Below are 72,089 nucleotides of genomic sequence, written 5' to 3'. Positions count from 1 at the left end.
CAGCTGATTTCAACATTTGAGCCAAAATTACTAACAACTTGCACCAAATGATAAATTTGGTGCATGTCCACGAAAACCAAAGTGAAAAAAAAGGGTAAAAAGAAACTGTCAACAGGCAAAATTGATAAATACCCCCCATAGGTACTAGAAGCTAGCCATTATGCCCAACACTGCAGCACCTCTTAGAATAGTAAGCATTTAGAATTAGGCTGATTTGCTGCTCAGGGATTGAGTGACAACCCCTGCAGGAAATGTTATGGTATTCATATTGGTTGTCAGTAAGTATAAGAAATGGCTGAAAAAAAGTTTTATACAACGTTAAAGAAAATGTTATATTATAACCACTTTTGCTTTTAAGTTTGTGAACTGGTAAGGAATGTAGGTAGTTGTCAATTCCTCTAATCTGTGCATTTCTTATGCTGATGACATAAATGCATCGGAATGTTCATGTTCCAAGAATACTAGTGCTTTCTTGGTGTTCATAAGAAGCCAACAGACGTACATACTGTAAACGTTAATGAAATGCAAATGAGATGCAAATCTATAGAAAACCTATTCAGTGAAAATTTAGGCCTCTTTCGTATGGCCTTAAACAAATGAAAGAAGCGTGCAGCATTTCAGCATCTCTGAAGATTCCAACAATAAAGTCGATTGTTAACTGTTAAGGCAATTGTGTAAAATAAAGTGCTAAAATGAATGAAGCCAAATCACAGCATCAAAGCCAAAGTTAGTTACATAAACTAAGATTTAAAGCATGCAAAAGCCTAAAGCCTGAAGCATGCATTGTTCTTTTAACTATTTATACATACATTTTCACATATGGTAACATACATTATTCTATACAGCAAGAAAAGTTGCCCGATTTTTAGTTGTCAAAGACACGCCAAACACCCACTGTCTTGTTTGACCATTTTAAAGCTCTTTAGAACATTAAAAATAGATGGTAGTAATTTGCTTTCATCTCTGGCATTTAATAACAGAAAGCAGGGCTGAAAATACAACAATGTGGATGAGCTCCTAGAGTCATTAAAAATCTATAACTCACCAGTAAATGTAACTTTCTTCTTCTATGCAAAAGTATATTAAAGAGAACCTGTAGTCAGTAGAAAAAAAAACAAAAAAAATAAACTTGTTTTTACTTTTTTTTGTTACCCCATTCTGGAGATATAGGGGTTTCTACTATTTGCCTGACTATTTGTACTTTTCCCTGAGGGGCGTGAACATTTTTGTAAAAAGAGGTGGGCATGTCAGGCTATGGGGGTTATGGGAGGGGGTGATTATGCAGTTCCTTATCACACACCCTGAGCTTAGTATTCATACCCTATTTTGCAATAGCTCTCACCCACTGGACAATTAAGGCCAAAGTGCAATTAGTCACCTAAATAGTAAAATCCCTATATCTCTTGAACTGAGGGGGGCATAGAAAGAAAGGAAAAACACCATAGGAATTAGGTCACCTGAGGTCATAGTTTATGAGGTTGAAAAAAGACAAGATTCCAATAAGTTCAACCTAATACCCTAGTGTATCCAGAGGAAGACTAAAACCCACATCAGACAGATGCCATTTGCCCTATAATAGAGGAAAAATTCCTTTTCAAATCCAACATGGAAATCACAATATATCCCTGGATCAATCTTGAAATGTTATCCCTATAAGATAGCATACATGACTTGTAATAGTATATTTTTGGCAAACAGTTCCATAGTTTCACCATAAAAAAATCTCTGTCTGTGATGATGGTGAAACCTTCTTTCCTCTAGACATAGAGGATGCCCCCTTGTAATGGTTACCCGCCTAGGTATAAAAAGATCATAGGTTCTCCTATGTTTCTCTACTTCCCTTGAGGGTTGAGGGGGTATGGCAGTGGAATCATACCTGAGGATATAAATAGGGCCTGACTGGCCATCGGGAACACTGGGCACCTTTGGTGTGGCCGAGCCATCTCCCCTGCAGGCTACTGCCAGTGATGTGTCACATAATAACATATCACTGGCACATCACCTGTAGGGCTCCTGCTATGCTTCGTTTAGTGTTTCACAGAGAGAAGAGCCATTCGCTCCTCGGCCTGTTAGTTACTCTTGTGGCCGCCCACAGTGTTTGCAAGTGGCCACAAGGGGCCGAGTATCTTTTCCTATATGCTCTGGCACAGATAAATGACGTCATCATGCGCCAAAGAGCAGAGGAAGAAGCAGAGCTTTGTGCCGGAGCTGCATAATTAGGTGAATATAGGTGTCTTTTTTTTTTTTTTTAAGGGAGCACTGTGGGCATGGGGGGTGGGGGGGAGCGGTAGGGGAGGGTTTGGATTATCTGCGGTAGTGGACAGATCTGCTATTATATACAGCTGCTGCATATACAGGGGGCTACTTACAAGGAGGGGCTACTGTATTTAGGGCGGCTACTTACTACCTACATAGTAATATAAAAAGATGTTACATGCTGGAAAAATGCACAGCCTAAAATGTTTGCCAGGCTGGTTATGTGGAGACAAGTGGTGGCTGGAAGAAATCGTCATGACGGTCAGGGTCAAATAGAGGATAAAAAGGAAATGGACCGACTTCGATCAGAGAAGATATCACCTGATGTAACGGTATGTAATCACTTTATATGATCCCCAGAGTCTGTGTAGAGCTAATATCTAGCACTTTATTGTCACTTTAAGGGAGGAAAAATGTTTGAAAAATTCTATTCGGCCTATTCGCCGAATTTTCTGAAAGAATTGGGTTCGGTCCGAATTTATTTGCGGCAAACCACTATTAAAAACGGCTATTTCTGGCCTACAGAGAGCCTCAATAGGGGTGTAGAACACTTTGCCTTGCCGTAACACACAAAGGTAGTGTGATGTGTTAGATAAATAATGCTGTTATTCAGTATGACTTGAAGATTAGAGGCATCATTATTAGAATCACTGTCGCAGAGTGGCACGGTAACAGAGCCTGGAGGGGGCATCAGTATGAGGAGACCATATAGTGGCTGAATGACAAAGCGTGAAGGTGGCGGCAGAATGAGGAGACCATATTGTGGCTGAATGACCCAGCCTGGAAGTGGCAACAGCCTGACGAGGCCATAGGGACGCACAATTGAAAAAGATTAAAGATATTTTTTAACATTTAAATTGAAGATTTCAAATAGATGAACCTAAAAAGTTTTGTTTAATGTACCAGAAGCATGAGGAGACCCTATCACAGTGACACAGCCTGGAGTTAGCGGCAGCAAGAGGAGACCATATAGTGGCTGAATTACACAGCCTGGAGGTGGCGGAAGCATGAGGAGACCATATAGTGGCTGAATGACACAGCCTGAAAGTGGCAGAAGCATGAGGAGACCATATAGTGGCTGAATGACACAGCCTGGAGGTGGTGGAAGCATGAGGAGACCATATAGTGGCTGAATGACACAGCCTGGAGTTGGCGACAGCAAGTGGAGACCATCAACATGAGCAGAACAAATGGTGACAAAATGAGCTAACCTGGACCTGGCATCAACATGAGGAAAACATATGGTGGCTGAATGACACAGCCTGGAGCTGGTATCAGCATGAGGAGAATATATGCTGACAGTATGAGACAGCATGGAGCTGGCATCAGCATGAGGAGAACGAATGGTGACAAAATGAGACAGCCTGGAGCTGGCATCAGCATGAGGAGAACATATGGTGGCAGTATGAGACAGCCTGGAACTGGCATGAGCATGAGGAGAATATATTGCAGAGAGAATATGGAAAAACTAAGAGATGAAGTACTAACCTTAGTACGAAATGGAGATTGTCGCCTGTGGTGCCCACCTGCACATGTCCCTCCCCCCTTTTGGTATTTATGTGAGTATCTATTTCAATAAAGAAGTCGGAAGAAGTATATATGGTGAGTTGCCAGTTTTTCCATATTCTCTCTGCAATTGTTCTGAAGATTTCCCTGTCAAGTTAACCAGAGCACCACCATACACCCGCACCTAGCAGTATATATCTACCTCCACCCACCTCCACCCATTCCCAAAAACCTCGTAGTGCCAGACTGCCTAACGGATATTTCTATGAGGAGAATATATGCTGACAGTATGAGACAGCGTGGAGCTGACATCAGCATGAGAACACATGATGTCAGAATGAGACAGCCTGGAGCTGGCATCAGTATAAGGAGAACATATGGTTGCAGAATGAGACAGCATGGAGGGGGCATCAGCATGAGGAGAACATATGGTGAAATTATGAGACAGCCTGGAGCTGGCATCAGCATGTAAAGAACATATGGTGGCAGTATGAGACAGCCTGGAGCTGACATCAGCATGAGGAGAACATATGGTGGCAGAATGAGACAGCCTGGAGGTGGCACCAGCATGTAAAGAACATATGGTGGCAGTATGAGACAGCCTGGAGCTGACATCAGCATGAGGAGAACATATGGTGGCAGTGTGAGACAGCATGGAACTGGCATCAGCATGAGGAGAACATATGGTGGCGGAATGAGACAGCCTGGAGCTGGCATCAGCATGAGAACATATGGTGGCAGAATGAGACTGCCTGGAGGTGGCATCAGCATGAGGAGAGCATATGGTGGCAGAATGAGACATCCTGGAGGGGGCATCAGCATGAGGAGGACATATGGTGGCAGTATGAGACAACCTGGAGCTGGCACCAGCATGAGGAGAACATATGGTGGCAGTATGAGGCAGCCTGGAGCTGGCATCAGGATGAGAAGAACATATGGTGGAAGAATGAGACATCCTGGAGGTGGCATCAGCAGCATCAAGAGTCCTGAAAGTGACCCAGTGACAAAGTGGGGCAGTGGGTGGCAATACCTTTACCCGGTGACGAAGGTGGGTGAAAAAAGGAGAACTTGCCAAGGTGGGTGGCAGGATCAGAACTGCAGCTGAGGCAGGTAGGCACAAGAAAACATTCTCTTTTGTAAAAGTGTTAGTGTACTCAAGTAAGTACTGAGGATATTCATTACGTAAAACTTAACTTTTAATAATATTCTTAGGATAAAACACGTAGCCAAAATTTTTACTTTCATTTAACAAAAGGAAAGGTGTGCAAAAAAACACCATGTGCCACCTATAGTGATGTAGCGAACATAAAATTTTTGGTTCGTGAACCGCGAACGTCCACAAAAGTTTGCGAAGCGGGCGAACCGCCATTGACTTCAATGGGCAGGAGAATTTTAAAACCCACAGGGACTCTTTCTGGCCACAATAGGGATTTAAAAGTTGTTTCAAGGGGACTTACACCTGGACTGTGGCGTGCTGGAGTGGGATCCATGGCAAAACTGCCATGGAAAATTACATAGTTGATGCAGAGTCTGGTTTTAATCCATAAAGGGCATAAATCACCTATTATTCCTAAATGGTTTGGAATAACGTGCTTTAGCCCCCTTTATGCAGCACATAGAGCCCCCCTTTAGGCATCACATAGTTAGATTCCCCCCCTTTAGACAGCACATAGATAGTGATGTCGCGAACATAAAATTTTCGGTTCGCGTACCGCGAACACAAACGTCCGCAAAAGTTCGCGAACCGGCGAACCGCCATTGACTTCAATGGGCAGGCGAATTTTAAAACCCACAGGGACTCTTTCTGGCCACAATAGGGATTTAAAAGTTGTTTCAAGGGGACTAACACCTAGACTGTGGCGTGCCGGAGTGGGATCCATGGCAAAACTGCCATCGAAAATTACATAGTTGATGCAGAGTCTGGTTTTAATCCATAAAGGGCATAAATCACATATTATTCCTAAATGGTTTAGAATAACGTGCTTTAGCCCCCTTTAGGCATCACATAGTTAGATTCCCCCCTTTAGACAGCACATAGATTCCCCCATATTAGGCAGAATATAGTTAGAGCCTCCCTTTAGGCAGCACATAGATTCCCCCATGTTAGGCAGCACATAGTTAGAGCACCCCTTGAGGCAGCACATAGTGGGATTTGAACACAAGGCCCCAGTGCTGCAAGGCAGCAGTGCTAACCTCTGAGCCATCATGCTACCCTTAGCATACATCTAATATCCACGGTTGCAAAAATGGACAGAGATGTCAGCAGAGAGTACCTGAAAAATTAGGCATGTACACATGCCTGAAAAATTTGGTATTGGTGCAGCCGCTTCTGTAGCAGCGGCCATAAAAATCGCAGCACCATAACAACTGCAGTAGCAGAGGCCAGAAAAATTAGGCATGTACACATGGATGAAAAATTGGGTATTGTCGCAGCCACAGCTGTAGCAGCAGCCAGAAAAATTGCAGCACCATAACAAGTGCAGCTGCAGAGGCCAGAAAAATTAGGCATGTACACCTGGCAAGAAAAATTGGTATTGTCGCAGCTGTAGCAGCGGCCATAAAAATTGCAGCACCATAACAAGTGCAGCAGCAGAGGCCAGAAAAATTAGGCATGTACACCTGGCTGGAAAATTTGGTATTGTCGCAGCCGCTGCTGTAGCAGCGGCCTGAAATATTTCTGTTTGTTTTGCCAGGCAGAAAGTGCCCTAAAACATTGCGACTTGAACCCTAGTTGGTGGCGGATAAGTCACGCAAGTCATCCAGCATTCAGAGTTCAAATACAGCAGCGTGTGGACTATTTTTAGGCCAAGGCAGGTCATCTGATCAGGCCTTGTTCAGTCAACTGTATCGCCCAGTGTCAGTCCCTTCGGGATCCATCCCTCATTCATCTTAAGAAAGGTGAGGTAATCCAGACTTTTTTGACCAAGGCGACTCCTCTTCTCAGTGACAATACCTCCTGCTGCACTGAAGGTCCTTTCTGCCAGGACACTTGAAGCGCAAATTGGGATAGCTCAGGCCACAGGTCAAGCCGGCACACCCAGTAGTCAAGGGGTTCATCACTCCTCAGAGTGTCGATATCTGCGGTTAAGGCCAGGTAGTCTGCTACCTGTCGGTCAAGTCGTCCTCTGATGGTGGACGCCGAAGGGCTGTGGCGATGCGTAGGACTTAAAAAGCTCTGCATGTCCTCCATAAACAGCATGTCTGTACAGCTTCCTGTCCTTGCCGGCGTGTTCGTGGGAGGAGGAGGAGGATTACTTTCACCTCTTCCCCTGTTAGATCCCTGTTGTGCTGTAACATGACCCTTATACGCTGTGTACAACGTACTTCTTAATTTATTTTGGACCTGCTGAATCCCTTCCGCCTTGCTGTAATGCGGCAACATGTCAGGCACTTTATGTTTATATCGGGGGTCTAGTAGCGTGGACACCCAGCACATGTCGTTCTCCTTCATCCTTTTTATACGAGGGTCCTTCAACAGGCACGACAGCATGAAAGACCCCATTTGCACAAGGACGGATGCCGAGCTACTCATGTCCCGTTCCTCGTCTTCAGTGATGTCAGGGAAGGTATAATCTTCTCCCCCCAGCCACGTACAACACCACGGGAACCATATAGGTGACAAGGAGCACCCTGGGATGCCTGCTGTGGTTGGTCTTCCTCCTCCTCTTCAAAGCCACATTCCTCCTCTGACTCCTCTTCCTCACAATCCTCTTCCAGCGTTGCCCCAGGTCCAACAAGCGATGCTGATAAGGCTGTTTCTGGTGGTGATGGTGTCCACCACTCTTCCTCTTCACACTCATCTACTGCCTGATCCAGCAATCTTCGCAGGGCACGCTCCAGGAAGAAAACAAACGGTATGATGTCGCTGATGGTGCCTTCGGTGCGACTGACCAGGTTTGTCACCTCCTCAAAAGGACGCATGAGCCTACAGGCATTGCGCATAAGCCTCCAGTAACGTGGCAAAAAAATGCCCAGCTCCGCAGATGATGTCCTAGCACCCCGGTCATACAAATATTTGTTGACTGCTTTTTCTTGTTGGAGCAGGTGGTCGAACATTAGGAGTGTTGAATTCCAACGTGTCGGGCTGTCGCAAATCAAGCGCCTCACTGGCATGTTGTTTCGCCACTGCATATCTGACAAGTGCGCCATGGCCGTGTAGGAACGCCTGAAATGGCCACACACCTTCCTGGACTGCTTCAGGACATCCTGTAAGCCTGGGTACTTGAGCACAAAGCGTTGTACAATCAGATTACTCACATGTGCCATGCACGGCACATGTGTCAACTTGCCCAACCTCAATGCCGCCGACAAGTTTGTTCCATTTTCACGAACCTCCTTGCCAATCTCCAGTTGGTGCGGAGTCAGCCACTGGTCCACCTGGGCGTTCAGGGCCGACAGGAGCGCTGGTGTCGTGTGACTCTCCGCTTTGAGACAAGTCAACCCCAAGATGGCGTGACACTGCCGTATCCGGGATGTGGAATAGCACCTGGGGAGCTGGGGGGTGCCGGGGATGTGGAGCAAGACGCAGCAGTGGAAGAGGACTCGGCCGAGGATGTAATGGAAAAGGATGGAGTAGGAGGAGTTTAGGAGGGGGCAGCAGGCCTTCCTGCAAGTCGTGGCGGTGTCACCAACTTCTCTGCAGAGCTACGCATTCCATGCTTGGCAGCCGTCACCAGGTTTACCCAATGAGCAGTGTAGGTGATATACCTGCCCTGACCATGCTTTGCAGACCAGGTATCAGTGGTCAGATGGACCCTTGCCCCTACACTGTGTGCCAGACATGCCATAATTTCCTTTTGCACAATGGAGTAAAGGTTGGGGATTGTCTTTTGTGCAAAAAATTTCCGTCCGGGTACTTTCCACTGCGGTGTCGCAATGGCTACACATTTTTTAAAGGCTTCGGACTCCACCAGCTTGTATGGTAAAAGCTGGCGGGCTAGCAGTTCCGACAAGCCAGCTGTCAGATGCCGGGCTAGGGGGTGACTTTGAGACATTGTTTTCTTACGCTCAAACATCTCCTTGACAGACACATGACTGTGGGCAGATGAGCAGAAACTGCTATAGGCGAGAGACGGAGAGGCGGATGGTTGAGAGGGGGCAAGGAAGGCAGCAGTGGTTGACCTGGCTGAAGATGCTGGACCAGGAGGAGGATGGCGGCTTTGACTTTGTGTGCTGCTTGTACTGACGTGTTGATCCCATAGGCATTTGTGATGTGACATCATGTGCCTTCGCAAAGCAGTTGTGCCTAGGTGGGTGTTGGACTTCCCACGACTCAGTTTCTTCTGGCACAGGTTGCAAATGGCCTCGCTGTTGTCAGAGGCAGACACACAAAAAAAATGCCACACTGCTGAGCTCTGCGATGACGGCATTCTGGTGGTGGCAACAGCATGCGTTGATTGGCGTCCCGTCTGGCTGACCCCGGGTGCCGATGCATGCTGTCTGACTGTGCCACTAGCTCCTTGCGATGACCTCCCCCTGCTTCCAACTCTTCTCCTCCTCCTCTCTGTCTCCCCATCTGAACTTTCGCCCTCTTCTTCTCTTCTAGCGGGCACCCACGGGGCATCCACGGACACATCGTCATCATCAACACCTTCACCGCTATCTGACACCTCAAGAAAGGAAGCAGCAGCGGGTACAGCATCATCATCACACCATACGTCCATGTGTGTAATGCTGCCTGACTGAGACATATCCCTGTTAACTACATCCTCTGGCAATAATGGTTGCGCATCACTCATGTCTTCAAACTGATGTGTAAATAACTCCTCTGACGGATCAAGTAAAGCTGCTGTGGTGCTAGTGTTGGTGGTGGCGGCGGCAGGCGGGCAAGTGGTAGCATGAGAGGTGCCCGAAGCTAAGCTAGAGGAGGAGAAGGACTGTGCATCAAGGTTCCGAGCAGAAGTAGATTGGGTGTCTTGTGATAGCCAGTCAACTAAGTCCTCAGAACTTTGGGTGTTCAGGGTACGTGGCCTCTGAACACTGGCCATTCTAGGGCCAAAGGGAATCCCAGCACCACGACGGCCCCTGCGGGGTGGCCTTCCTATGCCTGTCATTTTTTTTTGGTTAAATTTACACAAGTGTCACACCTAATGTGATTTGCACTAGGGTGACACAATTTGCCCTGCAGGCAAGAAAAATGGCAACTGTGACGGGATCTAACAGTGATGGCTGATTTTATTTAACAGCCAAAAAAGGTTTTTTTTTTTTATTTGCACAACTGTCACACCTAATGTGATTTGAACTAGGGTGACATAATTTGCCCTGCAGGCAGGAAAAATGGCAACTGTGACGGGATCTAACAGTGACGGCTGATTTTATTTAACAGCCAAAAAAGTTTTTTTTTTAAATTTGCGCAACTGTCACACCTAATGTGATTTGCACTAGGGTGACACAATTTGCCCTGCAGGCAGGAAAAATGGCAACTGTGATGTGAACTAACAGTGACGGTTGATTTTATTTAACAGTCAAAAAGTTTTTGTTTTTTTAAATTTGCACAACTGTCACACCTAATGTGATTTGCACTAGTGTGACAATGAGCAAAAAGCTTTCCAGCGGAGTTCCCCTTTTAAGCAGTGGTCCCCAACCAGGGTGCCTCTAGCTGTTGCAAAACACACGGACTGATATATTTCAGCCCTTTGAATACTGTAGTAGTTAGTTGCTTTAAAGAAAAAAAGCTTACCAGCAGAGTTCCCTTTTTAAGCAGTGGTCCCCAACCAGGGTACCTACAGCTGTTGCAAAACACACGTACTGATATCTTTCAGCCCTTTGAATACTGTAGTTAGTAGTTAGTTGCTTGAAGGAACTTAAGTTTGGTTCTGGAGTACCCCTTTTAACCAGTGGTTCCCTCCCAACCAGGGTCCCTCCAGCTGTTGCAAGACTAACGAACTGATATCTTTCAGCCCTTTTAATACTGTAGTAGATAGTTGCTTGAAGGAACTCCCAACCAGGACTGATATCTTTCAGCCCTAAAAGGGGCTTTTTTGGGTGCTGTCCTTAAAGCAGATGTTACACTAGTGCTTTAGGAGTAAACTGGACCCTGAATACACCACCTAGCAGCAACCTAGCTATCGCTTTCCCTATACAGCAGGAGCAGCTTCTCTAACCCTCCATTTCCTAAGCCTGCAGCATCCTGAATGAGGCTAAAATGGCGTCCGTGCAAGAGGTAGGAGGGTCTGGAAGGGAGGGACTGATGCAGATTGGCTGTAATGTGTCTGCTGACTCACAGGGTCAAAGTTTACTGCAATGTTAAAGTATAGGGGGCGGATCGAACTTCACATATGTTTACCCAGCGATGCGAACTTGAACATGCAAAATTCGCCGGGAACTGTTCGCTGGCGAACAATTCGCAACATCTCTAGCCACCTACAACACCAAGTATTGATGTGATGCAAAGACCTCTAAAAGGTGGGCGGGAACAACATATGGTCCATTGTAACAGGTGGGGGTAAATACTTCCCCTGTAAGGCCCTACTCTCGCACTATTAATTCCCTTCTTCGCAAGTGTTACTCGCCCTAAAAAGGGCGGCCCCACAGGAACCTCTCCCTTTTTCCGTCTACAAACACTGCCATTTCCCAGGGTTTTAGGTGGAAATAGGGAGAGGTTCCTGTGTGGAATGCTGGAGGAACCGAGGCAGGGGACAGAGGTGAGTGATGGGCTGGGACTCGCATGCGGGTGCATCCTGCGATGCGAGTCTCAGCCCCGCCGGCGGCTGACAAGGACGGGGAGATGCGCTCACGGCCAGTATGTCCAGCCAGAGTGCAGGGTATTACAGTTTCCTTCCCATTGTTAGGATGTCTTGCAGATGGGGAGAACACTTCAGGAACCGCGTGACAACCAGATAACACATGTGCCATGCAGGGCGCATGGCTCAGGCTTCCTTGTCGCAGCGCAGACAAGATGTTCTTCCCGTTGTCGGTAACCATGGTTCCCATATCCCGTTTTCATGGAATAAGCCATGATTTGATTTCTTGATGAATGACTTTTAGCAGTTCCTCCCCTGTGTGACTCCGTTCGTCAAGGCAAACCATGTGAAGAACAGCGTGACATCGCCATGCCCTGCACAAATGATATGCTGGAGGGGCACTGAGACTTGTCCATGCAGTGGAGGCTAAGGATACGGTGGAGGATGAGGAGGCGGAGTTGTACACTGTCACAGGACCAACGGCCTGAGAGCGTGGAGGTGGAAGCGGCGTGACCTGCCCAAGTTGCTGTTGTGGCTGTGAAGGAGCCACATTTACCCAGTAGGCCGTAAAGGACATGTATTGTCCCTGACCGTAGTTACAGCTCCACACTTGGTGCTGCCGTACACTTTGGTACATACCGACCGGCTCAAGAACTGGTCCACCTTCTGTTCCACAAAATTGTGCAGGGCTGGTACTGCCTTTTTCTCCACCTCAGCTCAGCACAAGCCATCAGTTCTCTAAAAGGTGCAGAGTCCACCACTTGAAACAGGAGGGACTGCAGCACCAGCAACTTGGACAGGAGCACATTCATCTACTGCAAAGTTGGATGAGTGAGCGCATACTGTTGTCTCTTGGACATGGCTTCGCGAAAGGATTGCTGGCAGAATGACTGACTCGAAGTAGAAGGAGCAGGAGCATCTGGAGCGACAGAAGATGGGTATGACAGACAGCTCCCTTTGGCTAAGGTGTTGGAGCTTTGGCTGGTTGAAACAGGGAGCACCGTGCCACTGGGTGATGCAACAGGCTGGACCACCGCATTAGAGTCACGGTTCTCCCAAGCCACTTTATGGTGACACTGCATATGTTGACGCAGGGCCGTGGTGCCAACATTGGGATCCTGGCCACGCTTCATCTTCTGCCAAAATATCTGCCATGTGGCCAGGTTAACATGCTCCGGGTGCTTTGATGAAAAACTGCCACACCGCCGAGTAGCTGATTTCCCCTCCAATAGTTTGCACTGATTGACTGCTACTGCAGCCTGTTCCACTACCTCCCAGGAAGGTAGGCTCCCACGGAGCAGGTGGTCTACCCCTGGCAAGTTTGGCTCCAGACTTCCCACTTCTGCCACCAAGCTGATTGCCAACCATGCTACCACCTTGCTGGCTCAGCTGCTGCCTCATGGGCAACCTGCAAGCCTCTTCTCCTGCTGATGATGAAGCCTCTTCTGCACCTGGCTCCTAATTGCGATCGGCTTCATCATCATTGAGTTGTGTTTGCAAATCACTGATGTCCTCCTCAGGTTCCTCAACAGTGTCTGCTTCAGGAGCCTGAAAGCTCGCAACACCACCTCCCACGCCACTCTCCTCATCACTACTTGCCCGCCTAGCAGAGGAAGCGGCGGATGTCTCCTCCACTTCTTGGCTGTGCAGTAGCTGCTGAATGTCCTCTAGTAGGTTGTCCTCACTAAATAGTGGCACTGAACCCACAGCATACGATACTTCTGTGGAGGAGGGAACAGTATAGGACAGAGGCAATGGGAGGACAGGGACTGCTCCCGGGCCATTCCAACTGAAGGTTGTGTCTGAGGAACCCACCGACTGTTGACTAGAAGTGTCAGGTGTCACTTGTAATGAAGTTAATGACCGAGTTAACCAATCGATGATGACAGATGGGTTGGTGGTCAAGACACTACCGCTAGCTGATACTGGGAGCTCAGGCCTCTCGCTGGGACTCCTGCTGCCACTCGCTCCCAGTCTGCTGCGACATCTGCCTGCGCCTGATGAATTTAAGCCTCTGACACTCCTCTTTGCACGTCCTGTCATTTCTCTGCCTACATAATTAAAAAGGGTGTACTTTTGGCTGGCCTTTTACAGTAACTAGGCCCTTCAGTCTTTAACAGGAACAAAATGGTACACCACGTAGATGTACGTACATGGTATGCACTTATGAGGAGAGTACAATACGCTCCACAACACTTAAAACAGTATTTGTCCACAACACCAGCAGGTGTGTACTTTTGGCTGGCCTTTCACAGTAACTAGGCCCTTAAAACTTTAACAGGAACAAAATGGTACACCATGTAGATGTACATTCGTGGTATGCACTTATGAGGGGAGTACAATATGCTCCCCTGCACTTAAAACAGTATTTGTCTACAACACCAGCAGGTGTGTACTTTTGGCTGGCCTTTCACAGTAACTAGGCCCTTGAGACATTAACAGGTACAAAATCGTACAGAACCTATGCACGTACAGGTTACACTTAATAGAGGACAATATGCTCTGCTACGCAACCTGTATTAGGCACTAGTGTTTAGCGGCATAGGCCATATTCGAATTTGCGATATTTTGCGAATATATGGACGAATATTCGTCATATATACGCTAAATTCGCATATTAGTAATATTCGCGTTTTATTTTTGCATATGCGAAAAAATTAGCATATGCGAAAAAATTAGCATAAGCGAAAATTCGCATATGCGAAAATTCGCACGCCAGTCTCACACAGTAGTATTAGAGTCTTCTTTACACCACACAAGCTGGAAGCAGAGAGGGGTGATCACTGTGATGTGTACTGTGAAAAAAAAAAAAGAATATTCGTAATTACGTATATATAGTGATATATTCGTGAATATTCGCAAATTCGCGAATATGCGATATTCGCGAATAAAATTCGCATTGCGAATATTCGTGGGCAACACTATTAGGCACTAATAGCAGGTGATTATGACTTTTAGTGCTCTGCTCACCCTAACTGGCTGGCTACCATTAGCTTTTCAGTTGTTCTACACAGGGCAGTCTTTAATTTTGATTGGACCCTGGGCAAGCAATTATTTAGCATCAAAACCTTCATATGAAGGTAGTAGGTAGCCCTTCCCCCCCCCCCCTACCATTTGCTTGGTAGTTAGTCTCCATAATAGCTTGTAGGTAGTAGATAGTAGCCTCTCATATTTGATTGGCAGGAACGTAGTAGATAGTCCCCCCCCCCCCCCCATTAGGTATGCAGCAAATTCCTCCATACTAGGCAACAGTTTCCCTCATAATATGCAGAGGTTCCCCATAGTATGCAGCAGTTTGCTAAATAGTGGCAGCAGTCTCCCCATAGTAGCAGCAGTTTCCCCCATAGAAGCAGCAGCCCCCCCCCCCCAGTAGGCATCAGCAGAGTTTACCCCATAATAAGCAGCAGCAGAGTTTCCCCCACAATAGGTAGCAGCAGAGTTTCCCCCATAATAAGCAGCAGCAGAGTTCCCTCATAGTAGCAGCAGCCCCCGCCCAGTAGGCAGCAGCAGTGTCCCCCCCCCCCCCATAGTAGGCAGCAGCAGAGTTTCCCTCATAGAAGGCAGCAGGAGAGTTTCCACCATAGAAGCGGCAGGAGAGTTTCCCCCATAGTAGGCAGCAGCAGAATTTCGCCCCATAATAGGTAACAGCAGAGTTTCCCCCATAATAAATAGCAGCAGAGTTTCCCTAATAGGAGGAAGCAGTCTACCCCCACAGTAGGCAGCAGAAGGGTCCCCCATAGTAGGTCCCCCCAGAGTAGGTAGCAGCAGCAGGGTCACCCATAGTAGGCCCCCCACAGTAGGTAGCAGCAGCAGCAGCAAGGTCCCCCATAATAGGTCCCCCACAGTAGGCAGCAGCAGGGTCCCCCCATAATAGCCCCCCACAGTAGGCTGTAGCAGCAGGGTCCCCCATAATAGGTACCCCCACAGTAGGTAGTAGCAGCAGGGTCCCCATAATAGGCAGCAACAGGGTCCCCCATAATAGCCTCCCCTACAATAGGCAGTAGCAGCAGGGGCCCCCATAATTATTCCCCCCCAAAATAGGCAACCGCAGCAGCTTCCCCTTTCAATAGGTCCACCCACAGTAGGCAGTAGCCGCAGGGTCCCCCATAATAGGCAGCAACAGGGTCCCCCATAATAGCCCCCCTACAATAGGCAGTAGCAGCAGGGGCCCCCATAATTATTCCCCCCCACAGTAGGCATTAGCCGCAGGGTCCCCATAATAGGTCCCCTCACAGTGGGCAGTAGCAGCAGGGTCCCCCATAATAGGCAGCAACAGGGTCCCCCATAATAGCCCCCCCCCCTACAATAGGCAGTAGCAGCAGGGCCCCCATAATTATTCCCCCCCCCCCACAGTAGGCAGCAGCAGCAGGGTCCCCCATAATAGCCCCGCCCCCACAGTAGGCAACCACAGCAGCTTCCCCTTTCAATAGGTTCCCCCCACAGTAGGCAGTAACCGCAGGGTCCCCATAATAGGTACCCCCCACAATAGGTAGCAGCAGAGTGCCGCATAATAGGTCCCCCTACAGTAGGCAGTAGCAGGGTCCCCCATAATAGGTCCCCCCCACAGTGGGTAACAGCAGCAGGGTCCCCCATAATAGCCCCTCCACAGTAGGCAACCGCAGCAGCTTCCCCTTTCAATAGGTCCCCCCCCCACAGTAGGCAGTAGTAGCACAATCCCCATAATAGGTCTCCCCACAGCAGCAGCAGGGTCCCCATAATAGGGCCCCCCTACAGTAGGCAGTAGCAGCAGGGTCCCCCATAATAGCCCCCCCCACAGTAGGCAGTAGCAGCAAGGTCCCCCATAATAGGTCCCCCCACAGTAGGCAGCAGCAGGGTCCCTCATAATAGCCCCCCCCCACAGTAGGCAGCAGCAGGGTCCTCCATAATAGCCCCCCAGTAGGTAGTAGCAGCAGGGTCCCCCATAATAGCCCCCCCCCCACAGTAGGCAACCGCAGCAGCTTCCTCTTTCGATAGGTCCCCCCACAGTAGGCAGTAGCAGCAGGGTCCCCATAATAGGTCCCCCCACAGTGGGCAGTAGCAGCAGGGTCCCCTATAATACGTCCTCCCCCACAATTGGCAGCAGCAGGGTCCCCCATACTATGTCCCCCCTACAGTAAGCAGTAGCAGCAGGGTCCCCCATAATAGGTCTCGACCACAGTAGGCAGTAGCAGCAAGGTCCCCCATAATAGGTCCCCCCACAGTAGGCAGCAGCAGGGTCCCCCATCATAGGTCCCCCACAGTAGGCAGCAGCAGCAGGGTACCCCATAAAAGCCCCCCAGAAGGCAGTAGCAGCAGGGTCCCCCATAATAGGTCCCTCCCACAGTAGGCAACAGCAGGGTCCCCTATAATAGGTTCCCTCCACCATAGGCAGCAGCAGGAGGGTCCCCCATAATAGGTCTCCCACCCCACAGTAGGCAGCAGCAGGGTCCCCCATAATAGGTCCCCCCCATAATAGGCAGCAGCAGATTTTGCCACATTAGGTAACCCCCCCCCCCCCCGGCCCACTCTGGCATGCTTACCTTCTGCAGGTTTTCTCCTCGGTTGGCTCATGCTGTCTTCGGCACTCTTCATCTGTCGGCTCCTGCAGTTCAGCATGGCCTCTCCTGGTATTTCCTCTCACTCTGCGCTCCGGCATCTGATGATGTCACTTGTGAGCCGTAAGCCAGCCTCTTGCGTCTGCTGGCTTACTGTAGCCAGGGACACAATAGGGGTTGACAGGGCAAGGAGCCAATGGCTCTTCTTCCTGTCAACTTACCACTGAGCACCACATTTAACTGTATGTGCCGCATTAGGCACATAAAGTTAAATGTGGGACATGTGGGGGGCGTTCTTGGATGGTTGGAACAGTGAGCCGCAGTGCTGTGGCAGGGCTAAAGGGCTACCTACTATGGGCCCCCAGGAATGACAGGGGCCAGGGCAGCTGCCCCTTTTGCCCCACGTTAAAGACGGCCCTGGTTATACACACCAGTGCTGCAGCACACAGTCACTGTGTGGTACACCCAAAATTGCACTTTCTCTCTCAATCTCTTTCCCTTCCCTATCAGTGCTTCTAGGCTGGATTTGTGCTTGAGGTGAATCGCTGCTGTAAAAATGCTTTTCTGTGCAACACACACTGTTCTCCGTCCCTCTCTGTCAATAAAATGCTAATGTGACTGGCCGCAAGATGGCTGCAGATTATATTGGGCTGTGACATCACAGGGGTGGCTGGCTGCTGATAGGCTGCATGCTGCATGTGATTCAGGGTCATCCCGCCTACCCATCTTCCCATCTTCCCAGAGTTCCTTGCATCATGTCCTAACATGTGGAGCCGCCCTCTTAGATGCGCTGGAGCCTGTACAGCACAAAAGGGAGTTTAATGAAACGATTTGTGCGATGTATGTTCCAAAATATCTTCCGTACAGCTGGAGATATTTCGGCAATATATTACTTAGGGTGCTTTGACACTGCAGTTGGCATCCATCTGGTTCAGGGTCAGTTGGGCCTGTGGTGTCCCGGTACCGTATTTCATACTGTACCTTTGTAGAGGTCCCCATAGTCAGAGTCCCTAGGAATGTCGGGGTCCCTCATCTTTAGTTATCCCCTCGTCACCCCTTAGTTGGTTCATAATTGTATAGAAATTCATATAAATATAAGTGTAAAATATGTATATATTCAATTGCCTACCTGTTCAGTATAGCCAGACATGCAGGTCATGGGATTAGGTTCAGAACTCTATGGTTCTTGCTAAAGGACCTTTGGTGGTTTTGGTCACGTGTTCACCCACAATGCAATGTAACGGTGAGTGAAAGTTGTTCTGGACCAATCCAAAACGGCCAGCCCCTGCCCATATAAGGGAGCTGCGCCATCTTGATCCCTCTCTTGGGTTGCTGATTCTGGAAGAGGTAGGACCTCTGCAGCTTACTAGACAATTTACTAGGCCAAAGCCTTGCGGCCTTGGCCTGTCTCAAAGCGGTTATACTAAGCAATTGCCCGCTACTCCCCGCAAGATCACTGGACCTAAACGCACCCTTAAATCCAGCGGATCTATGCTACAAAATCTCTCAGAAGCTAAATTGAGCTTATCTGATCCCAACCAACTGTTAATCGCTGCTCAGCTATATCTATAGAGACTCTGTTATCTGGACTGTTACTATTGCTGCATGTACAGAAATTCTTCAGTAAAGTTTTCAGTTCACAGTGGTTGTGGACGATCCTTTATTCTACAATCACCTAATGCTCTTAGGAAGGGTGGCAATAGGCCTATAAAGATTACGGAATTTAAACCTCACCCTGGCATCACGAGTGACAAGGGTTAACAGCGCCCTTTACTATTCTGAACAGCAACACCCTAACTACCCTACACCCCACAAGGCTTTATCCCCCAAGGTTACCACAGGCCCTTTTTTTTTTTTCTACCTCAGAACTGATGACAGATTCCCCTCAAACTGGATGATGACCAACATGACCACCACTTCGGAATTGCCTGTCAATCAACTTTCTAAGTTTGTGAACAGGACTGCATAGTTACCCAGTGATATATATTCATAAGACATTGTTCCAATGTTGTTGCATAATTAGACAGATTTGACATTTATGAGTTTGGTAAATCTGGATGATGTCCCATATAATCATTACAAGATCAGAGGCCATATATAATCTTAACTTTTTGGAAAACAAATAGGGCAGAAACAGATATGACTAAGAACTTGTTGTAGAGAATGTATACAGTATTTAGTACATGATGAATGCACATTTATAAAATGCATATCCATACATCCTGTAAGGTGCACAACTGCCTAGACCAGGCCAGTAATCTTAGACAGAGGATATGGCAGAGAAGAAGTTAAATTGTGGCAACATTCTTATTCCTCTTTAAATTATCATTACCATTTGTAGCCATCACAATACATGATACTCTACTTCTTCATTGTTTTCTCCTAGATCCCAAAGCTGCCTTTAGTCACACTATTTGCTTCTTTATGGTGACCTTAGAGAAGCTTAACCCTTTCATTAAAATAAAAGCCGAGCCAGGGTCAAATTAGAGTTCTCGTATCCAGACTCATGCCCTTTGATCTTCCGACTATGGAGAAATAAATGATCAGCAGATTCTAAGTCCTCCCATGTGATCTGTGTTTTTGGAAATTTGTAGAAATTATTCCTAATCCTATTAAGTGTCCTAGGGCTGAACCTGCATTAAATATAGAGAGTCTTTTTTGTTATCAGGAGGTGAATAATAGGGGGGAAATTCAAAGCGGCTTCTCACCACGTTATGGGAATGTGGCCAGTTCATCAGAATTCTATTAATCCTCTCTGATGGGTTCCACCTTTTTGAAGAATCCCCCTCCCCACTGCCTGTTTTGGGGCTCTGAAGCCACTTCATTTCAGGATATAAAGACAGAGCTGTAATGTTAACAGGAATATTGCACATTTTAGAGCAAATGAAACAAAGCTGAGGAAAATATTTTCCTCTAATTTAAGATTGGGAAGATGACAGCTTTTACCTCTTCTTCCTTTACCCATAGTCAAAGATAAGGAAGGGGTAAAAAAAAAAAAAAAGCCTCTGTCCTCTTCTCACCCAAATCCTGGATGACAGTGCGTATCAACCCTCAGTAGATTTTCCTCATTCTGGTGCCAATCTTTTCGGCTTCTTTTTGACATTTTTGTCAATGAAAGGGTGGATTTCCTGGCTGATTAACAAGAAGAACAAAAAATATAATGGTGCTCTCTTTTACCCAGGGATTTGTTGCTATGTGGACAGTGTACATATTAGGATGAGATTTAACCCTTTTTATGCTGAGGTCAGGAATAAAAGCAAGGAGGGGGGGCAGTCTGATCTGAATCGAATACAGAAATAATTAGCAGTCTTAATTAACTGTTTTCGGGACATCGGTAAAGTGCGATGTATGATTGATATGGAAATGGTGCTACTTTCTGAAAGAGAACTAAAATATAAAATCCCCTGCCCCCAAGTTATTCTTGTTGTCTGAAAAAAAAATAGCTGACAGGATCTGGAAGCTGCTTGTACTTATCAATAAATGCCCAAACTCTTTTCTAACAGTAAGTGACACCAAAAGGGCCATGAAAATCCTATAACCCCAACCGCTAATTATTAAACTACATCAGTAGTTTATATTCCTTTTCAATATGTACGTGTACATTTAACCGCCCAAACATGTTTTTATAGTGCTTGCCAAGGGGCCTAAGCCAGTCGGGATTGCAGGAGCATTGTTAGCATGACCACTGGGCTCCCGCATTAACTGCCAGGCCAGGGAATCCTCTGTTCCTGACAGTTTAACCCCTTACATGCTATGGTCAGATCATGACCACTGTATGTAAGGGATTTGATCACCCCATCAGCAGCCAGGCATCAGGAGCCAATGTTTTTTTCTGACAGCTGGGGGCCTAATGGCCGTGTTGACAGTCGTTATGCACTGCTCTACTGCTCGTAATTCTATGAGCTGGAGCAATGAGCTATTAAGTATGTCTATATTTAACATGGTTGCCTATATACTATGTGTATCTTCCACAATGTTAGAGATTACAATGTTATATCATAATGATTTGTGTCATATGACAGATTCAGCCTGAGCATCGATATACTAGACTGTAATTTAGTGTTAAAACATATCCAGGTATGAAAATGAAGTGTGCAAGGACTGAACAAATGTTTTGGATACCTTGGAAAAAGACAATCCTTAAAGGGGTACTCCACTGCTCAGCGTCTCGAACATACTGTTCCGAACACTGGAGCCGATGCCGGGAGCTGACACGCCCCTCCCATAGACTTGCATTGTGGAGTGGGGCATGATGTCAAGAGGGGGCGGGGCTATGACATCACAAGCTCCCGGGGCCGGCTCCAGCATTCCGAACATTTTGTTCCAAATGCTGAGCAGCACAGTACCCCTTTAACTCTGAACGTATGAAGGATTTTTTTCCCTCTTAAAAATACTACATGGTAAATTGCCTGAGATAGATGTATCTCAACAACACTGATATAGTGGAACATAATCTGTGGTATCAAGCCATTAGATTTATATATAAACATGAATAGTTTGGTTTATGTTTGGTCAGACAACATCACTGGATCTCTGCTTTGACCATTTGGTTAGTTAGTTTTATTATATAAGTACAAATTACAGTGTGTTAACAGACTAATATGATTAAAGGGACTGCACAGGCAAAAAAAATTATAATATTAATAAACAAATTATATAATTTACTCACTTCCTCTGGTCCCCCACATTTGTCATGCCCATGCTTCTGATACTCCACTGGCCTCTTTATCATTTGGGTTGTGTGCCAACCTATCCCTACAGGACCTACCCCCTCAGCTAATTAGTGAATGAGGCAGAGCACCTCTGTAGCTACTGTTTGGAAGGTCTGGTAGGGTCAGGTTGGCACACAACCTGGAAGAAGTGGGGACCAGTGCAGGGGACTGGAGAAGGTGAGTATAATATCTTTATTATTTTTATACAGCCTGGATAACTCCTTTTACATAGTTATCCATAGATTTTTTTTTTAAATGTGCTTTCATTATGGTAAACAACCATGAAAGTGAAAATTAAATAAAGCTTTCAGATCTCATAAAAGGTGATACCCCATTCGGTACCACCAAGCCACCAAACCAGTGTACCTAAAATAAATTTAACTGAGATCAGCAGAGCAGGTTTTAGCAGGGATGCTCCCATTCATACTAAATTTTTTCCCAAAAACACACAGACGACCAAGTCATATATGAACAGCCATATCAATTCCCCATAGAGGACTCAACACATCTGCATTTACAGTCTGAACTTAGTGGATATTTTTGTAATGCTCCATTTCTCCTGTGGTGGTGCTGCAGGTTAATTGAACACATGCTGCTGGGGTCCTCCACAGAATACAGCTGATCCCTGGTGACCAAAACAGCAGGACAGCTTGTGATCAGCCTATCCTGAAGCTGTCCTTCTTTTAAGAAAGGGAATCTCCAAAGAAGACAACCCTTGCAATGCTCTTTCCCCCACAATTTTTACATTTTAACAATATTCATTTACCGATTTATCAAATTTGACTGTTTTGGCATTTAGCAAAAAACAAAAGCCTGCAATGTAACAGATTGATTGATATCATGCCTTGTGTATTAGCACAAAAAAATACTATTGTAAATTATTTTCAGTATGATTTGAAATTAACCTTGACAGTAGGGCAAATGGAGTTTTTTTCAGCAATCATCCTGGTGGGTAGCAGTTGCTAAAAGTTTAAATCTGTAATTTTTTTTCTTTTTTTTCCCCAGAGAAAGGTCATTTTGTGCTAAAGTGTCAACTAAATTATTTAGACTACTGAATTAGAAAAGTGAAGATGTGACAACTGAATTTTTTATTCACATTAGCCCTGCCTGTGTCTCCCTACTCACTCACTGGCACCCCCTCCTCCACCAGCATCTCTATTAGTCACTGCTCCATTATACATATATCATTATATGCATCTACTAGAATAAAATTAGACCCCACTAACTGAATCCTAAGTTTGTCTCTACTCTGTGCTGGTCAGCAAGCTGAAAACTTCTCTTCTGCAGCCACAAACTTTGCAACCTTCAGGTTTGGACTGAGAAGTGCTGTAAAAGGAATTTTTGCAGAACATATTAAGCTTCTGATTAATCTATGAATTGCAGACATTACATACAGCTGAACAGCCATATAAGAGTACCTAAAGGAAAAATGTTGACAGTTTTTTTTTTTACAGGGGACTTTTAGCAAACTGAGTTTTAAAATATACAAAAGCATTGGCTTTAATTGCATAGTAAGTACTTTTCATAAAAAAGCTTTTATAAAGAAGCATTGTCTGTTACTATCACATGTTGAGATGGTATATAATTGTGCCAAGGTGTTGTCCATGGTTTTTACGTAGCTCAGTGCATGCAGCGGGTCCATTGGCTGACAGTGTGGTACACAATGCTCAGCTCTTCTACAGTAAAGGAAAAAAGTAAGTATTTGATCTTCTAGCAATCAGCAACATTTCTGGCTCCCATGTGTCTTTAATACAGGTAATGTACTAAAATTTGAAGCACTCGCTTAAAGGGAGTGCTCATAATCGCATCTACTGTTGTAAACTTCGTACCAAGCTGCCTGGCGATGGTCTTGTAGCCCATTCCAGCCTTGTGTAGGTCTCATCCCTGACATTGGAAAAATGGCGCCCTTTATTCCTTGATAAAGCCACTGATTGTGCTGAAACAAGTTTTAAAATCATCTGTTAGGTCTGGAGCAATTAGCTGCGAACTGCAGCCACGAAAAAAAAAAATTCTGTATACACTGATGAGACCAGTGTTTTTTATTTTATTTTTTTTACCTTAAAAGGCTATGATAAAAGAAAAGTTTTAATAATTAGTGGATGGCAAGTGAACGTTCCTGTATATACTGACATCCTTGGACAGCTCTTTGGTCTTGGCCATTTTACACCTTAAGGACCAGAGCGTTTTTTGCAATTCTGGCCACTGTCACTTTAAACATTAATAACTCTGGAATGCTTTTAGTTATCATTCTGTTTCTGAGATTGTTTTTTCGTGACATATTCTACTAAAATTTTATGGTAACTTGCATCCTTTCTTGGTGAAAAATCCCAAAATTTGATGTAAAAAATGAAAATTTTGCATTTTTCTAACTTTGAAACTCTCTGCTTGTAAGGAAAATGGATATTCAAAATAAAACATTTTTGGGTTCACATATACAATATGTCTACTTTATGTTTGCATCATAAAATTTATGAGTTTTTACTTTTGGAAGACACCAGAGGGCATCAAAGTTCAGCAGCAATTTGGAAATTTTTCACAAAATTTTCAAACTCGCTATTTTTCATGGACCAGTTCAGGTTTGAAGTGGATTTGAAGGGTCTTCATATTAGAAATACCCCATAAATGACCCCATTATAAAAACTACACCCCCAAAGTATTCAAAATGACATTCAATAAGTGTATTAACCCTTTAGGTGTTTCACAGGAATAGCAGAAAAGTGAAGGAGAAAATTCACAATCTTCATTTTTTACACTCTCATGTTCTTGTAGACCCAATTTTTGAATTTTTGCAATTGGTAGAAAGGAGAAAATTTTTACTTGTATTTGAAACCCAATTTCTCTCGAGTAAGCACATACCTCATATGTCTATGTTAATTGTTCGGCGGGCGCAGTAGAGGGCTCAGAAGGGAAGGAGCGACAAATGGTTTTTGGGGGGCATGTCACCTTTAGGAAGCCCCTATGGTGCCAGGACAGCAAAAAAAAACCACATGGCATACCATTTTGGAAACTAGACCCCTCGGGGAATGTAACAAGGGGTAAAGTGAACCTTAATGCCCCACAGGTGATTCACGACTTTTGCATATGTAAAAAAAAAAAAAATGTTTTACCTAAAATGCTTGGTTTCCCAAAAATGTTACATTTTTAAAAAGGATAATAGCAGAAAATACCCCCCAAAATTTGAAGCCCAATTTCTCCCGATTCAGAAAACACCCCATATGGGGGTGAAAAGTGCTCTGCTGGCGCACTACAGGTCTCAGAAGAGAAGGAGTCACATTTGGCTTTTTGAAAGCAAATTTTGCTCTGGGGGCATGCCGCATTTAGGAAGCCCCTATGGTGCCAGAACCGCAAAAAAAAAAACACATGGCATACCATTTTGGAAACTAGACCCCTCGGGGAACATAAAAAGGGGTAAAATGAACCTTAATACCCTACAGGTGTTTCACGACTTTTGCATATGTAAAAAAAAAAAAAAATTTTTACCTAAAATGCTTGGTTTCCCCAAATTTTTACATTTTTAAAAAGGGTAATAGCAGAAAATACCCCCCAAAATTTGAAGCCCAATTTCTCCCGATTCAGAAAACACCCCATATGGGGGTGAGAAGTGCTCTGCTGGCGCACTACAGGTCTCAGAAGAGAAGGAGTCACATTTGGCTTTTTGAAAGCAAATTTTGCTCTGGGGGCATGCCGCATTTAGGAAGCCCCTATGGTGCCAGGACAGCAAAAAAAAAAAAAAAACACATGGCATACTATTTTGGAAACTAGACCCCTCGGGGAACGTAACAAGGGGTAATGTGAACCTTAATACCCCACAGGTGATTCACAACTTTTGCATATGTAAAAAAAAAAAAAAAATTTACCTAAAATGCTTGGTTTCCCAAAAAATTTTACATTTTTAAAAAGGGTAATAGCAGAAAATACCCCCCATAATTTGTAACACAATTTCTCCCAAGTACGGCGATACCCCATATGTGGCCCTTAACTGTTGCCTTGAAATACGACAGGGCTCCAAAGTGAGAGCACGAATGCGCATTTGAGGCCTAAATTAGGGACTTGCATAGGGGTGGACATAGGGGTATTCTACGCCAGTGATTCCCAAACAGGGTGCCTCCAGCTGTTGTAAAAGTCCCAGCTTGCCTGGACAGTCAGTGGCTTTCTGGTAATACTGGGAGTAGTTGTTTTGCAACAGCTGGAGGCTCCGTTTTGGAAACAGTGGTGTACCAGACGTTTTTCATTTTTATTGGGGAGGGGGGCTGTGTAGGGGTATGTGTATATGTAGTGTTTTTTTACTTTTTATTTTATTGTGTGTTAGTGTAGTGTTTTTAGGGTACAGTCGCAGGGGCGGGGGATCACAGTAGTTTCTCGCTGGCAGTTTGAGCTGCGGCAGAAAATTTGCCGCAGCTCAAACTTGCAGCCGGATACTTACTGTAATCCTCCGCCCATGTGAGTGTACCCTGTACGTTCACATTGGGGGGGGGGGACATCCAGCTGTTGCAAAACTACAACTCCCAGCATGTAGGGTCTATAAGTGCATGCTGGGAGTTGTAGTTTTGCAGCAGCTGGAGGCTCCGTTTTGGAAACAGTGGCGTACCAGACGTTTTTCATTTTTATTGGGGAGGGGGGCTGTGTAGGGGAATGTGTATATGTAGTGTTTTTTACTTTTTATTTTATTTTGTGTTAGTGTAGTGTTTTTAGGGTACAGTCGCACGGGCGGGGGTTCACAGTAGTTTCTCGCTGGCAGTTTGAGCTGCAACAGAAAATTTGCCGCAGCTCAAACTTGCAGCCAGATACTTACTGTAATCCTCCGCCCATGTGAGTGTACCCTGTACATTCACATTGGGGGGGGGGGACATCCAGCTGTTGCAAAACTACAACTCCCAGCATGTACGGTCTATCAGTGCATGCTGGGAGTTGTAGTTTTGCAACAGCTGGAGGCACACTGGTTGTGAAACACCGAGTTTGGCAACAAACTCAGTGTTTTGCAACCAGTGTGCCTTCAGCTGTTGCAAAAGCTCCAACCCCCAGCATGTACGGACAGCGGAAGGGCATGCTGGGTGTTGTAGTTATGCAACAGCGGGAGACATACTACTTTGGCTGGGGATGCTGGGGATTGTAGTTATGCAACAGCTGGAGACACACTGGTTTGCTACTTAACTCAGTGTGCCTTCAGCTGTTGCAAAACTACAACTCTCAGCAGTCACCGACAGCCAACGGGCATGCTGGGAGTTGTAGTTATGCAACCAGCAGATGCACCACTACAACTCCCAGCATGCACTTTAGCTGTTTGTGCAAGCTGGGAGATGTAGTTACACAACAGCTGAAGGTACACTTTTCCATAGAAAGGAATGTGCCTCCAGCTGTTGCAAAACCATAAGTCCCAGCATGCCCATAAGGGAATGCTGGGAGTTGTGGTGGTCTGCCTCCTCCTGTTGCATAACTACAGCTCCCAGCATGTAGACAGATTGCAGCAAGTGTAACTTCTGACACTCGCTGCGATCTGTCTATTAATACAGGTACTAAAGCTCCCAGCATGGATCAGAGTGTGCTCCATGTTGGGAGTGGTAGTACCTGCAGTTATTGAAAGATCACAGCGGGTATCACTTCTGACAGCCGCTGTGATCCTCCTGTATAATGTATAGATGCAGCGGCCGCTCTCCTATGGTCCTCTGCACTGCCGTATATATACACATATTCCAAGAGCTGTGATTGGCTGGAACCATCTGGCCAATCACAGCTCTCTGCGGGAAATATGAATATGTGTATATATACATCAGTGCAGGGGACCATAAAAGAGCGGCTGCATATATACATTACACAGAAGGATCACTACGGGCGATCTGTCAATTAGTACAAGTACTACTACTCCCATCATGGAACAGTGTGTTCTATGCTGGGTGTAGTAGTACTACCTAAAAACACACACACACACACACTACATTTTTTATATTGTCGGCTAAATTTTTAGGTCCCCACCCGCCCACATAAATTGATCCCTGTTTTTAAAAAAATTACATTTCGTTAGATACAATTTTTTCCTTCACTACTGTATCTTTTTTTTTATTTTTTTAATGGTACCCTATTAAAAAAGGTATCTCCATCCCTTTTTTGGATCGCTAAAGTCCAAAAAAGAATAAAAACTGCCTGCAAATACGCCAAAGTTAAAACCCACACATCATTTTTCTTGGCGTTTTTTCACTCCCATAGACTCCTATGGAAGAAAAATGCAACGATTTTGACAAAAAAACGCCAGTGGCTCAACATGCTGCGATTACCAACGATTTTAAAAACGCAAGAAAAGAGGGAAAAAACACAAGAAAAGAGTGAAAAAATGCCAAAGTGAAAAACGCCAAATGGAATAATAATTTAGCGATTTCTCATTGATTTACAGCTCACATCTGGCCGCAGCATTTTTTAGCCAAAAAAATGCCATGTGGCAGAATTGGCATTTTCTTGGCATTTTTTCCCCCCAAAAAAACAAGTGGAATCCTAGCCTGAGTGCATTGGCTGCAGTATGTTGGTGTGTTATGCAAAAATGAGCAATACTAACTTGCATGTATTTTTATGGCTTCTGGTGATGAGCAGCATTGCCCATATTTGAATTCGCAATATTTCGCGAATATATAGACGAATATTCGTCCTATATTCGTGAATTTCGCATATTCGTTATATTCGCATATGTGAGGAAGAAAACAGTGAGGGGGTGGGCCACTTTACTATTGGTTGCTAGAGATGTTGTTGATAACCTCTGACAAGTGTATTTGCATCATTCTAACTGGCCCACAAGTGAAAAGAAGGAATGTGCGAATATTCACATATGTGAATATTCTCACATGCGAATATGCGCACATGCGGAAAAAAGAGAATATTCACAATTTCGAATATATAGCGAATATATTCGCATTAGTCGCGAATTCGCAAATTTGCGATATTCGCGATGAAAATTCAAAACGTGAATATTCGTGCCAACACCAATGGCTTCCCCTTCTGTTGTATTTATATATGCACACCTTGGTCGCTGGATCATACATAGAGGGCCTCATTTACTAAGCTGGAACTGACCAGTTTTTCTCAGGTTATTTTGTCGCAGAGTGCCTGCGACATGTCTGTGGCAGTCTGTGACAGGAAAATCTGACAAACCCGACATTGCACTTGGAAAAGCCGGAAAATGGGGGGGGGCGTGGTCTGCTGCAAGGGGGCGTGGTCAGTCCAAAATTGGCGTGGTTTCACAACCCGACCAATTTACAATTGAATTCACTCAATTTACTATTGAAATGGCTGGAAATTATCACCTAGAAAAAGCTGGTCAGAAATTTTCACCAACATGAAAAGTTTGGAAAGCTCTTTTATAAACTTATCATTTCTTTGTCAGTGGGCAAATGAACGAAATCAGCAGGAGATTGAATATTTTTTCCTTCCCTGTATATAGAAGCAATAGAAAAAAAATGTTAGTTACAAAGTTTAATCACATCATAAAATGTACAAAGCACAGAATCATTTAAAAAATGCATTATTGGAGAGCTCAATGTCAGACATGACCATAGATAATTCTTATCCGTCCCCCAGCTACCACCACTTCCCCTAAAAATATGGGGGAGATTTATCAAAACCTGTCCAGAGGAAAAGTTGCTGATTTTCCCTTAGCAACCAATCAGATCGCTTCTTTCATTAAACAAAAAAAATGCCTGAATGAAAAGAAATGAAATGATTGGTTGCTCTGGGCAACTCAGCAATTTTTCCTCTGGACAGGTTTTGATAAATCTCCCCCATATGTAATTTCTCAGTGTGCTAATTCTTATTCATTCATCGGCTGTCCGGGCATGTTGGGAGTTGTAGTTTTGAAACCTCTGGAGGTCTGCAGGTTGAAGACCACTGCGGCCTTCGTCTTCCTCCAGCCCCCCCCCCTTTGTTTTGTACTCACCTCCCCTTTGGCAGGAAGTTAGGGTGAGCTGGTCCGGGTCATCTATGCTGCAGGGACCGTCCGGTGTGGAGGATTAGTCATTGTGGGCTGTCCATTTTCAACGTCCCTGTGCGTCGTCGTCAATGCAACATCACTAGTCCGGGGCAGGCCCGAAGCACGGAGAAGAGGGCCCCCCGGTGAAAATGGACAGCCCGCAATAACTAATCCTCCACACCGGATGGTCCCTGCAACATAGATGGCCCGGATCAGCTCACCCTAACTTCCTGCCGAGGGGAGGTGAGTACAAAACAAAAGGGGGGGGGGTGGCTGGATGATGACGAAGGCCGCAGTGGTCTTCAACCTGTGGACCTCCGGGCATGCTGGGAGTTGTAGTTTTGCAACATCTGGAGGTCCGCAGGTTGAAGACCACTGATGAAGGGATTGACAGGCGGTGATGATGAGGGGGGGGGATGATGACGGAGGTCTGGATGATTACATGGGGGATGATGTATTTTGGTCTTGGTCTTCCTTATCTGGGGAAATCTTCATGTAAGTCAGTTTCACCATTGCACTTTGATGACTACTCTTCAAAGTTCCTGCAATTTTCTTAATTTACTAACCTAAATTTCTTAAAGAAATCATGATCTGTTGTTTTTCTTTACTTAAGTGGTTCTTACCATATTGTGGTTTAGACCAATAGTTGCTTAGGATTTTACTGACCTATGACATCTGTATACGCCCCTGCTTGTAGAATCTACCTTATTATATTATACCCATAGAAAAGGCACAGAAAATAAAAATGTACGGGTATATTTTTCACCGCCCACATGAATGAGGACACAGAACAAGCATTATAAGTACCAGTAGTTTTAGATGTTCAAACTTGGCATTAAAATGCAGATGTTGGAAGATGTTCATATCGCCTAATTGGAGCAAACCCTCAGATATGAGAAGTATATAGAAGTATTAGATCTGTTTGGGTTTTAAGCTTCTGAATCCAAAAATGCTAATCCCCACCCCCATCGCCTGTTTAAAATGTTATGTACATATTAATAGGACTATGTTTCTTATGGTTAGATACATAAATATATACATATTTGCCTTTGCATGTTTATATTCATATTCTGCATGTTTTCGTATTCATACATTTTTTTATTACATTTAATATACAGTTTATAAAATTGAAATGTATATCCTTTGGACTGAGCATCAGTTTTCAATTTGCATTCTATATTGGTTGCCTCTTTTCACCTTAATTCTATTTATTATGTAAGACAATATCCCATATTACATTCACCAGAGGTAAATTTCCTGCATTTTTTTGTATTACACGACAGAGGAGCTGCTGTTCGTGATGGTTGACATGTAATTGATGAATTATACATTAAAAACAAAACAAATTGCTGTTAATATTGAGTGAAACCCCCTCCTGGAATACAGAAAGATGAAAAGAATGGTTGGCATTTAAGAGTGACAGAAGAGGACTTCAAGTTTAAGGTGGATTTCAAGCTCTTCCAATGAAAGATGTGATGTGTTTTACATTGTTACCATTTCTAATGTGCTGTGAAAGCAATGAAATCAATGTAATTAACCTACAGGGTACTGGCTTTAGAAACTTCAGAAGTCCATGGAGTGTTCTGTTTGCCTATTTCCTATTCCTTTTTTTCTGTGCTCTTATGAATACTGATATCAGGGAAGTAGTTGCAGAGGTTGCAGTTGTCCATAGACCTTGGTGCCTGTGGTGGCACCTTCCGTATAACCTATAGGACCCCCATTTTGCTGCCAAATTTAGCTTTGACCTATTGAAGCATAAAATCCTGTGGTATCTACCCTCAATATGTCAGTTGTTCCTGAAATAAATCAATTCTACATTGCATTCATTCTCAATTTGGAGACAAAGTACATTAAACTTTTTGCCATGTTCTTCAAACCATTCTTGAGCTTTTTTGCATTGTGGCAGGGCACATTATCAGGTAATTGACACACACACACACACTAATGGCTGGTCTGTGGTTATGCATCTTGGTACACTGTTAGTTGTCATGTGCCGTGTGTTTTGAAACCTTCTTATCATTGCTAATCATAATTTGTACACCAATTTGTTCTACTGTATCTCTTTACTGTGATCATACCAAACAAAAAAGCTAGTCTTCACTCCTTATATAAGTCATTAAGCCTGTGGGTAACCATGATGCTGCCACAGGTTCAGATGTTGTCCTTCCCTGGACCAGTTTTGGTGGTATTTTAGTAGCTGTGTTAGAGATGCTTTCATCCATGTACTTATCAACGGAAGTCACCAAGATCCTTAAGATTGCCAGTTTTTCCTGTTTGAACTGTTTACTTGTTGCTAAATACATCCCACCCCTTCATGACCAATGTGTAAAGGGTCTCACATTCAATCAATAGGCCTTTCCTTCTGGTACTGTACCCCTATATCCAGCGCTACACTCCAATGATATCCCTATTAGTGTTGAGCGGCATAGGCCATATTCGAATTCACGATATTTAGTGAATATATGGATGAATATTCGTCATATATTCGCTAAATTCGCATATTCGTAATATTCACGTTTTATTTTCGCTAAAATTAGCATATGCACAAAGTAGCATATTCGAAAATTTGCACGCCAGTCTCACACAGTAGTATTAGACCCTTCTTCACACCGCACAAGCTGGAAGCAAAGAGGGATGATCACTGTGATGTGTACTGTGAAAAAAAAAAAAGAATATTCGTGATTACGAATATATAGTGCTATATTCTCGAATATTCGCGAATTCGCATTGCGAATATTCGCGAGCAACACTGATCCCTATAATTCATGTATAAGTGATTTATACATTTTTTGCTACTTCTCTCCTCAATGAAAGAATAATGGCCAACATGGTCATGGACACATACATTTGACCCTGTCTATCAGCATTGTTAATCCTGCTGCAGAGAATCCCTTATTCAAGCATGATTTTCATATATCACTAGTCTATCTCCACTGGGATTTTGGTCTTAATATTGTCTCCTCATTTTGAGGTAAAACTTCCTTACTCAAAATTCAGACGTACTTTTTGATATTTATATAAAAAAAAAAAACAATGCTGCCAATCATCCGAGATAGCATCTTTATCTGAAAGAAAACCTTCAAACCTTTGCTTTACCATATGCTTTTATAAGAATTATTGATTTTTTTTTACATTTTCTTGTACTATTGATTAATGCAAAGCTAAATTCATACTTCAACATTGATTAAAGGTCTACTGTTTACCCATTATATGGATATTGGGTTTTATGGCTAAACAACATTATACTGTAGATTAATAATAAAATTAACTGCACCATAACAAAAGCATGTGCACTCTTTATGCACAGCAGGGTGCCATCATAATCAATGGCTTTTCGGAATTAATGAATTAGAGATCCACACATCAGACATTTCCAATTGATGAAATGGTTTGTAAATGGGATGAAATGGTTGGTAAATTTTGGAACCTGTGACTTTCCAGCTCCAGAGAAAAAGTTGCCCAGTTGCCCATAGCAACCAATCAGCTTGCTTCTTTCCTTTTTAAAGAAACCTCTGAAAAATGAAAGAAGCAATCCGATTGGTTGCTATGGGCAACTGGGCAATATTTCCTCTGGACAGGTTTTGATAAATCTCCCCCATATACATGTCTGGGCATTGTAGTTTTGCCATAGCTGTAAACTCACAGGTTTAGGGTAAGCTTACTGTGCATGAACTCAACACTATGTATGCAGTATACAGTTAGCTGCTAATCTTTCCCTAGTAGTGACTTGAGGCAGCCAAAATGATGTCAACTCTTTTATGTATGTCTATATAGGGACATAGTACAGTACCATAAAAAACTGCTTCATCTGGCCAGAGCGCTATATTATGGACGATTGCATCGGGTGTAACGACTGACATCCGGGGCGATATGTCTATTAGTACAGGTACTACTACTCCCATCATGGAACAGTCTGTTCCATGCTGGGAGTAGTAGTACTACCTAAAACATTTAAAAATAAAGCGAAAAAAAAGTTAAACACACACACACTTTATAAAAAAAATTATTAATATTTCGTTATAAAAAAAATAAACATTTAGTTAAATGAATTTTTTTCCATCCCTACTGCATCCTTTTTTTTTCTTTCTTTTCCCGGGTTTTAATAAAAAAATCTGTCGACAGATCTTTAATTGCAACAGATTTAGGCTAAGTTTCTACTTGTTTTTTTGTCCTGCATTTTTTGGTTTGAAAAAAACGCAAGAAAAAACGCCTGAAAAAACGGCAGTGCAATTTCCTCCGTCTGGCATTTTTGGGCGTTTTTTCTGGCGTTTTTTTGAATTTTTGGCACCTTTGCAGTTTTTTTTGGTACCCAAAATTTGTTGGGTACCCAAAAAAAAAAAAAAAAAAAGGATGCAGTAGGGATGGAAAAAAAAATATATATATATATTTTATTTTATTAAGTGTTTGTTTCCCTTTTTTTTCCTCTATTTTTTTTTCCATTTTTTAGGTAGTACTACTACTCCCAGCATGGAACAGACTGTTCCATGATGGGAGTAGTATTACCTGCACTAATAGACATATCTCTCCGGGTGTCAGTCGTGACACCCGATACGATCCTCCATAATATAGAAGAGATGCGGAGTGGCTCTATACAGCACTCACATCTCTGCACTATACTCCGGGCCAGCCAGTGATGTGAATAGAACATCACTCATTCCTATTTTCCACCCAGAGTGGTGATTGGCCGGATGGTTGCAGCCAATCACACCTCTGAGGGAAATATGAATGAGTGAGTGGCCGGCCAGAGTATAGTGCAGAGATGCGAGCGCTGTATAGAGCTGCTCCGCATCCCTGCAATAGTTAGGATGATCTTAGTACCTGCATTAAGTACCTGCATTAATAGACAGATCGCAGCGAGTGTAACTTCTGACACCTGTTGCGGTCTGTCTATTAAAGGAAAACTGTCACATGTTTGCTCCCGCACTATCGACAGGTACTACTGGATAGTTCAGGAGACGCTGATTCCTACGATCCCTACCTTGGCCGGATCCACCCAGCCGTTCGCCCTTAATCTTAGTTTTATTATATGAGGAAATCTTTCTGTAACTGGCACGGGCGGGGTTTCTGTAGCTTAACTGGCACTGACGTCAGCACCGCCTGTCTGCAGTGCTGCCCGCTTATGAATATTCATCCCCCCCTCCCTCCAGCTCTCCCTCTCTTTGTTGCTCCTAACTGGAGGGAGGGGGATGTATATTCATAAGAGGGCGGCGCTGCGGACAGGCGGCGCTGACTTTAGTGCAAGTTAAGCTACAAATACCCCGCCCATGCCAGTTACAGCCAGTTTTCCACATATAATAAAACTAAGATTACGGGCAAATGGCGAGGCGGATCCGGCCAAGGTAGGGATCGTAGGAATCAGCGTCTCCCGCACTATCCATCAGTACCAGTGGTTAGTGCAGGAGCAAACATGTGACAGTTTTCCTTTAATGTAGGTACTACAGCTCCCAGCATGAAGCACAGTGTGCTCCATGTTAGGAGTAGTAGAACCTGCAGATCGTCCATAATATAGCAGAGATGAGGAGTGGCTCTATAGAGTGCTTGCATCTCTGCTCTGTACTCCAGCAGGCCAGTGATGTGAAAACAAATTTTCCGCCCAGCGTGGGATTGGCCGGATAATGGCAGCCAATCCCCACTCTCAGAGGGAAATATGAATGAGTAAATGGCCGTCCGGCGTATAGGGCAGAGATTCGAGTGCTGTATAGAGCCGTTCCGCATCTCTGCTATAGACAGGACGATCGCAGCGGATGTCAGGAGTGATACCCGCTCTGATCTGTTCTTACCTGCAGGTACTACTACTTCTAACATGGAGCACACTTTGCTCCTGATGGGAGCTGTAGTACCTGCATTAATAGACAAATTGCAACGAGTGTAACTTCTGACACCTGTTGCGATCTGTCTATTAATGCAGGTACTACAGCTCTCAGCATGGAGCAGAATGTGCTCCATTTTGGGAATAATAGTACTTGCAGTTAAGGAAAGATCACAGCGAATATCACTCTTGACACCCACTCCGATCCTCCTGTACAATGTATAGATGTGGCTGGCCACTCTTCTATGGTCTCCTTCACTGATGTATATATACACATTTTCATATTTCCCACAGAGAGCTGTGATTGCTGGAACCATCTGGCCAATCACAGCTCTCTGCGGGAAATATGAATAGGTGTATATCTACTGCAGTGCAGGGGACCATAGAAGAGCGTCCGGCTGGCCGCATCTACACATTATACAGGAGGATCGCAACGGATTTGTCAATAAGTACAGGTACTACTACTCCCATCAGGGAACAGTGTGTTCTATGCTGGGAGTAGTAGTACTACCTATAAAAAAAATAAAAACATTTTAAAAAAGTGAAAAACACACACATACCGTATATACTTGAGTATAAGCCGAGTTTTTCAGCACGATTTTTCGTGCTGAAAACACCCCTTCGGCTTATACTCGAGTGAACTCTCCGCCCTCAGTGGTCTTCAACCTGCGGACCTCCAGATGTTTCATAACTACAACTCCCAGCAAGCCCATGCTGGGAGTTGTAGTTGTGAAACATCCGGAGGTCCGCAGGTTGAAGAGCACTGCCCGGGCCTTCGTCATCATCCAGCCCCCCCTCGCCCCTTTAGTTTTGTACTCACCTCCGCTCGGTGGGACCTTCGGGTGAGCTGGTCCGGGTCATCTGTGCTGCAGGACCGTCCGGTGCAAAGGTTTAGTCGTTTCGGGCTGTCCATCTTCCCCGGGTGGGCCTCTTCTCCTCGCTTCGCGCCCGACCCCGGAATAATGACGTTGCCTTGACGACGACGCACAGGGACGTTGCTCATGAACGTCCCTGTACGTCGTCGTCAAGGCAACGTCATTATTCCAGGGCCGGGCGCGAAGCGCGGAGATGAGGCCCACCCAGTTAGATTGGCAGCCCGGAACAACTATCCATCCCCACCGGACGGTCCTGCAGCACAGATGGCCCGGACCAGCTCACCCGAACGTCCTGCCGAGCGGAGGTGAGTACAAAACTAAAGAGGGCTGGATGATGACGAAGGCCCGGGCAGTGGTCTTCAACCTGCGTACCTCCAGATGTTTCAAAACGACAACTCCCAGCATGCCCGGACAGCCGATGGCTGTCCGGGCATGCTGGGAGTTGTAGTTTTGGAACATCTGGAGGTCCACAGGTTGAAGACCACTGTAATCAGACGTTTACAAGCGGTGATGATGAAGGGGGTGGTGTGGGATGATGACAGGGTAATGATGAAGGGGGGATGATGACAGGGTAATGATGAAGGGGGATGATGAAGGGGGGATGATGACAGGGTAATGATGAAAGGGGGGATGATGACAGGGTAATGATGAAGGGGGGGATGATGACAGGGTAATGATGAAGGGGGGGATGATGACAGGTGATGATGATGATGAGGGTGTTAATGACGGGGGTTTGGATGATGACAGGGGGGATGATGACTTGGGGGGGATGATGTATTTCCCACCCTAGGCTTATAGTCGAGTCAATAACTTTTCCTGGGTTTTTGGGGTGAAATTAGGGGCTTATACTCGAGCATATACGGTACTACATTTTTATTATTGCCGGCTACATTTTTAGGTTCCTGTCCGCATACATAAATTGATCTCTGTTTAAAAATTAATAAAAAATTTGTAATAAAAAAGATACATTTCGTTAGATACAATTTTTTCCTTCACTACTGTATTTCTTTTGCTTTCTAATGGTACCCTACGAAATTTTATTAAAAAAGGTATTTCCATCACTTTTTTGGATTGCTAAAGTAAAAAAAAAAAAAGAATAAAAACCGCTGGCAAAAACGGTTAAAACCCACATGTCTTTTTTCTTGGCGTTTACCCCCCCTCCCCCCCCCCCCAAAAAAAAAAAAAAAACAAGTAGAAACTTAGCCTTATGGATTCAACAGATTTTACCGTGTGACAGAATTTTTCCCTATGACTAAAAATATTGGGAAGTGTGACAGATTAGTAAATACCAAGTGAAAAAAAAGGTTGGAAACACAAAAAACAAACACAAACCGACACTCCACTCTTAGTAAATGTTCAAGTCAACGGTGAGGTCGTCAGATTAGGATGACTGGCTAACATCTATTGTAAATGTATGCCCACCTTTAGACTTGACAGTCTAAAAATGTGCCAGATATATCAAAGTGACTCATCTTTATACTAACTTTTTGTTGTCTTTACTCTAAAATGTTACACCATAACGTTGGCACGATTTGTGGTGCATAGTTGTAGGCAACCTATGCGCTCTTACTATGAAATCAAGCCAACTTTCAAGTTATATTCCATGTCTACCGGGCTGAAAAAATATCTAAAAAGTGTCTAAAACTCAAAATGCATGTGCATGCCTTTTTTTTTTCCACATAATGAGCTAGAATTTTGGAGTTCAAGGGTAAACCTGCCTCTATCTGTTCCTATCCAGGTTTTCCTAAAATGAGAATTGGAAATACTCTCAGCTCTCTTTTTTTTAATCTACCACCCTGTGCGAACCTGACTTTAGAGCTATGTATTTGCATGTAAAGAGAGTAGTTACTTTTGGTATTTTATTGGTGAAATGAGTTCCAAACTGATAGAACATATGATGTATGTTGTTATCTATTATATCTGGTTTATCACAAGATACACACTCAGGACATTGATGACTATGCTATTCTACTCTGGGGAATTTGAGTCATAGATTGAGATGCTTTACAAACCATAATAATATATTGTATAGATTTTAGCATCTTTCTGATTTTGCTCCATACTGACTGAACAGGATTTTTTCATTCTGATATTGCACATTGCTAACACCCTAAGGGGGGCATTCGGGGGGTTAAAACCTCTAGGTCACAGACCGGGAATGGAATACTAGGTGCTGCACCATTAAAGATCTGAGCTATTAAATGGTGCATCGGCCCGATCATTTCTTCTGCTGTGATTGGCATCTCCCACCCACCAATCATTACCAAGACACACTTTGCTGTTAAATATCCTGGAAGAATCAACTGCTGCCACTTCAAGGTCGCCTGAAAAGCATGGTTTAAAGAGCTCTAAATATGTATATTTACAGGATCACGCCTAAATGATCACCGTACCAGACCAGGCAGCAGAGAGAAGAAATGTTCTCCTCTTTGATAAAGTTCACACATCAATGCAGCAGATAAAATTGGTTTTGTACTCAGTCAGTGAATACAGTATTTGAAAATTGATCTATACGGTGAAGATAAAAACCTCAGTGAATGTCTCCTATCTCTCTCAGTGTAGCATGAAAACATTATGTCTGATACATGACTATTTAGTGTGTCCTTGCACATAAACGTAGGGAGAGTCAGTCCATGATCTACAGGACATAAACCACTCCCTTAATGACCCAATCAAATTCTGTTCACCAATTCATCCCACAATTAATATTAGGATGGATAAACCAGGAAACCATTCTTATTTTTTTATGACAAGTACTATATATTCTCTATTTGGCTGTGTGCGTAAGTCTTTAAAGGCATACAGAGTTCCATGGACAGTAGCATACACAGAAGAGAGATGGCAACAAGGCAAATATCCAAATAGGCCTATAGTAGAGTTACGTCACCTGGGACAGATAGGTCTAATGTTCATTTTCAACTGCTCCCTCTTTTTATGATTTTGGATCAATTCTTCACCCTCTTGTTTGCTAATTTTTTTTTTTGTCTGGACAGGAAAGTCCTACTAAGATTTCCACCTCCTACTAATAGAGGGCATGGGACCAACAAGCACTGTGTCCCTTTACATATTTTTTAAAATATTTAACACTAGAAACATTGCTCCCACTGTGGAATCTTACAGAAAACATCTTCATGTGATTGCATATGAAATCAGAAGGCCAAATAGACCACTATGGGTGCTATATAACAATCATGTACAAAGAAGGTGAGCCATAATGCAGTTGTGTGTGCATATTTAAGTTAAAGGGACAGTCCAGTGAAAAGTTTATTTTTTCTCCTGCCCAGTACATGTATCACCGAAGTAAATGGCTACCCGCTGGGTGCTCTGTTTTCCCAAGAGGATAACACTTCCAATCCTGCTGCATTCCAATGTGACCAGCTGATTCACACTGGGGTTTTTGTGTGGACTGAAGGTCACTGTCTTAATGTAACTCTATGATACTTACTGAGTGTCTAATAGAGTTACATAGGGAAAGTTAAATCCAATCTACAAACAACAAATAATTGCCCCAAGGGGGGAAAGAGTGCTAACTAATGTACACACAACACAGATGTGCCCATAGGGCACCAATGCCCTTGTGTGACCCCTCACCTCACAAAACGTAACTTTTAATTAAAAAAAATTCTCAATAATCACTGTATTATTTTTATAATTTTGTATTAAAAGTTTACTTTTATGGGGTGAGGGCTTATACAAGGGCATTGGTGCCCTATGGGTACATCTGTGATGTGTGTACAATTAAATCCAGTCCACACACATCAGTTTGAGGTCAGCAGGGATCAGAGCGAAAGTGAGATGAGGTGAAATGGAGTGCCTTTTGTGAGGGGGCATGGGCAGCTGTTTACCCTTACCATACTTATGCTGAGAGGGTAACAAAGGACCATAGGGCTTTTAAAGCAATGTATAAGGGGAAATATTAAAAATATTTTCAAACATTTTTGGTAATTTCTTTTTTTTATCTCCATGCCCCTTCCTTTTTTTTTTTTATCCTAAAATCTTGCAGTTGTTATTCTGGCCATTAAGCCTCATGATCAGATAATAAATTAACACTTTCTGGCAGGTAACAAGCTAAAACAGGATCATACATGCTATAGATGATGAACTCAGGTCATCTCCTTACCCTCCCCACAAAGTGCACTCTGCACAGGGCAAAGAGCATGCCTACAAAACTCTCCCATATTAGTCTGCACTAGGCTATGTTCCAACTGTTGGTCTGTGTTGTTGCTGTATTGCATACTGCATCTCTAAATGCTGTTTGCAGCAGCTCAGGCAAGAAATTTATAAAGAAATATCATGCACAAAAAATTAAATAAAAATCTACAATTTTAAAGAGAAGAAAAAAAAGATAAGAAAAAAAGAATAAATATATATCTATTTTTAATTAGCAAAACAAATGTAGATGATAAATTCTCTTTAAAGTGTATCGCCAGTGTTTTACGAAAAATTACTATAATGACCATAGGGCGGCTCTGTGCATGATCTGATTTTTGAATCCAGCACCAGAATAGCTTTCCGAGCTCCCGTTCTCCCTACTTTCGGCCATATATATCTCTACATTAGGAGATGGAGCCCTGATCTGTCTCTATAGCACACGTTTCCAGTAGGAGACCAAGTTTAATGCGATTCTACAACACTGGAGCTTACATGGAAAATGGGTACTATGGATATCGAGCTGGAAGCTGAGTTATATACGATAGGGAGCTCTCTGTAAGCTGAGTTATATACAATAATGGTCTCTCTCTGTAAACAATTCTGGCGCCAAATTGAAAAGCAATTTTTTTTATTACTATTGCACACAGTGCTGCACTTTTTTTTTTTTAAATCAATAAACCACTGGAGGTATACTTTAAATGGCACAGAATGCTATTTTTATTTATATGTTTCTAAACTTGAGTGCATATGTACATTTACTGCTTCGGATATTATAAAAAAGTCGGTGTATGTTCTGACAAGTATAATCTGTGAGAAGATGAAGGGCATTGTGGTTGATAGTCGGTATGTGTCACCAAGGCTCCTGACCTTGGTGAAGTAAGAGGCGATAATTGTACAGTGCCTCTGCTGCGATGCAGACTGACACTGTTGCTGTAGTATGGCTGGAAAGCCAATCTGGGATGGCTCTTACTAGGAATGGTCAAGTGTTGGTTGGGGGCCATTCCCCATAATCCAGGCCGCCTTTTGTTGGCCTTAAATTTAGGCTGCCTCACCAGCTGAGGGGGATTTTGCATGTTGCAGCTCAAACTGCCAGAGAGAGCTGAGTGTGGAGATCGGGTCGGATGCTAGGCAGCGCCGATGCCCTATCCTGAGACCACTGTTGCACAAGTGTTCACCCCCTCAGGGTTGAACAAAGGAGGGGGGGGGGGGTATGTGAGAAGGTGAAGGGAATTGTGGTTAATGGTCGGTATGTGTCACCAAGGCTCCTGGCCTTGATTAAGTAAGATCCGGGACGGCTCTGACTGGGAATGGTCAAGTGTTGGGTGGGGGCCATTCCTCACAATCCAGGCCACCTTTTTTTGGCCTTAAAGCTAGGCTGCCTCACCAGCTGAGGGGGATTTTGCATGTTGCAGCTCAAACTGCCAGAGAGAGCTGAGTGTGGAGATCTTCCTTGAGAGTGTGGAAGCTGATGAGCAGACTACTTAGAGTTTTGGAAAAGACTTGCTTGATGCCGCATGGCATGGACTCATGTGTGAACAAACACCTAAGGAACGCAGATAGACTTTTGTTACTTTTTCCTTTGTTCTGCATTTAAGACTGTTGGCTGTTTGCCAAGTGTGAATAAAACACTGAACTTTGATTTGAAAAGTCCTGTTTCCGTGCCTCTATACTGCAACCAAACCTGTCTTCAAGAGCGAGTCATCACATTCGGTGGAGGTCAGTGATTGAGTTATAGCAAGCTGTTGCTAATAACCAAGCCTGCGATAACCCATTGGAGCGGTTGCTAGGGGCAACAATCCTGCCGACAAGTGTCTGACAGTACAGCGGGAGTGTTTTCTCAAGAAAGTCAAGGCAAAGCAGTTTTCCAGTAAACGCAGTGTTGCCAAAATAGAGACTGCTATAAAAAACGCTCATGGAGGCCAACTTCCAACATCGGGAGACCAACAGGCTCCAGCAGGAGTACACCAAGCAACAGCATGAGTCCAACAAGCACCAGCAGGAAACCAACCAGATGCTGTTACAGCATAAAATGGCGCCACAAGCCGCAGCGATGACCCGGACCAACCCGGATGCCTGGAAATCTGTTAGAATGGCGATCCCCAAGATGACCCCTTCAGATGATGTCGAGACCTACCTGGCTGTCTTTGAGAGGGTGGACATGAGGGAGAGGTTACCCCGAGACCAGTGGGCTGAGTTTATCGCTCCGTTCCTGACGTCGGGGTCCCAGGAGGCGTACTTTGATTTGACCAACGATCAGGTTGCCGACTATGACGTCGTCAAGGGTGAGATCCTGGCAAAACTGTGGGTAAATGTGTGGGTCCGGGCCCAGCGGTTGCAACAGTGGGAATATAAGCCAGCTGAGCTTGCCAGGCCACAATATTACGGCCTATTGCAACGCCTGTGAAAATGGCTACAGCCGGAGGTATTAAGTCTCACTGCCATGCTGGACCGTCTGGCAGTGAGACTTAATACCTCCGGCTGTATGTTCTGGAAAGCTCTGCCTTACTCCCTCCAGAGCTGGATTGGCCAGGCGTTCCCTAGCAACGCACTGGGGATGGTCGACCTAGTAGAAAGGTTCGAGGTCACCGTAAAACTGCGGGAGGGAACAGTTAAACCCTGGAGGTCCCCACCCTTGCCCAGGAGGCTGGAAAGCCCTAAAAGCCCTGCCCCATTGCTATGTTGGGGGAGTCAGGAGCCGGGACCTGTTAGGGCTAATTGTCCCCAAAGGGAAGAACCTATGGACACCAATTTTGCACTCCGCCCATCCCTGTATGCTCAGAGAATGTGTGCCACCAGTGTCCCCAGGGCAGGGGACTCAGGTAACCTCTGCCAGGTAAAGGTGAGAGGTAGTGTCCTGGAGGCGTTGATAGACTCGGGTAGTATGGCGACTTTAGTGAGGTCCAACCTGGTGCCGCCCACGGAGTACATGAGACGACAGGCTGGAGTATTGTGTATACACGGCGACTTAAAAGACTATCCCACTGCCCTGGTGACTTTGTCAACAGCAATTGGCTGCTGGACTCATGAGGTGGCCGTTGCCAAGAAGTTACCACATGAGTTGATAATTGGGTGAGACTTTCCAGGATTTGTGCATTTGTGGCCTCAGACAGGAGTCCCCCAAACCCATGAGGCAAAGGTGTCCCCAATAGACTGGCCATATTCAGGGGGACCCCGGAACCCTGGGAACCTGAGTCAGAAGGGACAGCAGTTGGGGTGATCACCACTACTGTGGAAGAGGAGATGTCGTCTCCACTGAGTGTAATGGTAGGAGATGTGGAGGAACTGCCGTCAGGACCAGAGTTGGCAAACCTCAATGTTTCAGGAGAAAATTTTGGTACAGCACAGCTGCAGGACGCGACTCTGGGAAAATGTACTAATTGTAGAAGGTGCACCACAACAACAGGGAGCTGAGACTGTATACCCCAGTTTTGTGGTCCACCAAGGGATGCTGTACCGGGTAAACTAGGTACGCAGTGAGAGTGTGGAACAATTGGTGGTGCCTCAAGTGTATCGGAGGTTTGTGTTAGAATTAGCCCACCAACATGTTCTGGGGCCCAGCGTGTATAAGGAGGTTGAAATGTGAAACTTGCCCAACATGCCAAATAAGTAGCCCCCAGCCATATTACCGTAGTCCCCTGGCCCCACTTCCATTTATCAAGGTCCCATTTGAATGGATCACTATGGATCTGGTAGACCCGTTGTCAAAATCCGCTAGGGGGCACCAACACATCCTGGTAGTCCTGGACTAAGCAACTCGGTATCCCGAGGCGCTACCTCTGTGACATATCTTGGCCAAACTCATAGCTAAGAGTTGTTTTCCCGAGTGGGCTTACCTAAAGAAATATTGACTGACCAGGGCACCCCGTTTATGTCAAAGGTAATGAAAGAGCTCAGTAAAGTTCTGCAAGTAAAAGTACCACCCGCAGACGGATGGCCTGGTACAAAGTTTTAACCAAACATTTAAAAATATGTTAAAGCGGGTGGTGGCTAGAGATGGGAAAAATTGGGATCTTTTGCTGCCCTATCTCATGTTCATAGTGCGAGAAGTGCCCCAGGCTTCTACTGGGTTCTCGCCCTTTGAACTGCTATACAGCAGACATCCACGTGATCTGTTAGACATAGCTAAAGAGGCATGGGAACAACAGCCCACGCCACACAAAAGTGTAGTTGAGAATGTCACTCAGTTGCAAGAGCGGATGGAAACAGTGTTGCCCTTGGTTAGGGAACATATGGAGGCAGCTCAGCGAGCCCAGGGTAGAGTCTATAATCGCCAAGCTGGGGTTTGGAACTTTAACTCGGGGGATCGAGTTCTGGTACCAACGGTCGACAGTAAGTTTCTGGTTGGTGGCAAGGTCCCTACGAAGTGATCGAAAAGGTAGGGGAAGTACAGGGTACACCAGCCCAGATGAAGGAAGCCAGAGCAAGTGTGCCATATAAACTTGTTGAAACCTTGGAAAGATAGGGGGACTAGTGTGGATGACAGCTCACGGCCAGGTTTGTTAGGGGTGGAGTTTCCCGTCCCTCAGTCTGGTGTGAGAGAAGCAGTTGGCACAGTCAAAATTGACAGCTTTTCCCCTGCACAGACTCAGGAGGCCATGGAGTTCTTCAGTAGGAACACAGATGTGTTCTCAGACCTTCCTGGACGTACTTCTGTCATCTACCATGACATTGTCACTAAACCCCAGGTAAAAATACTTTTGAAACCATACCCGGTACCTGAGTCACGGCGACAAGCCATCTCTGAGGAAGTACAGCAGATGTTAAAATTGGATGTCATCGAGGAGTCAAAGAGTGAATGGGCCAGTCCAATACTCATAGTACTCATAGTTAGTATGGTCGAAAAAAGACATATGTCCATCAAGTTCAACCAGGGAATTGAAGGGTAGGGGTGTGGCGCGATATTGGGGAAGGGATGGGATTTTATATTTCTTCATAAGCATTAATTTTATTTTGTTCCAGGAATGTATCTAATCCTGTTTCAAAGCTGTTAATTTTTCCTGCTGTGACCAGTTCCTGAGGTAGACTGTTCCATAAGTTCCCAGTTCTCATGGTAAAGAAGGCGTGTCACCCCTTGAGACTAAACTTTTTCTTCTCCAGACGGAGGGAGTGCCCCCTCGTCCTTTGGGGGGATTTAACCTGGAACAGTTTTTCTCCATATTTTTTGTATGGGCCATTAATATACTTATATACGTTTATCATATCCCTCTTTAAGCGTCTCTTCTCAAGACTAAACAATTGTAACTCCTTTAATCGCTCCTCATAGCTAAGATGTTCCATGCCCCATATTAGTTTAGTCGCGCGTCTCTGCACCCTTTCCAGCTCCACAGTGTCCCTTTTATGGACAGGTGACCAAAACTGAACAGCATATTCCAGGCGAGGCCGTACCAATGCTTTATAAAGGGGGAGTATTATGTCCCTGTCCCTGAGTCCATGCCTCTTTTGATACATGACAATATCCTGCCGGTCTTGGAAGCAGCAGCCTGACATTGCATGCTATTCTGTAGTCTGTGATCTACAAGTACACCCAGATCCTTCTCTACCAGTGACTCTGCCAGTTTAATCCCCCCTAAGAAATACGACGCATGCAGGTTATTAGTACCCAGATGCATAACTTTACATTTATCCACATTGAACCTCATTTGCCAAGTGGATGCCCAGACACTTAGTCTATCCAAGTCATCTTGTAACCTATACACATCCTCTATAGACTATACTGTGCTACAAAGCTTGGTGTCATCTGCAAAGATAGAAACAGCTGTTAATGCCATCCTCTATATCATTGATAAATAAATTAAACAACAGCAGGCCCAGTACTGAACCTTGGGGTACACCACTAATAACCGGGGACCAATCAAAGTACGAATCATTGACCACCACTCTCTGGGTACGATCCATGAGCCTTAATACCCAAGCCAGATGGTACTTTGTGGTTCTGTAACGATTTCCGCAAACTTAATGAGGTTTCCAAGTTTGATGCATATCCCATGCCCCAAGTTGATGAGCTTATTGAAAGGCTAGGACAGGCTCGGTATTTTTATGTTTTGGACCTCACAAAAGGGTATTGCCAGGTTCCCTTGACGGAGGCTGCCAAAGAAAAAACAGCCTTTGTCACACCAGAAGGTTTAATTCAGTACAAGGTGTTACCCTTTGGTTTACATGGCACTCCTGCTATGTTTCAAAGGCTAATGGATATTGTACTTTGGCCACATCGTCGGTATGCCTCAGCTTATCTGGATGATATCATCATCAACAGTACAGACTGGAAAAGTCACCTTCAAAAAGTACAGGCAGTGGTAGACTCCCTTAGGAAGGCCGTGTTAACGGCTAACCACAAAAAATGTGCCATAGGGTTTGAAGAGACCAGGCGTTTTCCGCTTTGAAGTCGGTCCTATGTTGGGTCTCCGGTGTTAGTGATACCCAACTTCAAAAGGGAATTTGTGGTACAGACCGATGCCTCTGAGGTAGGTCTCGATGCGGTACTCTCCCAGGAAGTCAACGGGGAAGAGAATCCCGTTGTCTTTCTCAGCCGCTAACTGACCCCAGCCGAGACCAGGTATAGTATAGTGGAAAGAGAGTGCCTGGCCATTAAGTAGGAACTCGAGTCTCTCTGCTATTATCAGTTGGGGAGGAAGTTTCTAGTGACAGATCATTCCCCCCCTTAAGGGCATGCGCCAAGCCAAGGACAAAAATACCAGGGTGACCAGGTGTTTTTTTTCCTTGCAGGATTTTAAGTTTAGGGTTGAACACAGGGCAGGTCGGATGCTAGGCAACGCCGATGCCCTATCCTGAGACCACTGTTGCACAAGTGTTCACCCCCTCAGGGTTGAACAAAGGAGGGGGGGGGGGGTATGTGAGAAGGTGAAGGGAATTGTGGTTAATGGTCGGTATGTGTCACCAAGGCTCCTGGCCTTGATTAAGTAAGATCCGGGACGGCTCTGACTGGGAATGGTCAAGTGTTGGGTGGGGGCCATTCCTCACAATCCAGGCCACCTTTTTTTGGCCTTAAAGCTAGGCTGCCTCACCAGCTGAGGGGGATTTTGCATGTTGCAGCTCAAACTGCCAGAGAGAGCTGAGTGTGGAGATCTTCCTTGAGAGTGTGGAAGCTGATGAGCAGACTACTTAGAGTTTTGGAAAAGACTTGCTTGATGCCGCATGGCATGGACTCATGTGTGAACAAACACATAAGGAACGCAGATGGATTTTGGTCCTTTTTACTTTGTTCTGCATTTAAGACTGTTTGCTGTTTGCCAAGTGTGAATAAAACACTGAACTTTGATTTGAAAAGTCCTGTTTCCGTGCCTCTATACTGCAACTGCACCTGTCTGCAAGAGCAAGTCATCAAAAATCCTATAAAGTGCAATCCAGAAATAAATGATATACCCAGTGCAAACTTTCTTTTTAATAAACTGGGCTCAAATAAATAACATATATACTGGTGGTCAAAGAAAGAATAATATCTATATAATGTCAGTCACCCAATTCTATCAAGACTAGTCAAATATGATAATTGCTTATGGTGAAACAATCTTCCCTTCACCTCCTCGGTTGAACTTGATAGACATATGTCTTTTTTCAACTTTACTAACTATGTACCTATGCTGTATGTTGTACTACTTTTCATATCTATACAATCCATAACAATAATCAAATCTGAAATCCATAGCAATAAACAGTTATTGGTGAGGAAAGTGGGGGTAGGAAACGCAGGGGAAATATGGCGTTACACCCATTCCAGTAAATATACTACCATATAATTTGTGATCACACCATGTGCACCACAGTAGGAGGTGCTCTTTGAAGTGGTTTTCCTCTCTCTCTCCAATAAAAGAGGATGTGGAGTAGGGGATTTACCTCCAATGTCAATATATCGTAATAGGGCATGCAAAGAAGGGTTTTTGGTAAGAAAATTGATCATGACAAATAAAAAATAAATACACTCAGGTGTATGCAGACATTTCTTAAGGAGTATATTTAACCTAACAACAATTAATCCCCCAACCCTTTTGGGATAAAGGAGAACTGTGGTGAAACTTTTTTTCTTTTCCCCTGTGCCCGGGCTGCAAAAACAAAAAAAAAAAACGTTATCTCACCTTTCTACATTCTCCCGTTGCACTGATATCGGCATCCCGGGCCTCTGGTGCTGGTCTTCTTCCTGCTTCCTGGGCACGGTGACTCATACTGCACTCAGCATATCTCCAGCTACAGCGATGTCCTGCCTCGGCCATGTAAGGAGCCCAGGCAGCAGGGAGAAGGCTGGCCCAGGCTCCTTACATGACAGTGCGCTGCGCCTATCACCGGCCGAGGTGGGACATCGCTGGGGCCATGATATGCTGAACGCAAGCAGGAAGAAGACCAGCACCAGAGGACCGGGATGCCGATATTGGCTCAACGAGGGAATTGTCTCCACAGAACCTGTTAGAGCATCCAGACAAACATTTTAGGCTCCTTTCTCAAGCACAATGGCCACCTCTTTACAAACTCTCCATGTGTATTGCCTCAGAAATAGTACCCGCTTTGTGTCTCCATAATTGTAGGCCTCTCTTTCTCTGTGTCCCCATAAGTTACATGGTTAGTACGGTCGAAAAAAGACATATATCCATCAAGTTCAACCAGGGAATTGAAGGGTAGGGGTGTGGCGCGATATTGGGGAAGGGATAGTTGTAGGTCCCCCTCTCTGTGCCTCCATAGTTTTAGGCCCCCTCTCTTTGCCCAATAGTTGTAGGACCCCCTCTCTGTGCCGCCATAGCTTTAGGCTTCACTCTCTGTGTCCCTATAATTGTAGCCCCCCCTCTCTGCACCCCCATAGTTGCAAGCCCCCCGTCTCTGTGCCTACATAGTTGAAGGCTCCACTCTCTGCGCTGCCATAGGTGAAGGCTCTACTCTCTGCGCCTCAATAGTTATAGGCTCCACTCTCTGTGCCCCTATAGTTGTAGCCCCCCCTCTCTTCACCCTCATAGTTGCAAGCCCCCTCTCTGTGCCCCCATAGTTGAAGGCTCCACTCTCTGTGCTGCCATAGTTGAAGGCTCCACTCTCTGCACCTCTATAGTTGTAGGCTCCATTATCTGCACCCCTATAGTTGTAGGCCCCCCTCTTTGCTCCCCCATAGTTATAGGCACCACTCTCTGTGCCCCCATAGTTTTAGGCTCCACTCTCTGTGCCCCCATAGTTGTAGGCCCCCTCTATGAACCCCCATAGTTGTAGGCCCCCTCTATAAACCCCCATAGTTGTAGCCCCTCTCTGTGCCCCCCATAGTTATAGGCCTTCTCTCTATGTCTCATAGTTGTAGATATCCTCTCTGTGACCCCATAGTTGAAGCCCTCCTCTCTGTACCCCCTGTTTTAGCCTCCTCTCTGTGCCCCCATAGTTGTAGGCCCCAGCTTCTTGCAGCACAGAGGCTGACCGGCACAGTCTACTTACTGTTTCGGGGCCAGGCAACATATTCTCTTTGCTGCTCAGCTTTCTGTGCCACTCTCCAGACCCACGCTGCATGTCAGTGATGTCAGGTGTAATGGATGTGCCTGCACGAGGCATGTTTTCCTTGCTATCTCCCGGCAGGCACTTTTCCCTTAAAGGGACAGCAGCCACCAGCCCCTCCCCCCTTAAGGTGACAGCCGCCGGCCCAATTGTAGGGCATGACTGTCAGCCAGGCCCCCCGGGCTCCGGACCCCTTAATGGGGTGCTGGTCGTACCCCTCTGATGATAGACTTCCAAAAAGTGGTGGGTCTCCACAGCACTGACCAAGGACGGACACGTCAGGTAAGTAGAAGGTAGCTTTATTTGGATAATGCAACGCGTTCCACCGCGCTTGCGTGGCTTCATCAGGCAACCTGACGTGTTCGTCCTTGGTCAGCGCCATGGAGACCCACCACTTTTTGGAAGTCTATCCCCAGTTGCTGTTCACCTGGTCGGGAGGCTGCAGACCGGACTTTACCGCTCACTCACGCTTACCATTGTTGTGTGTGAGTTCGCACAACCACCTGAGGTAAGAGGCCCGTATAATTGCTTCCTTTGTTATACCTACCCGGGTGGTTTTACGCTATGGAGCGCTTTCTCTTGTTTTTATAGTACCCCCCCAGATGGCAGCTCTGAATATTTTCCAGAATAGAGAACAAGTTGTTTTTAACTACTCTTGTTTATACAGCAGCATTGTTCTTCACAGTGAACATCGATATATATATATATATATATATATATATATATATATATATATATAGATGTAGGAGTATCAGTATGAATTCTCACCACATATCAATCTATATTGTATGAGGCTTGTTTCCACCTGCATATTGTAATGTTATTTTGCATGTTACAATAATTTATTAAAAAAACATCCATTGTGTATGTTATCACTGTCACGATTCGGCTTCCAGGTAGTGGATCCTCTGTGTCAGCGAGGGATTGGCGTGGACCGTGCTAGTGGACCGGTTCTAAGAGGCTACTGGTTTTCACCAGAGCCCGCCGCAAAGCGGGATGGTCTTGCTGCGGCAGTAGCAACCAGGTCGTATCCACTAGCAACGGCTCTACCTCGCTGACTGCTGAGAAGGCGTGGGACAGAAGGACTAGGCAGAGGCAAGGTCAGACGTAGCAGAAGGTCGAGGGCAGGCGGCAAGGTTCGTAGTCAGGATGGGTAGCAGAAGTTCAGGTACACAGGCTTTGGACACACTAAACGCTTTCACTGGCACAAGGCAACAAGATCCGGCAAGGGAGTGCAAGGGAGGAGACTAGATAAAGGCAGGGAGCAGGTGGGAGCCAATTAAGCTAATTGGGCCAGGCACCAATCATTGGTGCACTGGCCCTTTAAGTCTCAGAGAGCTGGCGCGCGCGCGCCCTAGAGAGCGGAGCCGCGCGCGCCAGCACATGACAGCAGGGGACCGGGACGGGTAAGTGACCTGGGATGCGATTCGCGAGCGGGCGCGTCCCGCTGTGCGAATCGCATCCCCAACGGCCAAAACAGTGCAGCGCTCCCGGTCAGCGGGACTGACCGGGGCGCTGCAGGGAGAAGGACGCCGTGAGCGCTCCGGGGAGGAGCGGGGACCCGGAGCGCTAGGCGTAACAGTACCCCCCCCCTTAGGTCTCCCCTTCTCTTTGTCCGGAGACTGCCTCCCCTGGGATGAGGACACCGGGAAAGAATGGAGGGTTTCCTCAACGGCAGGCAGTACAGCAGGAGTGGGAATGGGGAGGGAGGGCAGAGGGCGAGGCCTGGCACGGGGCAGTGTGACACCAGGACGGGGGCCATGGGGAGGCACAGAGGCTTGCCTGATGGGACTGGGAGGGGGGGAGAGGCACTTCCTGTGGCAGGCAGAGTCCCAGTTCCTGATCTCCCCGGTGGTCCAATCAATGGTGGGGGAATGAAGCCGGAGCCAAGGCAGACCGAGGAGGACCTCAGAGGTACAGTTGGGGAGAATGAAGAACTCAATCCTTTCGTGGTGGGGTCCGATAGACATCAGGAGGGGTTCTGTGCGGTAACGCACGGTGCAGTCCAATCTGGCTCCGTTGACCGCGGAAATGTAGAGCGGTTTGACGAGACGGGTCACCGGGATGCTGAATCTATTAACAAAGGACTCTAACATGAAATTCCCGGAGGCACCAGAGTCCAAGCAGGCCACGGCTGAGATGGAGGAGTTGGCTGTAGGGGAAATCCGCACGGGCACCGTGAGACGTGGAGAAGAAGACTTAGAAGCAAAAGATGCCACACCCACGTGAGCTGGGTGCGTGCGTGCGTTTCCCAGGCGTGGAGGACGGATAGGGCAATCCACCAAGAAATGCTCAGTACTGGCACAGTACAGACAGAGATTTTCTTCTCTACGGCGATTCCTCTCTTCCTGGGTCAGGCGAGACCGATCCACTTGCATGGCCTCCTCGGCGGGAGGCCCAGGCGAAGACTGCAAAGGATGCTGTGGGAGAGGTGCCCAGAGATCTAAGTCTTTTTCCTGGCGGAGCTCTTGGTGTCGCTCAGAAAAACGCATGTCAATGCGGGTAGCCAAATGGATGAGTTCTTGGAGGTTGGCAGGAATCTCTCGTGCGGCCAGCACATCCTTGATGCGACTGGATAGGCCTTTTTTAAAGGTCGCGCAGAGAGCCTCATTATTCCAGGATAGTTCAGAAGCAAAAGTACGGAATTGTATGGCGTACTCGCCAACGGAAGAATTACCCTGGACCAGGTTCAGCAAGGCAGTCTCAGCAGAAGAGGCTCGGGCAGGTTCCTCAAAGACACTTCGGACTTCAGCAAAGAAGGACTGGACTGTGGCTGTGGCAGGATCATTGCGGTCCCAGAGCGGTGTGGCCCAAGACAAGGCCTTTCCTGAAAGAAGACTTACTACGAACGCCACCTTAGACCGTTCTGTAGGAAACAAGTCTGACAACATCTCCATATGCAGGGAACACTGAGACAAAAATCCACGGCAGAGTCTGGAGTCCCCATCAAATTTGTCCGGCAGGGACAAGCGGAGGTTAGGAGCGGCCACTCGCTGCGGAGGAGGTGCAGGAGCTGGCGGAGGAGATGGTTGCTGCTGTAGCAGAGGCAGAATTTGCTGTAACATGGCGGTCAACTGCGACAGCTGCTGTCCTTGTTGGGCAATCTGCTGCGATTGCTGAGCGACCACCGTGGGAAGATCAGCGAGACTTGGCAGCGGCACCTCAGCGGGATCCATGGCCGGATCTACTGTCACGATTCGGCTTCCAGGTAGTGGATCCTCTGTGTCAGCGAGGGATTGGCGTGGACCGTGCTAGTGGACCGGTTCTAAGAGGCTACTGGTTTTCACCAGAGCCCGCCGCAAAGCGGGATGGTCTTGCTGCGGCAGTAGCAACCAGGTCGTATCCACTAGCAACGGCTCTACCTCGCTGACTGCTGAGAAGGCGTGGGACAGAAGGACTAGGCAGAGGCAAGGTCAGACGTAGCAGAAGGTCGAGGGCAGGCGGCAAGGTTCGTAGTCAGGATGGGTAGCAGAAGTTCAGGTACACAGGCTTTGGACACACTAAACGCTTTCACTGGCACAAGGCAACAAGATCCGGCAAGGGAGTGCAAGGGAGGAGACTAGATAAAGGCAGGGAGCAGGTGGGAGCCAATTAAGCTAATTGGGCCAGGCACCAATCATTGGTGCACTGGCCCTTTAAGTCTCAGAGAGCTGGCGCGCGCGCGCCCTAGAGAGCGGAGCCGCGCGCGCCAGCACATGACAGCAGGGGACCGGGACGGGTAAGTGACCTGGGATGCGATTCGCGAGCGGGCGCGTCCCGCTGTGCGAATCGCATCCCCAACGGCCAAAACAGTGCAGCGCTCCCGGTCAGCGGGACTGACCGGGGCGCTGCAGGGAGAAGGACGCCGTGAGCGCTCCGGGGAGGAGCGGGGACCCGGAGCGCTAGGCGTAACAATCACCTGAATGTTATGTTATCACTGGTCTGAACCCAACTATTTAACCAAGAAAAAAAAAATTTGCTCTTATTTGCTGACCTCTGCTTTCTCATCCTATGAGCCTTAAGAGCCAAGTAGTTAAATAATAACAATTATGGAGGTTGTAGTATTGTTGGCATCAGGCAATCTTGTGTATGAGAGTATAGCACTAATGGCAGGCAGCAGGAGTTTCCTTGGAAACCCCTTGTGATTGTAGCAAGTATGTAATAGTAACATAATGGTATGTACATTTCAAGAAGTTATGAAAATTATAGGTGTTTGATAAAAAGCAATCATGGTATGAAACACTTCTTTAGGTATATGTGCTCATAGGAAAATACTACGGAGTATGGAGAATATTTCAGTAATATTTCCAGTTTTTTATCAGACCCCTGATGAAAAGGCCATCCCGGCCTTGAAACCCATTGTGTGTTAATAAACTTAGGAATTCAAGTTATACCCCTTGCTCTCACTTCATTCAGTGATGACCGGCAGTGTGGAATTACTTTCGTTACCTATTCTGTCCATTGTTGCATATGTTGTATATCGACCGATCACAACATGACAGTTCTGTCTTGCTCAACAAGGGGACACAGCCTACAGGGAAAGGGGCGTGTCATGGAAAGAAAGAGACGTGGCCTAGAATTCAGCACCGAGGTTTTAGCGCATTACTTTTGCCTGATGTAAGCTAACCAATTGTTGATATAGACCAAAACTCAACCAGGCACACTATACAATCTACAAATACACCAGATTTATAAGTCAGTCTGAGCCACTGTGATAAATCTGGAGAATTTGAAGCTTGTCCATCTAAGTATGTCTTTTTGTCCATCATGTGCGTCTTTTTGCCATGTCAGTTTTAGTAAATTTCCCTTTACTGTTATTATATAGGATCATGTCCTGTTTTTTTTTTTTTTTTTTTGTGCCTCTAGGATAATAAATGTGTCTCACTTGCTATGTGCCATCATTTTGGCAAATGTGGAGCCATCATTATGGCATATGAGGAAGAGTAAAATTGGACCAGCATGTTTACAATATACTGTTCAGTTAAGGCAACAATAGCTGTTGGTTACAAAAAAATACACATGAACGCTTGGCTCTGCTTATCTATAGGAAGAACAAAATGCTGATTTTATCTTACATATAGTCAGCACAGTTAAACAAAAAACATATGTGTATCAAGATCAACTAAGGGCCTAGGGAAAGGGTAGTGGGAACAAGAATTCTTTCTGTATGCATACTCCTAGAAAGCAGCGAAGGTAGGGTTGGAATGAGGGATAACCTTAGTAGGTGATTAAAAAAGAAAGAAATAAATTAACTTGCCCTTTAAATTTCAGTAGAAAAAAAAAAAGACACTACATTCCTATAACTCTGATGGGTGTGTATGGTAGGAAGAGGTGTTGTTCTGGTACCTCTGTCTTGGACCCCGAGAGATCTTGTTCTGTCCCTGATAAATATTCTTGATTAAATATACTTAAATGGGCACTCTCATTAAAACTAATTTTTGCTATTTCACTGGTTATGGTAAATAAAAAATATTTCTAATATACTTTGTTTTAAAAATATGAAGTTTTCTATCTTTTATTTTTGCTTAAAAAAAGCTCAAGAGCACATTTTCCCCCATCTCATACACAGATTTTGGACCGAAGCCCAAACACAGAAAGTGCAGCCTGGAGTGCTGAGGGGGGGGGGGGTGTCCAACCAACAGCATATGGCAGTTAAGTGTGAGAGGAGCTATGATTGGATGAAGCTGGACACCCCCCCCCCCCCCCTCACCACTCCAGGCTGCCCTTTCTGCGTTTGGACTTCGGTCCTAAGTCTGTGTATAAGATGGGGGAAAATTTGCTCTTGAGCTTTTTTAAGCACAAATAAAACATAGAAAACTTTTTTTTTTAAACAAAGTATTTGTTTTATTTAACATAAGGAGTGCAATAGCAAAAATTTGTCTTAATGAGAGTTACACTTTAATGTGCCTTATTATAGTTTCATCCAAAAAATTATATGTGTGTGTATATATATATATATATATATATATATATATATATATATATATGTATTGTATAAAGCTCCTGTCAACTACATGGTGAATTACTTGTGTGACTACTGCTCTTAACTGCAAGTGCGTCCTAGGATGTATTTACAGTTAAACGCATTGGTAAACTTCCCACTAGGACTTTTACATAATGGAAAATACCTACTCGGAGGCCTATCTTCAAGGGACGTTTACCTACTGAGACCTATCTACGTGGTAACCTTTCCACTGGGGAGTTATGTTTAGAGGGAAACTACCTACTGGGGGCCAATCTGCAGGAGAAAACACCTAATGGGGGCTTATACATAGGGGGAAAATTACCTACTTGGGGCCTATCTACAGAGGGAGATTACCTACTGGGACCTATCTACAATGGGAACTTATCTACTGGGGGCCTATATATATATATATATATATATATATATATATATATATATATATATAGGGAAACTACCCACTGGGGGCCTATATACCAGGGAACCTACCTCCTGGGGCCTATCTACAGGGGGAACCTATCTACTGGGGGCCTATATATAGAGGAAAACTAACTACTGGGGGCCTATATACTGGGGAACATACCTACTGTGGCCTATCTACAGAGATAAGATTCCTACTATGGGCCTAGCTACATAAAAACCTACCTACTGTGGGTCTTTATATAGGGAGAAACTACCTACTGAGGGCTATGTACAAGAAAACTAATTACAGGGGTGGGGGAAGGACTATATATTTGGGAACCTACTTACTGGGGCCTAACTATAGGAGGAAACTACCTACTGCATCCTATGTACTGAGGGCTTTTATATAGAGGGAAACTACCTACTGGGGGCCTTTATACTTGGGAACCTACTTACTATGGCCTAACTACAGAGGGAAACCTACTTGGTCCTATCTGTGAGAGGGACCCATCTATGGGTGGCTATCTTAGTAGGGAACCTACCTACTCAGGACCTATGAATGGGGGAAACTACCAACTGGTGGCCAATCTCCCCTCCCCTCCCTTTGAGAAAATCCTCCATATACCACTGATGACATATGAACACTCCCTTGGTAGATTAACAAAAGTTCATGGGCTTGGAAATATGTAAAGGATTTTAAAAAGGCGATAGTATCTCTATTATTGTAAGAAAGTGTGTTTTGGGCAATTGGAGCCCCCAGCTAGCTTGGTGTTGATGATACAATAAGTCATCTGACCCATCTCCATCTGCATATTGTAAAGAGCGATCAGTTTTTTCATTGTTGAATTTCAACCCCCAGTCTTAACTCAAATAAAAAAAATCCCATTGTGCCAGTGCTCTCATAGCTTAGTTTAACATCAGTAGTAATCAAGAGCTCTCCAGCTAAACACAGCTATATTCTTCTAATAGCCACATCTCTTCATACAATCATTGGCTAGGAGGAGAAGAGTGCGGTGAAAGCTCTTCAATGCCGAGATGTTAGAGGCTCTCCAGCATCAATCAGTGAGGAACATCCCGTAAGTGGCTGCTTGCATTTACATGAAATATTCAGCCCATATTCAGTTTTGCTTTTGCCTCTCTCAAACCATCACTTTTAGAAGAAAGCTACAATCATCTCGGTTAGAGAAGGCCGTATGGGGACGTGATGTACCTCTTAATGTCAGGCCTCCTGCAGACTGCTAGTTCTGTAATGAGGCGGCAGGCTGTGCTACATTGCCAAAGGTCCCCCCCCCCCCCCCGTGTTTTGCTGCCTCTCTCTTATGTTCTATTTATCTTAGCAGATAGGAAAAGTAATTCATTAACCATAACATATTTCCAACACTCTTATGGAAATAAAAATAAGGCTGGATTGTAAAGGGTCAAGCAGAGAGACATGGGAGATTTCTAAATTTTCTTGCAATCCACTATTTGATTTTACTAGATAAGAAAAAAAATTCACATATAAAAACTTATAAATTACTAGTACAGATTATCATGAACTTCATATTATTTGGGGTCCCATGCGTGAAACAAATGTGAAATATAAGCTCCATTCCTAGGTTACAATATAAAAGTGGCTGTCTAAATCTGATGTACAAATCTGCAAAAAATAAAATAAAAAAATTGTCCCCATTGTACCAAAACACGAGGTGGTAAAGATCCTATTGATCCACCAGCAACAGATGCATATTGTGACTCGTTATTGTAAATATATTTAAAACAGAAAAGGAATTTTATTATAAAAGTATGACAACATGTATAATGTATGAATGTATCTCCAAAGGCCTGAATAAATATTGAATAAAGCTAAGTTAAACAGAAAAAGTGTATGCAGGAAAATGTATATATATATATAAACAGATGCCAGAGTAGGGAAATCAGGTGACAAATCGTTTGTTAAAAGTTCTCTTTATGTAAACAATTTAAAGGGTAACTATAATGTTGTTGCAGGGGCAGAATACACGTTCAAACTCCTGGAAACTCTGTATCCTGCTACTGAAGGGAGCGGTCTGTGGAATTGCCTGAAGTCCCATGCAAGTCTATGGAACTTCAAGCAATTCTGTAGACCTCCTCAGTTTAGCAGTGAGCCAAGGAGTTGTGGGGCAGGTGAAATTCTATGTGCCATGTCTCTGCTGTATACCATGGCCTTCCTCCTCTGGACTCTCTCCTGCTGCATCTGCCTTTGCTACAGTTATCGCTCTGCCCTCTAGGGGCTGTGCATGAGCACTAGCTAAGGCTTAGCGGGCCAGTGTGTTAGCTCTAATGGATCCTCCTTCAATCCCTGCCAGGTACCACCTACAAGAGGTGATCTGCTACTGTGAACCTGTGTTTGAATTTGGCTGTCTCCTGATTCTGTCACAGCCTTTTCCTGTCTGCCTCTCCTGTACCTGACCAGGTTTGTTGACCATGTCTCTGTCTACTGCTCCAGGCTGCTCCATCTGGCTGCATTTGCGCTCCTCAACTCTGATGTTCTTATAGCTGAAGTTCTGCTAAAACCTAGTCAGCTCTGCTTCATCTGACCCTGTTGCTGCAATTGTTCCATCCATAGCATCAGTTTGCCCCACCTTCCTGTATTGCTAGTGCTTGGCACTGGGGCATTCTGGCCTGCATGGCCAACTGCCACTTAACCGGGACCACTCTTGTAGTAGCAACCTGGTGTCTCCCTTGCAACTAAATCCAGGTTCCCCATCCTGGAGCAGGATGAATGGTGAAAAACAGAGACTCCGCTACAAAGTTTGGCCCAAGGCCAAACCGGTTAGTGGCAGAACGGGTCCACACCTGTTAAACTGATAAAAGGTGAGCCTAGCCTTGTCTAGTAAGTTATAGTCTGGCCTTTACCAGAGCCACATGTTTTGTCCATCAGCCCTGCTAATCCTAAAGAGACCAATGTTTAGTGTGCCAGGCATAAGCATCTGCTAGAAAATAATTGTACCTATTTATAGTTCTATTCCTGTGGCAAATATATAATCTCCATTTTTACTAAGCCAAGGGAGATTTCTTAAGAACAGATAAGTTGTAGAAGGACCATTCTGTCTTTCACTAGATCTGTCTTTGGTCCCTGATCAGACCAGTACTGGCCTGTCTGCCAAGTCAGGGAGAACTCCCCACTGGATACACAACTAAGAGTGTTGTGTCACAGATAGTTGCCAAAAGTCAGTACAAGGGCAGTACACCATGGTTTACTACCAGGGCAGGCTCTGCCTAAAGGTAAAATTGGCAGCCGCCTATAGCACCCTCTTGAGGGGGGCACTGCTCTACCCACCACAGGAAACTGCCCCCCCCCCACCATAATAATTAGCATTCTTCAGCCTGTACTGTACCACTCCTCTATGAGATGTACGGCAAACTTTGAGGAAGATAGGAATTCCGGAGCTGACCAAGCAGGAGACAATGGAGCCAGGTATGTAACAAACAGATTTAATCCAATGCGGCGCGTTTCACCGCGCTTGCGCGGTTTCATCAGGCATGCTGTGATTACCATGTGATCAAAGGAAATCCCAACACATTGGAGCATGTGTAAAAAAAGCAAAATGTAGGGACAGTGGAAAATGTAGGGAAACCTTAGTAAATACCATGGAAAAAAGATTGTAGGGAATTAAAACCCACAAAGAAACCTACACTCAACTCTTAGTAAATCAGGGCCACTGCATTTAACACACCCACACAAATATATGCAGGCTACACACACACCACAGTACACTTCACACACACACACACACATACTGACACACACTGCAGTTAGCAGCACTTGGAACTGTGGGGTCCAAATCAGCTAAGAGCACAGACCGAGGTCACTTACCCTCCTTCTGTCTGTGCGATTGGTGCTCCTTTACTGCAGGAAGCATCAGCAGCCTGTACTAATGGATCGCCGATAACACAGACTAGTGCTGCTCTATGCAATCTAAAGTTTATATGTAATAGTCTCCTAAAATAGTGGAAAAAATGAGAAAAAAAGTTAGAAAATGTGAATAAGCCCATTCCTAATAAAAGCTTGAATCACCCCCCTTTTTCCCATTTAAAAAATAAATGATATAAAAAAAAAACGTGGTATTGCCACATGCGTAAATGTCCGAACTATTAAAGGGGTACTGTTGCCAGAATAAAGTATGCCCTATCCACAGGATAGGGGACTAGTAGCTGATTGTGGGGGGTCCGAGTGCTGGGGCCCCCTGTGATCTCCTGAAGGAGACCCTGTACTGCTCAGTCAGGAGCGTGTATCATCTACATCTATGGGGCATGCTCTTCATTGAACTGAATGGGACGCTTGCCCTCTGGAGGTAGACGAAACATGCTCCTGACTGAGCAGGACGGGGTCCCATTCAGGAGATCACGGGGTGCCCCAGTGGTTGGAACCACACTACTTATCCTCTATACTGTAGAAAAGGGATAAGATAATTCTGGCTGAAGAACCCCTTTAAAATATAATGTTAATTAAACCACATGGTCAATGGTGTGTGTGCAAAAAGTACAAAAGTCCACATTTGCTGAGTTTTGGTCACTTCATATACCAGAAAAAAAAATAATAAAAAGTTATGAAAAAGTCCAATCAAAACAAAAATGGTATAGATAAAAACTAAAGATCACAGGACAAAAAAATTAGCTCTTACAGAAAAGGAAGATTTTATGCATACTAATTTTCGTAAAAATGTAGTTGTAATTTTTTTAAAGTAGTAAAATAAAACAAAACCTATGTGCATTGGGTATTGTTGTAATTGTATGGACCCACAGAGTAAAGATAATGGCCCAGATTTATCAAACTGTGTAAGAGAAAAAATACAATGATTTTTCCCCAACAACCAATCATAACTCAGCTTTCACTTTACCAGAGCTCATTGGCTAAGCTGTGATCGATTGCTGGGGAAAAATCACTCTATTTTTTTCCCTCACACAGTTTGATAAGTCTGGGCTAGAGATGAGCGAATTGAATCTGATGAATCCGAATTCATTACGAATTTCATGGAAAACTCGATTCGTAACGAAGGCGAATATTGTTGTGATTCTATCGCGCGAATCCCTTCAATAAACTCCATTTAGTGCGGTCCAGGCTCCAGAGCATCTAAAATGGCGGATCCACATGTGAGGACATAGGGCAAGAAAGCCTGGGAAGGCGGGAATAAGGATAGGCGGGATGACCCTGAATCACATGCAGCCTATCAGCAGCCAGTCCCCCCATGTGATGTTGCAGCCCTATATAATTGGCAGCCATATTGTGGCCAGTCACTTCATCCTTAGACTGCAGAGAGATACATAGGAACAGACAGCTCTGTGTATGTTACACAGAAAAGCTTTATCCAGCAGTGATTTACCTCTTAGTCAAGTCAGCGTTCTGTTGGACAGAGAGCAGTTTGCATGTCACAGAAAAGCATGCTTCCTGCAGCGATCCACCTCTGAGTCACTCTCTACAGCATTCTATTATAGAGAGGATAAGAGAGCAGTGTGTAGCACAGAAGACCAGCAGCGATTCAGCTCAAGCACAAATCCTGGCTAGAAGCACTGATAGGGAAGGGAGTGAGATTGAGAATTAAAGTTATTACATTAAAGTGTTGTTCCATTTTTTCCTGATAAAGTCTCAAGGGCCTAGATACTTTTTTAAGCGTACTGTAGTGCATTTTTCTTCCCTCATAAGTGTATACCACATACACACATTAAAGTGTTGTTCCATTTTTTCCTGATAAAATCTCAAGGGCCTAGATACTTCGCATTTTTGTGCCCTCATAAGTGCATACCACCTACGTACCTCAAAGTGTTGTTCCATTTTTTTCCTGATAAATTCTCAAGGGCCTAGATACTGTGAAAGGGCAGCCAAAAGTACTCACCGACTTGTGTTGTACACAAAAACTTTTTTAAGCGTACTGTAGCACATTTTTCTTCCCTCATGAGTGCATACCACCCACGTACCTCAAAGTGCTGTACCATTTTTTTTCTGATAAAGTCTTAAGGGCCTAGAAACTGTAAAAGGCCAGCCAATAGTACACACCTGCTGCTGTTCTAGACAGATACTGTTTCAAGCTTAGTGAAGCGTATTGTACCCCCCTCATATATGCACTAAGTATGTAAGGCAGAGAATTGCCAGGGCATGCACAGAGGAGGCAGAGGTCTGATCTCCCGGTATCAGCTCGTGGTTGTGTCTCGACCAGCAACCCATCTGCTGTCATCGATTGGTTAACATGGTCATCCACTTCATCATAAGTGACATCTGATACCCCCAGTCAACAGTCGGTGGGTTCCTCAGACACAACCCTCAGTTTGCATCGCCTGGGAGCAGTTCCTGTCCTCCCATTGCCTTTGTCCTATGCTGTTCCCTCCCCTACAGAAGTATCTTATGCTGTGGGTTAAGCTCCACTATTCAGGGAGGACGATCTAATAGTAGTAGTAGTAGTAATAGCAGGTAGTGATGAGGAGAGTGACTTGGGAGGTTGTGTTGCCAGCGTTCAGGTTCCTGAAGCAGACACTGTTGGGGAACCTGAGGAGGACATCAGTGACGTGCAGACACTTGTTGATGATGATGAAGCCAATCACAATTTGAAGCTGTGTGCAGAAGGGGCTTCATCAGGAGAATAGGGTTGCAGGTTGCCCCTGAGGCAGCAGCTGAGCCAAAAAGCTGGTAGCATGGTTGGCAGTCAGCATGGTGGTAGAAGTGGAAATTCTGGAGCCAATCGTGCACGGGGTAGACCACCTGCTTCGCAGCAGCCTACCTTCCCAGCAGGTTGGAGAACAGGGGTTCCTGGAGACGGCGGCAGTAGCAGTCAATTAGTGTGGACTGTTGGTGGGAGAATCAGCTACTTGGTGGTGTGGCAGTTTTTCATCAAGCATCCGGAAGAGGTTAAAGGAGAACTCCGGAATAGGAAAATTACCGTCCATACTGCCAGCAGTAAAAAAATAAACAGGTACATACCTTCCTTCGCTCCCCCGCGGCCTCTGCCGCGATCCTTTTCCTGGTTGCCGTTGGTCGGCCAGTCATACTGCACTCAGTCAATCATCGGCCGCAGCGAAGTCCCAACTCGGCCGGCGATAGGCTGAGCGGCAGTGTGACATTTTCGGCCCCGGCACCTGTGTATGTGAATGAAGTCACACAGGGGAGGAACTACTAATCGGGGCATGGCTTACTCCACGAAAACTGGCAATGGGAACCATGGGGACTGACAACGGGAAGAACATCTTGTCTGCACTGCGACAAGGAAGGCTGAGCCATGCGCCCTGCATGGCACACCTGTTCAATCTGATTGCCAAGCGGATACTGAAATGTTCCTCCCATTTGCAACATATCCTAACAATGGGAAGGAAACTTTGCATGCTCTTCAGCCACTCGTACGACGCAAAGCACACGCTCCTTGAGCTGCAGCGTCAGAACGGTATCCTTCAACATACTCTGATTTGCGACATTGCCACACATTGAAATTCCACCCTCCATATGTTGGACTAACTAAACGAACAGTGAAAAGCCATCACCAATTTCTTGATGATCCAATCGAATAGGGGTACTCCCCTGTGTAACTTCATTGTCAATCAGTGGCAGCTGATACATAACACCTGCCATTTGCTCAAACCCTTTGAGGAAGCCACATTATTAGTCAGTCGCCAGGATTACGGGATGAAAAACATCATTCCTCTGCTTAATTTCCTACAACTCGTGTTGGAAACGATGGCTGGTCAGAGCACTGAAGACGTGGCGCCTACATCTTAAGGCCACATGAGCCCTGTGGGGGCTGAACTGGAGGAGGAGGAGGGGCACAGTGGAGCACAGTTTATGTTTCGCAAAATGGGCGGTTTTTCTAGTCATCTAACAGGAGAGGGGGAGCAGGAGCAGCCAGAAAAGCTAGAGGGTTATGAGGAAGGCGAGAAAGAGGACCGAGACACACCATGGCAGTATGCAGGCGAGAGAGAGACAGGGAGTCCCTCATAGTCACTTGCACAAATGGCATGATGCATGCTCCCTTGCTTGCGTGGTAACCGTCAAATTGTCACCATTCAGCAGCGGGATGACTTCTTGCTCTCCACCTTATTGTACCCTCACTTCAGGCACAAAATGGGGGCCTTTTTTACACCCACTGAGAGGCAGGACAAACTGACCGACTACAGAGACATACTATGTAGTCAATTGGCCGGTGCCTATCGGCACCATCGTCCATCATCTCGTAGGTCTGACTCGGGGGCCCTCTGCACTCACTTTCCACTGCCATGGCTGCTGGGGAGGGGTGGGGTGGGGTGGCAGGAGCAGTACCAGCTTCATCAGCAGCAGCCTAAGTCTAAAGTCGCTGATGAGTAGCTTTCTCCACCCGCATAGTGAAGAAAATCATCAGCAGAAGGTAGACCTGGAGCAGGACCTGAACCAGCAGGTGGTGGCATACCTTGACATGCCCATGCCAACACACCTTGAAGGTCTGCTGGACTTCTGGACAGCCAAACTTGATTTGTGGCCACAACTAGCAGAGTTCAGTTTGCCATGGAAAAGTTGTCCTGTCCGGTCAGTAATGTGCCGTCAGAGTGGGTGTTTAGTGCGGCGGGGGTCATAGTCACGGAAAATGTACACGAAAAATGTAGAGAGACTGACCTTTGTGAAGATGAATCAGGCATGGATCAGCCAGAATTTCCACCCTCCAATGCCTGATGCATCAGATTACATTGACCATGGTGCCACACAAACACTTCACAAATATGGATAGTGCCAAACAGATTTAAGGCTCTGCTCCCCAGTTACAAACATTTCTCCGCATCCGACCTTTTTTTCACCCACCTTTGTCACCGGGTACTGGTTTTGTCACCCACGGCCTAGTATCATCGGGTTACTTTCAGGACTCCTGATGCTGCTGCTGCCACCTCCAGGCTGTCTCATTCTGCCACCATATGTTCTCCTCATGCTGCCGTCACCTCTACGCTGTGTCATTTAGCCACTATATGTTCTACTCCATGCTGCCGCCAACTCCAGGCTGTGCCATTTAGCCACTAATATGTTCTCCTCATGCTTCTGCCACCTCCAAGCTGTGTCATTCAGCCACCATATGGTGTACTCATGCTGCTGGGCCTGGTGCATTTCCAAAAAATTTTTATGGTAGCACTAGCTACCATAAATCTTCAATTTAAATTTGAAAATACATATTTTAATCTCTAGGATTGTGAAGCCCTATTGTCTCCTCATGCTTCCACCACCTCCAGGTTGTGTCATTCAGCCACTATATGATTTACTGATGCTGCTGGGCCTGGCATATTACCTAAAAAATTTTATGGAAGCACTAGCTACCATAAATCTTCAATTTAATTTTGAAAATTGATCTTTTAATCTTAGGGATTGTGAAGCCATATTGTCTCCTCATGCTGCTGCCACCTCCAGGTTGTGTTATTCAGCCACTATATGGTTTACTGATGCTGATGGGCCTGGTACATTACCTAAAAATTTCTATGGTAGCACTAGCTACCATGAATCTATTTAAATTTGAAAATTCCTGTTTTAATCTTATATATGGTCTCCTCATGCTGCAGCCAACTCCAGGCTGTGTCATTCTGCCAGATTATGGTCTCCTCATGCTGCTGCCACCTCTAGGCTTTGTCAATGTGCCGTCATGTGACTCCTTGTTAGATTGGGTTTTGTGGTCATACAGTATTAGTTCAAAGTAAACGCCGGGAAATTAAAATAAATCTTAAATAAAAAAAAATCCAATGAAACAGCTTGGAGCGATAACAATGAACCTAATCTGTGTTACGCCGAGCGCTCCGGGTCCCTGCTCCTCCCCGGAGCGCTCGCGGCCTTCTCGTCTCTGGAGCGCCCCGGTCAGACCCGCTGACCGGGAGCACTGCACTGACATTCACGATGGGGATGCGATTCGCATAGCGGGAAGCGCCCGCTCGCGAATCGCATCCCAAGCCACTTACCCGTCCCGGTCCCCGGCTGTCACGTTCTGGTGCGCGTGGCTCCGCTCTCTAGGGCGCGCACGTGCCAGCTCTCTAAGATTTAAAGGGCCAGTGCACCAATGATTGGTGCCTGGCCCAATCAGTCTGATTAGCTTCCACCTGTGCACATGTCCATATAACCTCACTTCCCCTTTCCTTCCTTGCCGGATCTTGTTGCCTTGTGCCAGAGAAAGCGTTTAGTGTTGTCCAAAGCCTGTGTTTCCAGACCTTCTGCTATTGCTATTGACTACGAACCTTGCCGCCTGCCCCCGACCTTCTGCTACATCTGACCTTGCCTCTGCCTAGTCCTTCTGTCCCACACCTTCTCAGCAGTCAGCGAGGTTGAGCCGTTGCCGGTGGATATGACCTGGTTGCTACTGCCGCAGCACGACCATCCCGCTTTGCGGCGGGCTCTGGTGAAAACCAGTAGCAAACTAGAACCGGTCCACCGACACGGTCCACGCCAATCCCTCGCTGACACAGAGGATCCACATCCAGCTAGCCGAATCATAACAGTAGATCTGGCCATGGATCCCGCTGAGGTGCCGCTGCCAAGTTTCGCTGACCTACCCACGGTGGTCGCCCAGCAATCGCAGCAAATTGCCCAACAAGGACAGCAGCTGTCGCAGTTGACCGCCATGTTACAGCAACTTCTGCCACTGCTACAGCAGCAACCATCTCCTCCGCCAGCTCCTGCACCTCCTCCGCAGCGAGTGGCCGCTCCTAGCCTCCGCTTGTCCCTGCCGGACAAATTTGATGGGGACTCTAGACTCTGCCGTGGCTTCCTGTCTCAATGTTCCCTACATATGGAGATGTTGTCGGACCAATTTCTTACAGAACGGTTTAAGGTGGCGTTCGTAGTTAGTTTTCTGTCTGGAAAGGCCTTGTCTTGGGCCACACCGCTCTGGGACCGCAATGATCCTGCCACAGCCACAGTCCAGTCCTTCTTCGCTGAAGTCCGTAGTGTCTTCGAGGAACCAGCCCGAGCTTCTTCTGCCGAGACTGCCCTGCTGAACCTGGTCCAGGGTAATTCTTCAGTAGGCGAGTACGCCATTCAATTTCGTACTCTCGCCTCCGAATTATCTTGGAACAACGAGGCCCTCTGCGCGACCTTTAAAAAAGGCCTGTCCAGCAACATCAAAGATGTACTGGCCGCACGAGAAATTCCAGCTAACCTGTCAGAACTTATCCTTTTGGCCACCCGCATTGACAAGCGTTTTTCTGAAAGACACCAGGAGCTCCGCCAGGAATAGGACCTTGATCTCTGGGCATCTCTCTCCCAGTATCCTTTGCAATCTACCCCTGTGCCTCCCGCCGAGGAGGCTATGCAAGTGGATCGGTCTCGCCTGACCCATGAAGAGAGGACTCGCGGCAGAGATAAAAATTTATGTCTGTACTGCGCTAGTACCGAACATTTCTTGGTGGATTGCCCTATTCGTCCTCCACGTCTGGGAAACGCACGCACACACCCTGTTCAAATGGGATTGGCGTCCCTTGGCGTGAATTCTGCTTCTCCACGTCTCAATGTGCCCTTGCGGATTGCTCCTTCTGCCAACTCCTCCTTCTCAGCCGTGTACTTCTTGGACTCTGGTTCTTCTGGAAATTTTATTCTGGCCTCTTTGGTTAATAGGTTCTGCATCCTGGTGACCCGTCTCGTCAAGCCGCTCTACATTTCTTCGGTCAACGGAGTGAAGTTGGGCTGCACTGTGCGTTACCGCACAGAGCCCTTGCTTATGAGCATTGGACTGCATCACGAGAAAATGTAATTTTTTGTCCTGCCCAACTGCACCTCTGAAGTCCTCCTCGGTCTGCCATGGCTCCAGCATCATTCTCCCACCCTTGACTGGACCACCGGGGAGATCAAGAATTGGGGTCCTGCTTGCCACAAGAAATGCCTCACGTCTGCTCCCAGGCCCATTTGTCGGGCCTCAGTGTCTCCTCCTGTGCCTGGTCTCCCCAAGGCCTATCAGGACTGTGTCGTGCCTCCTCATAGCTCCCGTCCTGGTGACACTCTGCCCCATGACAAGCTTCACCCTCTGCCCCCCCTGCCCATTCCCACTTGTTCTGGACTACCGGCCGCTGATGTAGCTACCCAAGACTTCTTTTTGTTCCGGAAGGAAACTCAAGAGGCGCCCCCCATGTTCTCGTCTCATTTGAAGGGACAAGGAGACAAAAAGAAGGGGAGACCTAAGGGGGGGGGGGTACTGTTACGCCGAGCACTCCGGGTCCCTGCTCCTCTCCGGAGCACTCGGGGCGTTCTCCTCTCTGCAGCGCCCCGGTCAGACCCGCTGACCGGTCCCCGGCTGTCACGTTCTGGCGCGCGTGGCTCCGCTCTCTAGGGCGCGCGCGTGCCAGCTCTCTAAGATTTAAAGGGCCAGTGCACCAATGATTAGTGCCTGGCCCAATCAGTCTGATTAGCTTCCACCTGTGCACCTGTGCATATAACCTCACTTCCCCTTTCCTTCCTTGCCGGAACTTGTTGCCTTGTGCCAGAGAAAGCGTTTAGTGTTGTCCAAAGCCTGTGTTTCCAGACCTTCTGCTATTGCTATTGACTACGAACCTTGCCGCCTGCCCCCGACCTTCTGCTACGTCTGACCTTGCCTCTGCCTAGTACTTCTGTCCCACGCCTTCTCAGCAGTCAGCGAGGTTGAGCCATTGCCGGTGGATACGACCTGGTTGCTACTGCCGCAGCAAGACCATCCCGCTTTGCGGCGGGCTCTGGTGAAAATCAGTAGCAACCTAGAATCGGTCCACCGACACGGTCCACGCCAATCCCTCGCTGACACAGAGGATCCACATCCAGCTAGCCGAATCATAACAATCTGATTAATTGAAACATTAACAATTTCACAGTCAGGGGGTCTCTGAGAGGCAGGGGCTGGAACAGGTGGTATCTCACCTGGCAGAGGACCGCCAGCTCAATGCTCCCCAGAATGGGTAATCAAAAAATGTAATAAATTCAAATTAAATGAAATAAGAAGTACATAAAAAAATCAGCCACATCCAGACGTTCTGCAGCAGTGATTCTAGTAGTGATGCCTGTAATCTGCATGTCATACTGAATAACAGTATAATTTCACTAACACAGCACACTCATATGCGTGTTAGCACAAAACAAAGTGTTCCACATCCCTATTGAGCCTCTCTGAAGGCCAGAAATAGCCATTTGGCGTGAACAAATTCGGGCCGAACCAAATTTTTCCAGAAAATTCTGCGAATCGGACGAATAAAATTTTTCCGAAATTTGCTCATCTCTAGTCTGGGTCAATGTGTCATTTTTACTGAAAAGTGCACTGCACAGAAACAGAAGCCCCCAAAAGTTGCAAAATTTAGTTTATTTTTAAACTTTTTTTTCACAAATTGATTTTTTTTTTTGTTTCACCGTAGATATGGTAATATGAATGATGGCATTACAAAGTACTATTTGTGGCACAAAAAGTAAACCTCACATTGGACTGTAGGTTAAAAAAATAAAATCATTATGGCTAATAGAAGGAAAGGAGGAAAAAACGCAAGTTCTGATGTCTTTAAGGGGGTTTAGTTCACACACACATGCACTGCATTTCACAAACACCACTGTATACTTCAAACAAGTGGTATAATTATTATGGTCACAACAATTATGACAGAGCTTCCTGGGACCCCGGGGGGCCTGTCACTGACCATTATGATAATTATCCTACTGACTGCTGCCATAATACCTGGCTGATCTGACAGCGCCTTCTGCTGTAAGAGCATTGGGAGCAGGCGTGCCACCAAAAAGTTCCACTAGATCATAAATAATGTTGTTACAGTATGTCACCTCAGTTGTAAGGATATTACATGAGGCGGAGGTTTGTTACAGTGTGTCACCCCAGTAGTAAGGAGATTACATGGGGAGGGGTTTTGTTACAGTGTGTCACCGCAGTAGTAAAGAGATTACATGAGGAGAGGGTTTGTGACAGTGTGTCACCCCAGTAGTAAGGAGATTATATGAGGAGGAGGTTCGTTACAGTGTGTCACCCAAGTGGTTAGGTGGGGCATGTCAAAGGGAGGGGATAATGATTAGGGTGAAGACCTAATCAGACCCAAAATCCAGATAACAGTAATCCAGGAATGAAGCCTCCATCACACATGACATTGGTGCAGGGCTGGAACTTTCAAAACTTGAGCCTTCTATAATGCAGCAGACAAGGTGCCCTGCAGATTGTCACAGGATTAACGTGTTCTTGCATTTGCTTGCCCCTCTTCCCCTTAACCCTTTAAGCCCATTTTCACCTTAAGGACCCGGACATTTTTTACACACCTGACCACTGTCACTTTAAGAATTAATAACTCCAGGATGCTTTTACTTTTCATTCTGATTCCGAGATAGTTTTTTTTGTGACATATTCTGCTTTATGACAGTGGTAAATTTTTGTCAATACTTGCATCATTTCTTGGTGAAAAATTCTAAAATTTTATGAAAAATTAGAGAAAAATGTATTTTTATAACTTTGAAACTGTCTGCTTATAAGGAAAATAGACATAACAAATAAATTATATATTGATTCACATATACAATATGTCTACTTTATATTTTCATCATAAAGTTGACATGTTTTTACTTTTGTAAGATATCAGAGGACTTCAAAGTTCAGCAGCAATTTTCCAATTTTTCAAAAAGTTTTCAAAATCTGAATTTTTCACGGACCAGTTCAGTTTTGAAGTGGATTTGAAGGGCCTTCATATTAGAAATACCCCAAAAATTACCCCATTATAAAAACTGCACCCCTCAAAGTATTCAAAATGACATTCAGTATGTGTGTTAACCCTTTAGGTGTTTCACAGGAATAGCAGCAAAGTGAAGGAGAAAATTCAAAATCTTAATTGCATGTTCCTGTAGACCCAGTTTTTCAAAGTTTACAAGGGGTAAAAGGAGAAAAATCACCCCAAAATTTGTAACCAAATTTCTCTCAAGTAAGGAAATACCTAATATGTTATGTAAAGTGTTCGACGGGTGCAATTGAAGGCTTAGAAGGGAAGGAGCGACAGTGGGATTTTCGAGAGTGAGTTTTTCTGAAATGGTTTTTGGGGGGGCATGTCACATTTAGGAATCCACTATCGTGCCAGAACAGTTGGTTTCCCCCCAAATTTTACATTTTTACAAGGGGTAATAGAAGAAAATGCCCCCCAAAATTTGTAACCCCCACCTCTTCTGAGTATGGAAATACCCGATGTGTGGACGTTAAGCGCACTACAATGCTCAGAAGAGAAGAAGTCACATTTGGCTTTTGGAAAGCAAATTTTGCTGAAATGGCATGTCACATTTAGGAAACCCCTATGGTGCCAGAACAGGAAAAAAAAGAAAAAGAAAAACACATGGCATACTATTTTGGAAAATAAACCCCTCAAGGAACGTAACAAGGGGTACAGTGAGCTTTAACACCCCACAGGTGTTTGACACATTTCCGCTAAAGTTGGATGTGAAAATGAAACAATGAAACTTTTTTTTCACTAAACTGCTGGTGTTACCCCAAATTTTTCATTTTCACAAGGGGTAATAGGAGAAAAAGCCACCCAAAATTTGTAACCCCATTACTTCTGAGTATGGAAATACCCCATACCCCATATGTGGACGTAAAGTGCTCAACGGGCAAACTACAATGCTCAGAACAGAAGGAGCGCCATTGAGCTTTTGGAGAGAGAATTTGGTTGGAATAGAAGTCAGGGGCCATGTGTGTTTACAAAGCCCCCGTGGTTCCAGAACAGTGGACCCCCCCCCCCCCCACATGTGACCCCATTTTGCAAAAACTACACCCCTCACAGAATTTAGTAAGGGGTGCAGTGAACATTTACTTCCCACTGGTGTTTGACAGATCTTTGGAACAGTGGGCTGTGCAAATGAAAAATACA

The sequence above is a fragment of the Hyla sarda genome, chromosome 11 (genome assembly GCF_029499605.1).
Source record: "Hyla sarda isolate aHylSar1 chromosome 11, aHylSar1.hap1, whole genome shotgun sequence".
Classification (NCBI taxonomy): Eukaryota; Metazoa; Chordata; class Amphibia; order Anura; family Hylidae; genus Hyla; species Hyla sarda.
The sequence above is the reverse complement of the archived record's forward strand: the minus strand, read 5'-3'. Positions refer to the sequence as shown.